The following is a 60,948-nucleotide window of genomic DNA, read 5'->3' on the forward strand; positions in this document are numbered from 1 at the left end:
GTAGACAACCTATTCTAGTGCAAGTATTAGTGGCTGCTTTCACGGTTCGAATCCATGAACTATAGGTCACAAGGAGACAACTTTATCGTTGTTCCAAGGCTCCCCTTCCTAAAAGCGTTATGTTGCTCCAAAGGCTTTGTCATACATACATAAAGTAAAAATGTACTATAAAATGAAAATTTAACTAGTTTTTGTAATAATTTTAAAATATTGTTAAATGTTAATTAGTGGGCTGAAGTCATTATATCACGTAATTTTTCCTGGGCCAATTCGCACAAATGCCCCTATTTCGGGGTGATCTTTAATCTTTGCCCCTAAAGTATGTGGTCTTTAATTTTTGTCCTTCAACACTTTTCGTGCAACATAAGTTTATATTTTCATATCATAATATCACACAAGTTATACGAATTATTTTTTAATTAGTATAAACCTCTCGTATTGGATGAATTATTATTAAATCAAATATTTAAATTTGTACATTCCAATATAATAAAACACTTAAATCAAAACCCTATAAATATTACAAGTTTCAAAACTTGCTTCGGGGCACTTTAGAACCCCTAAAACGACGATCCAAACGTTTAGGTGGACTTGATGTAATGAGCCGACATTATTGTACGCAAAAAAAGATATTAAGTTTTATATAAAATATTGATATTTTGGGATTTTAAAACATGATTAATCCTTGCCCAAAGTATGGAAAAAAACGTGATTGGAAAGGTAACGCAAAAAAAAAAAAAAAAAAAGTTGCACCATTAACGCACAAAATTCGTGCGTGAAAGGCCCAAAGTGCTTTGGTACTCTACTGTAAACACTATGCATGAGTTAAAAAGTCTAAGAAGGGACACTCTGTTATGTTATGTTTATTCACAACATGGAAAACATAGCCCTTATCTTGCTTTTTCTATTGCTTTTGTGCCTTTTGTTGTTGGAACTCAAGTTTCTTTCTTGGTCTAGTCAAATGGTGGATTGCTCTGTTCTCGTTCCAACTGTCCAATAATGCTAACTACTTAACCAATCACATGTGTAATATTTTTCTGCACATGAAGTGTAAAAATACAACGGGATTTATGGGGCCCCATTCACGCACGAAATTCGTGCGTGAAAGGCCCAAATCGCAATTTTGCAATTTGGTCCTTTCACGCACGAATTTCGTGCGTGAATACTATTTATGTGTTTTTTTTTTTTCTGTACTACTTTGGTTCAACTTTTTATTTTTTGTACTACTTAAGTCGCAGATTCCTACTTCGGCACTATCTGTTGGGAATAAAAATAGACCACAAGAATAATATGTCACGACCCGACTAGGGGCCGTGACGAGTACCCGATACTTGTACCGAGCACTCCTTATCTGTCATATTACTTTTACCTCTTAGCAAGTCGTGTAACCAGAGCCATTTTTTTTCTTCTTTCTGAACATTAACATTAGCAGCGTCGTTCTGAACATAGACTAGTAAATCTCGTTAACACTTTATACAACAATATCAACATGCCAAAACATCGTATATCTAATTGTACTCGACTGACTATACACATCTGTCTACGAGCCTCTAGACATAGTACACTTATACATAGAAAGGGCCGGGTACTGCCGTGCCCGAATATATATATACACAAAATAGTACCGAGAATCTGGGGCTCCGGGACGACTGGAGCACTGCCAACACTGCTGGTAGAACTTCTAGAAATCAGGTCCGTCTACCTGCTGACCTGCGCGGCATGAAACGCAGCGTCCACAAGAAGGGACGTCAGTACGAATAGTGTACCGAGTATGTAAGGCATAGAAAATAATACAAGCAGTAACATGGAGTACGATTAATAATATCATGGAGTCATAGGACATATGAAGAGGCGAGAAATAACCTGTACATAGGTAGGCCCCTTTTTGGGCGGCTACCGTGCATGACTTGTCTTTCCCTTTTTAAAAACGTTCCCTCTCCATGGACGTAGAAAATAGAACTTATATTATGCCGTATCGTGTCGTATCATGTCCTATCATGCCCTATCGTATCCTAACGTAGCATATCAGGCCGTATCTTGTCGTGTCTTATTATGGCATATCGTATCATAGGCTGTAGTATCATAGTATATCATATCGTAGCATAACTTGTCGTAGCATGTCTTATCATGGCATAGCGCATCATAGTATATCATATCATAGCATAGCGTATCATAGTATACGTTATCACAGCATAGCTTTCCTCTGAAAATCTTTTCTTGTTCATATATATATATAAAAATAGAATATGTCATATTGCCGAGGCGTCGGCAGCCGATCCATTTAGCCATAAATACACATCCCGCGTCCGGGACGATATCATGTCATGTAATGCCAACTGATCAGGTGGATGTGCGTGTATAACGCTCTGCCCTTATCCCCATCTTCCCCGTATACATGTGCATACATCATGTACATATATCAGCGTCTATAGCGCTCTGAATCTTTTATTATATGCATATGCTGGTATCGTGTGCGTATGTCAGCGACTATAGCGCTCTGGATCTTTTATCATGTACATCGATCGTATACATATACATGTCTTATACACATTTACTTGTCTTAAGTACATATACATATCTTTTATGCGTATACATGTTTTATATACATATATCATATAAGCGCACAAGGGAGCCAAGGAAAATCATGTATCCATCGGAGTGACGTAAGGTCGGTGACCTCCGATTACATTATAGAATGCTAGTGATAGCTTCGTCCCACCTCGAAGGAACAAGTATTTTAAGGCGAGACTATCAACGGAGAATAATATTAAAGTAACCATAAAATGAAATCGGGGCTTCATAGATGTCAGTTCATAGACTTTGAAATCCTTAGAAAGTAAGGTCATCGCTAGGAAATATAAATAAGATTTAAAAATTAACTTATCACTTTCATGTTTACATAAGATACTTAGCTTAGTCATCTTAGTCATAGAGTCGTTCCGGTAGTACGTATCATAGGCATATCCTCTTGTCTAACGTCATGGCTATCGTTATCATCATGGAAGTATCCTCGTTAGAGGAGTCATAATACTTATCATTTGGTGACGAAATCGGGATCAAAGGTTCCCTTTGGATTCACTTCAAGTACGTCAACCCAGACTATAGGAAAATCCGGGAGTAACGGGCCCACCTCGGGCCGGATGAGGTAGCGTATACTATTTACATATGTCACATGTCATGTCATTACTTGTGAGGGTTCTAGGGTAATCGGGTCCCATTTATGCAAGTTCTAGGGGTTTAAGAGGTCTTTCCATTATTTGCGCACTTTCTAGTTCAATTCTATTGAACAAAAAGTGGAAAACTTTAGGTGCGGATTCCGGGGAATAGGGTTGTCCCCGAGGCTCGTACCCGACTTATTACATCTAAGACATGCCATAGAAAGAAGGGTGAGGCCTTACATACCTTTTCCGCTTCATACACGTCTCCAAAATCAAGTTTCAAGTTCGCCAAAATCTACAATTTGGTCACAATTACCAAATGTTAATTGTAAGGCTTTAAGATTTCAATCTTAACCAATACTTGTCTACAAAAATTTGGGCAGCATCTCCCCTATAAATACACCATCCCCAAAATTCAACTTAGCCAATTTTTAATCAACAACAATCCGGGAATTCAACCCGGCCAAACTATCAACACAATGACAACAACCATGACTACAAAACACAATATAACACAACTAGTCTTCTTTCCAACATAATGCAATAGCTTTCATTCCAACTTCACATTTCCAAACCAATCTCAATGTTTTTACATTCATTACTAATCAAGATCATTACAATATAATTCGGAAGCATTTCATATCGTTTCTACCAAATATTCACAAGATATACAAAATATACAAACTTTCCACCAAAACCATAATCCATCCAAAACTTCTAATCTTCAATCTACATATTCATAACATATTTCCATCTTCCAATTTCATCAACCATAATCATAATTTGCACCTTAATAATTTCATTTTCATAATTACATAAATCTACCATAAAATCACAAAACTTCTCATAACCACTTAACAACCAATCTTTCATGCCAATATGGACTATTATCCTTCCAAATTCACCAACTAACATAATAATTCACATTTAAAACTCCACTTCTATAATTACATAAAAACTTCATTAAAATCACATAATTTCCTATAACTATTTCCAATAATTTTCCATGCCAACTTGAACCATTTTCTTCCATTTCCAATATAAATTTCACCATAACCACAACTAGAATACAACATAAAATTCAACTCATATTATTTATACAACAATATACATATATGTCCACTTACATATATGCACACCCACTTTGTAAACTTCCATATTTTCATAAATTCTACTCATTTCTACATACTACAACATAAACCAACCTTCATAACATAATAAAAAGGGATTAATTCTTACCTTTTTCTACAATCTTCTTCACTTGACCAAGTTGTCAACTTGAAGAAACAAGTGTTCTTTCTTCCAAAATAATTACACCAAGTTGTAAAGGACCCTTGAATTAGTAGAAATACCACAAGAAAATAATTTTTGGAGAAAAATTTCAAAGGGTCAATTTTTCAAGAGCTTGGCCGTATGGCCCTTTTAATTTGCTCTTCTTTGCTTTGTTTTTCATCTTCTAAATTTCTCTTGAAAGTTCCATGACTAAGACTCCCTTTATATTTAATTTGTCACATGGAAAATAATTAAAACCCATGGACTTGGGTCCTCTTTTATGGACCATGGCCGGATGGCCCCTATTGGGCCTGATTTTTCTCTTCATTTTTTTTTTGGGCCAACTCGGTTGGTCCCGAGTTGGGCCTAGCCCACTGACCTTTCAACCTTAAAACGTCCATATCTCCTTGCACCGACGTCACCTGAGAAACCACGACCTATGGTTGGAAAGCTAATTCAATTATCTACAACTTCTATTTCTTGGTATTTTTCCAAATTCCAAACTTATAATACCGTTTTTGCCCCTAGAAGTCAGATCACCCGAAAACGTTTTCTTAAAAATATTCGTTTGGAGGACTTCCACTTTGATTTGGCCCAAGGGTCCTTCTTGAGTTGTGTTTAACTTCACATATGTGATTCATATGACTTTTCAGATGTCCAAAAAAAAATCTCGATGTGTGGGCCCCACCTCAGCTTACAAATAATCCGACGTAAAAAAATACGGGATATAACATAATATTCCCGGTATTAGTGATAAACGCGGAACACTAACTTATGGTTAAATCTGTAATAATAAAATGCAGCAATAATGACACCAAGATTTTTTACGTGGAAACCCTTCTGAATAAGGGAAAAAACCATGGCCAAGAGGAGCAGCTGATATCACTATAGCAAGGAATTTTACACCGTGTAGTAACGAGTATAAATACTCCTAAGACCATTACACCCTCAAAAGAAAAATACTCTTTTGATTTTTCCCACCTCACTACAATATCACTCACACTCTATTTTTCTTCACAGACTAGTTTCTTACAGTCTATGGAATACCTCACTTTGCTCTCACTCAGATGTATTGTCTGAGATTTTGGTGTGTCTACAAATGATAGAAGGCTTCCTATTTATAGGGATGAAATGAACCTATTGATGTCATTTGTGACTCAAGCAAGCACTTGACAATTTGTCAAATACAAGGAAAATGCTTTCTTCCTTAAAACAAGGAATATGTTTTCTTCCTCAAAACAAGGGAAATGTTTTCTTCCTTGTTTTCTTCCTTAAAATGAGGGATATGTTTCGTTCCTCAAATTATGGGATGGACCCAACAAATCTCCCCCTCCAGTCCCATACACCTGAAGGAGGGTACACTGGCTTTTAGTTTGAGTGTATGCCGATAAGTTCTTTGCACAATTCGAACTTGTCTCTCGGTACCACCTTGGTCAGCATGTCTGATGGATTCTCCTTTGTGTTGATCTCCACTAGTCTCAATAGTTGTTGATCAATCGTCTCGCGTATCCAGTGGTACCGAACATCAATATGTTTTGTACGGGAATGGTACATGGAGTTCTTGCTCAAGTCTAGAGCACTCTCACTGTCACAATGTATCTTGTACTCTTTCTGCTGGATCCCAAGTTCTTGAAGATAGCGCTTTAGCCACAACATTTCTTTACCAGCTTCAGTGGCAGCAATGTATTCTGCTTCTGTTGTAGATAAAACAACACACTTCTGCAATCTTGATTGCCAAGAAACATCTCCCCCTGCAAAAAGTAGATATATCCTGAAGTAGATTTTCTACTATCAATATCTCCGGCCATATCAGCATCTGTATAGCCTTCCAAGACTGGATCAGCTCCACCGTAGCAAAGACATAACTTCGTGGTACCCTTCAAGTATCTGAGAATCCATTTGACTGCCTCCCAATGCTCCTTCCCGGGGTTAGAGAGAAAATGACTCACTGTACCCACTGCATGAGCGATATCTGGCCGTGTGCATACCATGGCATACATCAGACTTCCAATTGTTGAAGAATAGGGTACCGCTGACATCTCCCCGATCTCTTCCTTGGATGTGGGACATGTTCTTTTGCTTAACTTGAAGTGTTTCACAAGTGGAACACTAACTGGTTTGGTATTATTCATGTTGAATCTCTCAAGTACCTGATCAATGTACTTCTCTTGAGATAGCCATAACTTGCGATTCTTCCTGTCTCAAGTGATCTGCATCCCAAGAATCTGTTGAGCCAGTCCTAAGTCTTTCATATCAAAAGACTTAGAGAGTTCTTTCTTCAGTTGGTTTATCTTCATTTGATCTTTCCCAACGATCAACATGTCGTCTACATATAGTAGAAGAGCAATGAAGGTGCCGTCTGGAAGTCGCTTGATGTATACACACTCATCCGCAGTAGTCTTCTTGTAGCCTTGACTCTTCATGCATGAGTCAAACTTCTTATTCCACTACCTTGGTGCCTGCTTCAAACCATACAAGCTTTTAGATAGGTTGCACACGAGATTATCACTTGAAACCTCAAAACCTTCTGCCTGCTGCATATAGATTTCTTCTTTCAAATCTTCGTGAAGAAATGCTGTCTTCACATCCATCTGTTCAAGCTCCAATTTCATACTTGCTGCTAAGCCAAGTATAACTCGGATTGAGGTCATCTTGACAACTGGTGCAAAGATCTCATCAAAGTCAATTCCTTTCTTCTGCTGGAACCCTTTGACAACCAACCGAGCTTTGTGTTTCACCACTTGTCCTCTTGCATCCTTCTTTAACTTGAACACCCATTTGTTTCTCAGTGCCTTCTTCCCTTTAGGAAGTTCTACGATCTCATAAGTTTGATTTTTTTTGCAGAGATTCTAACTCATCCTGCATTGCTATCAACCATTTTTCTTTATCCTTATGAGACATAGCTTCTTGAAAACTCTCCGGTTCTCCATCTTCAGTAAGCAAAAGGTATTCAGATGATGAGTACCTTTTTGATGGTATATGGCCTCGTTCAGATCTACGAGCAGTTGGAACCATCTGAGAAGAACTACGATCATCTGTGTCGTTTGATGGTTCTGGTGAGGTGGGTTGTGGCTCCCCTTGCTCAGCACTATCTTCTGTCTCCTCATCTTCTTCTGCTTCTGAGTTTTCTTCTGGCACTTCGTCATTATTTCTCAAGGACAATTCTGGTGCTTCATTTGAAACTTGAGCACCCTCATTTGACTTCTGAGACATCGTGGATTTTTCAATGTCTTCTATTGTCAAATTTCGTGAAATACAACATCCCTGCTTCTGATCACTTTTTTCTCCTTAGGATCCCATAACCTGTATCCAAACTCTTCATTTCCGTAGCCAATGAAAATGCATAGGATAGTTCTCGCATCAAGCTTCTGTCTGAGCTCTTTGGATACATGTGCATATGATGAACACCCAAATACTATAAGATGTGAGTATGTAGGATCCTTACCTGTCCATAGCCTCTCTGGAACATTAAAGTTGAGTGGTACTGAAGGTGATCGGTTGATGAGATAACATGCGGTATTGACTGCTTCTCCCCAAAATGGCTTTGGAAGTTTAGCCATGTTCAGCATGCTCCGGACACGCTCCATGATAGCCCGGTTCATTCTTTCAGCAACGCCATTGTGCTGAGGGGTGTGTGGTACTGACTTCTCATGTCGAATGCCATATGCTCTGCAATATGCATCGAACGCCTTGGAAGTATACTCGCCTCCATTATCAGATCGGAGACATTTCAGCTTCTTTCCTGTTTCACGTTCCACCAAGACGTAAAATGACTTGAAGCACTCGAATACCTGGTCCTTTGTCTTCAGGAAATACACCCACACTTTCCGAGAAGCATCATCGATAAAAGTCAGAAAATATCTGCTTCCACCGAGTGATTCAACCACCATAGGACCGCAGACATCAGAGTGTACCAAACTTAACAACTCTGATCTTTTTGTTGAAGTGAAATTAAATGACACTCTGTGTTGCTTACCGAATAGACAATGATTGCAAGGACACAGTGCAGCGTTCTTGTCAATAATTATAAGATTCTTCTTCATCAAGGTAGTCAACCCTTTCTCGCTCATGTGGCCGAGTCTCTGGTTCCATAAATCCTGAGAAGCCTCCTCTGCAATGTTGAGGCTGTCTGTACAAATTCTCAAATGCGTTTTGTACAATGTGCCACAAACATGTCCTCGAGCGATTGTCAAAACGCCCTTTGACATTTTCCATGTGCTTCTGCTAAAATGGTTTTCATACCCTTGTTTGTCAAGAGATACCACTGACAGGAGATTGAGCCGAAGATCTGGCACATGTCTGACATCCTTCAAAGTGATTGTGCTCCCGGTACCTATCTTTATTTGTACATCACCAATTCCGGCTATTCCAGAGGAACTGGAATTACCCATCTTCACCGCTCCAAAGTCTCCAGCTTTATATGTTGTGAAGTAGTGCTTGTGGGGAGTTACGTGGTAGGATGCCGCAGTATCTACTACCCATTCCGTGTCTTCTCTTGAGACGTGAAGGCATGTCTCATCATGGGTAGTACAGTACGCTACATCACCTGAGATTGTGATGAGCGCTTCACCACCCTTGTTCTGCGGTTGAGAACTGCTCTTGCCTCGCTCCTCTAGCCATTTGTAGCAATTCTTCTTCATGTGACCCTCTATACCGCAAAGGTGGCAGGTATAAGAAGGTTTCCGGCCATCCGATGATCTCCCCCGACTTTTGCCTCTACTTTTCCATTTTCCTCTACTGTTTCTTTGTTGTTTTCCTTGTGATCTTCCTCGATTCTCCGTCACAAGGGCATGAGTCTGATCTGTGCTCATGTCTTTCCTTCTTGCCTCTTCATTGAACAATGCATCCTTGACCACAGACATGATAAGTTTGCCATCTGAGGCTGAGTTGCTGAGAGTAACAACTAGTGTTTCCCAACTATCAGGAAGGGAACTAAGAAGTAGTAGAGATTGCATTTCGTCTCCAAGTGGCATTTCTACAAAAGATAATTGATTTACCAGACTCTGGAACTCACTGGTATGTTCGGAAACAGAAGTTCCACTTTTGAGCTTCATATTGACAAGGCGTCTCAACAGAAGGGCCTTGTTCCGAGCGGTCTTGGCCTGGTACATGTCTTCCAACTTCTTCCAAAGGGCATAAGCGTCGATTTCTTGTGCAACGTGGTGGAAGACACTATGGTCAATCCATTGTCGGATTTGACCAATAGTTTTTCTATTAATTTTCTTCCACTCTATTGACTTGGGCGGGTCAGGATTAATACCCTTCAGCTCTATTGGATCAAAAAGGTTTTTACAACTGAGGAAATCTTCCATCCGAGGTTTCCACAGCGTGTAGTTGGTAGCCGTGAGCATAATCATAGCTCCAGAAGATGAAGTTGACTCGTCAATGGTCATTTTTCACCTTCTGAATAATTTTCAAAAAATTGAGGGACCAAACTGAAATTTTTCAAAATTACAAAACTGACCGGTGACGTGGCAGCTGATGCAGGAGCACTAAGGTAATTCTTTTCTGATGTGGAAGTTCAGACTATGCTGCAACCACAGAGCATACTCAGACAGAACCTTGGCTCTGATACCACTTGTTGGGAATAAAAATAAACCGCAAGAATAATATTCCCGGTATTAGTGATAAACGCGGAACACTAACTTATGGTTAAATCAGTAAGAATAAAATGCAGCAATAATGACACCAAGATTTTTTACGTGGAAACCCTTCTGAATAAGGGAAAAACCACGGCCAAGAGGAGCAGCTGATATCACTATAGCAAGGAATTTTACACCGTGTAGTAACGAGTACAAATACTCCTAAGACCATTACACCCTCAAAAGAAAAACACTCTTTTGATTTTTCCCACCTCACTACAATATCACTCACACTCTATTTTTCTTCACAGACTAGTTTCTTACAGTCTATGGAATACCTCACTTTGCTCTCACTCAGATGTATTGTCTGAGATTTTGGTGTGTCTACAAATGATAGAAGGCTTCCTATTTATAGGGATGAAATGAACCTATTGATGTCATTTGTGACTCAAGCAACCACTTGACAATTTGCCAAATACAAGGAAGATGTTTTCTTCCTTAAAACAAGGAATATGTTTTCTTCCTCAAAACAAGGGAAATGTTTTCTTCCTTAAAATGAGGGAGATGTTTCCTTCCTCAAATTATGGGATGGACCCAACACTATCAAAGCTGCACAGAGAGAAAAAAAGTTAGAAAATTATCGTTGTTCCAGGTATCTTTCAGTTTCTTAATTTTGTTAATGTGTGTTCAATTCTTAATTTTTTTTAGTCCAATTAAGTTTTGATGTGATCTCTGTTTGTGACGGGTGAATATCACACGGCCTTTTAAGCTTATATGTCTGGATTCTGGGCAAGAAAGCAGAACATTCCCTAACTTGATTAGCCGATTTTCCAATTGAGTTAATGTGTGCTATTCACGTGCCATACATGTGTTAGACTCGTGGTATTTTCTTTAGAATAAAATTGTATTAAAGTATGGAGTGTTTACAACTTACATACCTAAATTATTCAGTATTTTTGTTACCAGCAATCTTCAAACAAGAGATTGAAGAAAACGTCAGTGTACTTTGGAAGCAAACGTAAGCAGCCACTGCATGTAATGCAAATGTGGATGTAACACCTGTGCCACTGTTTCCTCAATATATACTCAGACAACATGACTACTTCGGCACTATCAAAGCTGCACAGAGAGAAAAAAAAGTTAGAAAATTATCATTGTTCCAGGTACTTTTCAGTTTCTTAATTTTGTTAACGTGTGTTCAATTCTTAATTTGTTTTTAGTCCAATTAATTTTTTATGTGATCTCTGTTTGTGACGAGTGAATATCACACGGCCTTTTAAGCTCATATGTCTGGATTCTGGGCAAGAAAGCAGAACATTCCCTGACTTGATTGGCTGATTTTCCAATTAAGTTAATGTGTGCTATTCACGTGCCATACATGTGTTCGACTCGTGGTATTTTCTTTAGAATAAAATTGTATTAAAGTATGGAGTGTTTGCAACTTACATACCTAAACTATTCAGTATTTTTGTTACCCGCAGTCTTCAAATTTTTCTATTTATTGCCTCTGGATGAAATTGAGTTGCGTGCTTTTCACGTGCCATACATGTGTTAAACACGGAAAAGCCCCATAGATTTTTGCAGTTTATTCGACTAAAAATGAGCTTAGGAGGGTAATGAAGTTAGACCTGAATTATGTGCAAGCCCACGTGAGGGTAACGAGAGCCTTGAGATATGTGAGAATGCCTAACAAACCAAGGAAGAGTCTCAGGTTGGGGGATAACCAAGCACGGACCAAGGAACAATTGAAGATAGAATAAAAGTAGGAAAAAGTGTGAAGGTATGTACACAAAGGCAGAGCCAGGATTTGAAACTTATGAGTCGAGATTCTGGTTCTCTAAGTTACTGAGTTTTAAATTAATAATTCAAACATATTTAATGAATTTCTTAAAAAAACACATTTTAACCCAAAGTTACTGGGTTCGACTGAATTCGTGAAAAAGACACTAGCTCCGCCTCTGTCTACCATCAATAGATTTAGCTAGGACATGCTACTCACCCATCTGCCACCGAAAACACCGTTGTCCGTGTTTTCTGTCTAACTTGCATAATTGTTGTATTTATCCCTGATATATGAAGAGTGTGTGTGTGTATGAAATTGATGTTTATTAAGAGAGTGAGTGAATACCCCAATTGTTCAAGAACGTTTGGTTTCCAAACCTCAACGATTCTTTGAGACTCTTTCCCCCTTGACATATGCATTTTTGTTTGTGTGAAATTCTTGATTTTGTTGATGGGTTGTCTTGGAAATACGGAGAGAACTTTGTGCATTATGGTAGTTTGAATGCTGGCTTACAGGGTCAGTGGCTTGAGGCATGGTGGCTTAGTGAGGATGACGAGTTTGCTTTTATAGTTGAGGATGATTTAGAGATTGATGGTGTTGACACTTAATTTTTGACCTCTAACAATTTTATCTATTTGCTCAAAGTTCTCGGATCTCAAAAGGAGTGAAATGTGTATTTTATAAACCAAAATGATTTTTTTGCAAAATTATTTCGATAATATTTTTCCATTTCATTTGACAAAATAAGTTCAAATATATATGTAAGTCATTTAAAAATACTTCGCATATTTTATCATTAATATTAAAGTATTTGTCAAAATTAAATAAAAAATAGTTCAAAACAATTATTCAATTAATTGTTTCTATTATCAAGTGTCAAGTTGGCATTAATTTCAAGAAATTGGATTAATTAAATGAACAATCATTTTATATCTCTCAATTTCAAAATTGCATAATCATAATTCACATTTACAATTTAAAATTAATCAAATTGGTTATGTGCTTAATTATGATTGTATTCGAAATTGTTTGCTATGTGATGATTGTGGTTATAATTGAAATAGCCTATTACATGATTTAAATCAATTAGGTTATATTTTGCAAAAATTAGTCATTTTTATGTACATGGCCATTTAAAGATTAATTGATTAATTAGTTCTAATGTGGCCATAATTTAAATGTCTAACCAAGTGTCACGTTTTTAAATTTTTCTATTTAAAAAATTTGCACATTTTCCCTTCCTATATACACGTGTATACACGAATATACATGTATACCCGTGTATACCATGTATATAGGTCAACTTGGTCCAGATTTCCCCTCCCCCCTGTTTATTTCGACCATGCCCAATCTGTCGATACACCACTAGCAAGTTAAAAATCTTTTAGGCAAAGGTCATAGATAGCCCCCCCAAACTTTATCACATTTTCCTCATGGCTACCTAACCGAAGGTTGTACCTATTGGGTACCTAAACTAATCTGAATTTGTACCACATAAGCACCTTTTGCCTTTTTTTTTTAATTACACCTTGCCGCGTGTATATACGCCCCACTTACGTGTACTTTCGCTCCATTTAACGCCTCCCACGTGGAAAATAAAATCCACGTTTTTTTAAACGGTTTCCTAGAGTAAATGGACCAACCACTAACCTAATTCCCAAATTGCTCATTTTCTCTCTCCCCGACCCCCTCTCTCTCACGGCGATATCATCGACGGTGAGCATCACCGTCGATTAAAGGTGTTTGAGGAATAATATCTTATGTGTAAGTATCTTAAACCTTTGTATCTCTCTAGATTAGCTGTTAATCGTGTTCATAATGGTTGTTTAAGCTTGCTAGGGTTTTTGAGATTAATTTAGTTTTTTTGGTGTTTGTTTTTTAGAATATTCCGTCCCTTTCCGTTACTATATTTGTAGTGTAGTAGTTATCGGTGGTGAGTGGGATTAGAAAGTTAGGTTTTTAATTTCCAGATTTGGGGTTATGTGTTTGAGAATATTCCCTGCTCCATTTCTCTAAAATATGACTTAAACATGTGCCCTTTTGGTAATTTTGCTGAAATTAATTCATTTTGTGATTTTCTTTTTCAGGTTTACCTTACTAATTGACCATGGAGGAGGTCATATTTATACACATTCACTACGGTGGGACCTTTGTAGAAAATCCTGAACCTAATTACCATTCCTTTTTAGTGTCAATCATCAGGTATATCGAGAAAGACTACTATTCCCTAATGGAATTGCTTTATTACACTAGAGAATTAGGTTATTTAACGGTTGATGGTTTTTTTTTTACCAAGATGCAAGTACTAGAGAATTCAATGTTATTGAGTCTGATAAACATCTACTGGACCTAATAAAAGACTTAAAAAATGAGGACCCCTTTCATGTATATGTCCTTCATTCATTGGATACTGCCTTGGCTGAAACTGATGGGCCTGTTGGTCTCTTAAAAGGCCCAGAAGTTTCTTCTAGTCAAACTAGGTCATCAAAAGGGGTTTGGGGCTGCTGATAACTTAGATGAAGAGGGTGTTGGGGCTGCTGCTGATAACCTAGATCATGAGGGTGTTTGGTCTGCTTATGATAACCTAGATCAGGAGGGTGTTGGGGTTACTCTTGAGTTTGTATATAGGGCTGCTAGTGACAAGTTAGGTGAAGAAGCATCTAATATATCTGATTATGTGAGTAGTGATTTAGATCTAGGAGAAATACCACCAGAAGATGGGTCAGATATAGATGAGGAGTTGAGAGCTATTAGACAAGAAACAAAAAGTAAACAAATAAAGAAAAAAAGGCTGCTGCAACTCAAGAAATTCCAGTTGGAGAGGCTGGTGGTATAGATAGAGGGTTTGAGGATATTGGGAAAAATAAGTCTAACAAATATGCTGGGAAATTGGGCGTAGATGAGGAATATATTGATAGCTCTGACTGTTAGAGTGAAGAACAACTTGATGCAGATGCTGTAGAGGGAGGGGGGGGGGGGGGGGGGTAGATTTACCTTCTAGAAGGAAAAGCAAAAAATTTAGGTATGATGAAGATTGTGAGGTGGCTGTTTTTGAGCTTGGAATGGTCTTTGATGGTGTAACACAATTTAGAAAGGCTCTAGCAGACTATGCTGTAGAATATAGGAGGCAATTGAAGGTAAGACCAAATGATAGCCATAGGGTGAGGGCTAAGTGTAAAAATACCAAGTGTAAGTGGTTGTTGGAAGCTAAGCTTGATAGGGACACAGGTGATTTTAAGATGATTACCTATCATCCCATTCACAAGTGTATTCCTTTGAACAAAAACAAGATGTGCACTTCTAAGCTAATAGCAAGGAAGTTTAAGGACAAAATTATTTCTCAACCTTACATAAGGATATGGGAAATTCAGGATTTGGTAAGGGACAAGCTTGGTCTTTATGTTGGTAGCACTGTTTGCCACAGGGCAAAATAGAGGGTTATGATAGAAAATATGGGTGAATGGAATCTGGAATTTTCCAGATTATGTGACTATGTTAACATGATCAAGCAAACCAATCCAGGAAGTAGTCGTTGGGTTAAAATTGATAAGGAGACTGAACCTAGGAAAAACTTTTTTGTGTGCTTATAGGCATTTAAACAAGGCTGGTTGGATGGGTGCAGAAAAATAATAGGATTCGATGGTTGTTTTCTGAAAGGAGCTTATAAGGGTGAGCTATTGGTAGCTGTGAGAAAGAATGGGAACAACCAAATGTATCCTATTGCCTGGGCAGTGGTGGATACAGAGACTAAACATAGCTGGAATTGGTTTATAAAGTACTTGATCGCTGATCTGAATTTGGGAAATGGTGAAGGGTTGACTGTAATGTCAGACATGCAAAAGGTACCATTTCTGTTCCATTTACTTAAAATTTCAGTTTAGTAGAGGACATTTCAGTATGTTTAACTGTTTTGTTATTTTTGTACTTTACACACTTTTGAAAGGGACTTATTCCTGTCTTGTTGGAGCTACTGCCAAATGCTGAGATAAGGAGATGTGCTAGACATGTTTGGAGTAATTGGCACAAAGAGTGGAGAGGAGAAGAAAGAAGGAAGCAGTTTTGGAGATGCTCTAAAGCTAGCTTTGAAGTCAAGTTTAAAGAGGAGATGGATAAAATAGCCAAATTGGGTAAGCCCAAGATAATGGAGGATTTTTTGCATTATGAGCCTTTAGTTTTTGTAGGGCATATTTCAAGTTTCATTCCAAGTGTGATGTTGTGGAAAATAACATGTGTGAGACTTATAGTTCTTGGATCTTAGCTGCTAGACATAAATTTATTATCACGATGTTAGAGGAAATTAGGCATAAAATGATGAATAGGCATATAGACATGATCAAATTTGCTGAAACTTGGATTGATGATATTGCCCCTATGGCAAGAAGAATATTATAAGAGAACAAGGAGTTGTCTAATAGGTGTCATGTTCAATGGAATGAAGTGTATGGTTTGGAAATTAGAGATGGTGGGTTCATATTTGTTGTCCACTTGGATAAGAAATATTGTGACTGTAGGCTGTGGATGTTAAGGGGTATTCCTTGACCTCATGCTGTTTATGCTTATTATTACTTGAATTCAGATCCTGATGCACGTGTAGAGCATTGGTATAGGAAGGAAACATTTCTTAAGGCTTATAGTCACTTTATCCAACCTATTACCAATATGAGGATGTGGCCTAAGACTACAAAACCATCAATAGAGCCTTCAGTGCCAAGAAAATTGTCTGGGATGTTATATCCCGCATTTTGTACATTAGGATATTTCGAGATAGTCGTGGTAAGTTAAGGGCAAGACTATTTTCCAAAGTTATTTTAATATACAAGTTGTTTATTAGTATGGAAATGTTGAGAAAGGCTAAGGGTAAAAAGGGAAATTCACAAGGTGGTTCATGGTAATATTGTGGAAGGCTAGGGGCACGTTATATATATGTATATATGGGTAAGTGATGACAAAATAAGACAATTATTCATTCTTGTTTTATTTTAAGAAACTTCAAGAAAGAGGGAGAAGGGACATGTGTCCACTTTATATTTGTAGGAGCCATGTATATATATGTGTGTGGGCAAGTGATGACAAATTAAGATATATTCATCTTTTAAATCAAGAAGCTTGGAGAAGGAAAAAAAAAAGGAGGAGAGTATTCGGCCATGGCTCCCAAAATTGGTGCCATAGAAATTGATCAAGAAAAATAATTTTCTTCTAGCACTCCAACCAATTGGAAGGTCCTTGTTAACATGGAGGAGTTATTTGAGCAATCAAATCATTCATTTGTGCAATATACAACCCTATCCAAGTGAGAAGATAAGTGGAGAAAGGTAAGGTTTAATCTTCTCTCTCATATGTTATGGATGATGTGTGAGTGTTGTAGTATGTAGAAATTGATGAAATTCATGAAATATCGATGTGGAGGTTGTGGCCGAATAAAGGTGTGTTGGTAAGATAAGATGAATTGATTTTATTTAGTAGTTTGATTGTTGTTGTTGTGGATTCCATAATAAAAAGGAAGGTTTAATGGCTTGAAAAGAGGTTGTAATCGTTGTGGGATTGTTGAAGAAGTTAATGTGACATTAGTATGGTTTCTTATATTTCTATGAATGATATTGCTAGTGTGTAGGTTGTAAAATATAATTCATGAATTTGGAAGTGAGACACGTGTTTGGAAGATTGTAAGTTGGGTTGTTGTGATTGAATTGAATATAAGTGAAATGTCGTCGAATTATGCAAAAGGAGTTACTAACGTTAGAATGCATTTTGGGTTGATTGTTGAAGTTGTTAATATGGTTGTTGGCATTGTTGTTGATAATTTGGCCGAGTTGAATTCTCGGATTTGTTGTTGATGATTTGGCCGAGTTGGATTCTCGGGGATGGTTGTATTTACAGGGGAAATGCTGCCGAAATTTCTGTAGATGGAGTGTTAGTAGGGATTGGACTCTTGAGCATTTATAGCTAATGTTTGGTATCTACTAACATTGTTGTAGATCTTGGAAAAGCTGAGACTTAAGTTCGGATTAGCTTAGGAAGCGGACAAGGTATGTAAGGCTTACCCTTTCTTTCTTTCTTTCTTTTGGCATGTCCTAGAGCCAAATAAGGTATGATATGCACATTGGGGTTACTCTTTGATTCCGAGCTTGTTAATGATTCTTATGCACTTTTGATATGTTTTTAAAAGAGTTCTATAAGAATTAATGTTCCTAACTTTTGTAGACGGTCTCAGATTGCTTTAAAACGTTCGTAGAGGTTTCTGTAGTAAAAATGTCCATAACTTTCTTATACTAACTCGGATTGCCTCGAAACGTGCTTACGATCCTTCAAGTGTCGTTTGTGTACTTATTCATCGAGTCTTAAAAATTGATTTTTATGTACATACAGTTTCTCACTACTCTGCTCGTGCCTGCCTCAATGTATCTTTCACTGAGTCCCGGGCCAGGGTCTGTTATCGTGCGCTTTCCACTGCATTGTTCACCGCGTCCCTCACTAGAGGGCCGGAATCTGTTATATGTATATGTATATGATGATATGGGGGTGGCAGCCAGGATGGCATATGATGATTCTGTTCACCGCATCCTTCACTAGAGGGCCGGGATCTGTTATATGCATATATGGTATATGATTTGACATGCATGATTTGTGTTTTAAAAGTAAACATTTTGGTATTCTGAATAGTGCACTTACTTTCTGTACTTTTATTCCGTTTGTGGTTCTGTTGCTGTATTTTATGCCTTACATGTTCAGTACATTTTCCGTACTAACCCCCTTTCTTCGGGGGCTGCGTTTCATGCCGCGCAGGTACACCCAGATGAGTAGAAGACATTGCTAGAAGATGTTCCAGCGGGATTGGCGAGCTCCAGTTCCTTCCGGAGTGTTGCCGAGTCTGAGTATATGTATATGTTATGATTCCTGATTGATGTTAGAGACTTTGCAGACAGAGTCACGTATGTGGGTCGTCAGTCTTGTAAGCGGCTCTGAAAGCCGATGTACCATTTTGCGTTATGTTACAAACTCCATATGATTACAGATTTTACTTGACTTGAGAATGACGGAAAGAATATTTCTGAAAGCCTTTACTATGTATTTCATTTTTGTTTGATTTAAGGAGTCCAAAGAGATTATGTGTGTGGTGAGAGTCAGCGGGTTCGCTCGGCCCTAAATAAGGGTCGGGTGCCCATTACACCCTAGTAAGGTTAGGGTGTGACATGGGAGACCAAAGAAGAAAAGAACGAAGGATAAAGATGAGCCAAAGAAATATGGAAAGTTGTCAAAGAAGGCTGTGAAGATGACTTGTTCACTATGAAAACAAGTTGGCCATAACAAGACTGCCTGTGGAAGAAGAGTAAGTACAATTGAATTTATCATATTCTTAACTTTAGTTTCTTATATATAAGTCTCTAATTTTCATCCCATTGTTTCTGTTTGCTAGCATGGAATGGGTGGTCCTTCTCAACCAATACCCTCAACTGAAAGGCAAAGTAGTCAATCTCAACCAACTCCACTAACTCAATTCAGCTCTGTTTGTAGTGACACAATTTTTGTGCCAAGAGATGCCCAAACTGTTGCTCCAACACCAACAGTAATTATATCTTGTAAAAGTTATTTACATCTTCATTTAAATTGTACAATTTATACACTTTGGATCATTTACATTTTTAGTTGTGTAATATAATCTAGAATGAAGGGTCCTGCATATCCAACTGCTAATTCAGCTTATGCAACTACACAATCAAGCTCAATTTGTGGTGACACAAGGGCTGTGCCAGTAGCTCCACAAAAGAGGGCTCAAGTTGGAGCTGGCAGGGGAGGGGCAGAAAAAAATTCACAAATGCAAGAGGGGTACCATTTGTGAGTGCAAGAGAAGACTCTTATTCAAGTCAATTGCCACCATTATCAGGCCACAAAAGGGCATATACTACTGCTGGTTTTGCTGCAGCTACTGGAAATAAAAGTAGGCCTACAACTGGTTTTGGTGTATACTCTAATCCTGTTACTGGAGCACAAGTCTTTAATGTAAGTTCACTTTATGATTTGCCTTTATCTTTGTTCAACACAATTTACTAATGTTTCACATTTTAATTGAAGCCTGGTACAACAAGTGAGAGGGTTCTACATGGTGCAACAAACTTGAAGAGTGCTTCACCAACAAATATTGATATTGGTTATAAAGCTCGTGGACTGAAATGTCAAGGAAAGGATGCAATGACCACATCACAACTATCCCGAATGAGATCCAACAAGAGAAACCAAAAGGATGCATTAGTAACAAGCAGATCTTCAGCAGAAGGAAGCTCCAACAAGTAGTTAATGTAGGAATTGTCAAATTTAGGGTATTTGAAACAATGTTTTTAGTATATGTAAACTGCAACAGTGCTGTCTAGCTAGACTTATTATTATGCATTACCATTGTGCCAATGACATTAGCAATGGTACTCTTCGATTTGTGCTAATGAAATTTGTGCCAATATTACTCTTCAATTTCTACCACTGAGTCAAAACATGCATGGGGCAGATTAACATTTGTGCTGGAATATAGGCAACCGTGGCAGTTGTGCCAATTCAAGACCAAAAACACAATAAATGGGTCAAAATACTCAACAACCAAATAAATGACACAGTTAGAGTCAAATACAACTAACTAGGCCATAAATTAAAGACCACATCGACTTAATTCAATTCACATCATCGAATTCACCCCATCCAACTTCATCCAATTCACTTAGTCTTCCATTTCAACCATCTATAAAACCCACTAACTTCGTCCCCATTCTCTTCATCCCATTCAAATTATCCCATTCACTTCTTAAAACAAGTTCATTCAACCTCAAAAATGTTGTCATATTTTGAGAAGAAATTAACACGGTCATACGTAGAAAGTGATGATTTCGTACGTTTAATTTAGCTTCCATGTTTCATTTGCTATTTTTATTGCAATAGTTTAGTAAATTTTCATGTTTTTTTTTGTAGGTGCTTCCTAGTAATATTCCCGACGTTCTACCAACCAAGAAAACTCATGCTGTTGTTGCTTATGGAGAAAAACGTTACACTATGACCTACAAAATTAGAAAACACGCGCGCCTCTGTCTCGGGTGGAAGACTTTAAGGAATCCGAGCTATTGATGGAGGGAGATACACTCTGTATTTGGGTCTGCGAGTGTAAGTGCCTGCAGGGCATAGGATTCAATGTTCAAAAGAAGGAAGAGGAAGAGGAAGATGTCATAGTTGTTGACTAGGTCTCTATTTTCTTTTCTATGTATGATGCTCAATTTACTTTTAATGAACAATTGCTATGTTTCTTTGCTGATTTATATTTGCAGATTCTATTCATGTCATATTTGCGACTAATTCACAACGCCAAACACAAGCCAAGTAATTCACAAAATCTAATAACCAAAACATTACTACAAACATAGAAGAAAATCTTTGTAGGAACATTACAAACAATTAGACTACCCAAAGAGAATTTTTGCAAGTAAAAAACATAGAACAACAATGACAAGCCTGTTGAATTTGGCTTTTGCACAGTCTCTCTCTTGCTTAATTTCCTTCTATTTTTGTTTCAATGAATCAAACTTGCCTCCAAGTTCCTTCATTTTTTTATTTCAATGTATACCTCTCTTTATCAACCTCTTTAAGCTTCTCCTTCAAAAGCTCAACCTCTGGAGAAGGATCAATCCATTTAAAATAGCCACATCCACCCTTATCCTACATAAAACGAAAAGAAAATTATGAACACAAACAGATTAAAAAAAATGGCCGAAAATCAAAATTTTAAAATAGCTACTCACTTTTGGCATCTTGCAACCAAAAAATCTACGACCTGGGTTGTTAATTGTTCTCGAAGTTCTTACATTACAAGAATTACCACAATTACAAATAATATTTTCATCTATAATTCCTGAATTTTGTGACATTGCTATAAAGAAGAGAGAACTAAAAGAGAAATAAGAGAGAATACACACAGCAACAACTATAAATCGAGAGAGAAGAGAGAAGGAAGAAAGAAATAGAACAGAAAGAAGAGAGAGAAACGGGGAGAAAGGAGAGAGAGAAACGAGGGAGAAAGGAGGAGAAAGGAGAAAATTTGGAATTGGGGATCTTAACCAAAAAATATACATTGGAAGTTGCCATGTAGGCAACAAAACACCCCTTTACGCGCCCATTTTGCGTGCAGCACATACGAGCTGCCATGTAGGCAAAAGGTGCTTATTTGGTACAAATTCAGAGTATTTTAGGTAACCAATAGGTACAACCCTTGATTTAGGTAGCCATGAGGAAAATATGGTAAAGTTGAGGGGCCATCTATGACTTTTGCCAATCTTTTATTTTCTTGTTTTTTCTTCGTATGCACATCAAGGACAACATCTTAATAAGCTTTGTTTTCTTGTTTGGTAAAAGTTACGATTCTCGTTGGTTTGTATTGATCCACAAGGATTCAAGAGAATCCTTTTGCAAAAACTGAAAATCCCATATCGGTTGGGAGCCAAAGTTTTGGGATTTATATAAAGGACCTCGTAATTTACAACAGACACACCTCACGAGTTTCATTTTTCAATACACATACTCAAAATATAGAGTAAAATACCTGACTTAATAAGGGATTTAGCAATTTGCTGAAACCTTTACTTAGTTGGGTTCTAAGTCTAAATTTTATTTCTTTGTTTGTGGCTGAGTCTCGGGTGAGGAGCAAAAAGGCATCGATTCTAATCTCAAGGTAAATTTTCTTCCTTTTAGTTATTTTTTGCCTGAATTTAGCATGTTTGTGTGTTTAGCTTAATTATGTGTTATTAGGTTTAACATGTTCGTATGCTTGTTTAGTTTAACTATTTCTTAATTAAGTATGTGTTAGGACATTAGTAATAGATGCCTGTCTAGTTTAAGTCAGCTTAGAATAGTCTATATTTCATGTGTAATTAGCATATAAAGTCTGTTAGTTCTGTTAGCATTGTTAGTAGTTTTCAGTGTTAAAACCTGCTTTGTTTCAGTTTAATCTGATGGTAGTTAATTTAAGGATCATTATATGGTTGTCTTATTTTAGCTTAAATTCAGTCCAGTATTGATTAATGCAGCCTTTAAGTATGTTGTTGTTCATATATGTTTAAGTGTTAGTCTAGATAAATCTTAGTTTCATTAGTTTGCATAAACATGCCATTTTTTCACTGTCAAATAGCATTAGGATAACATGACTGCCTATTTAGATTAGTTTAGTCATTAGTTACTCATTGTTTGCTTTGTCTGTCCAGTCCTCTTATGTGGTCATTAGTAGTTCATCATGCTTGACATGAATATACAATTGGGGTTTAGTTGAGCATATAGGAGTATGACCTTTTTAAATTGCCTAAGTCTAAATTGTTTTTTCTTTCTTTCTAACTATTGTTGTTAGCCTAATCCAGCATGCCTAGAGACCCAGTCTGTACTCAATTTGTTTAAATCATGAAATATTCTTCATCTATTTGTCACACCCCAATCCTGATAGGGCATGATGGGCACCCGACCCTTACTTAGAGCCGAGCGAACCCACTGGTTCTCGTTATACTCATAAATCTCACAGGATTCTTAAGTCATGAAATGAAATGCATAATGGAAGCTTTTCGAAAACATTATTTTCGTCTTTCTCGAGTCAAATAAAATCTGTAATCATATGAATTTGTAAAGTAATGCATAATGATACATCGGCTTTCAGAGTCGCTTACAAGACTGACATACTATATACGTGACTCTGTCTGCAAAGTCTCTAACATAAATCAATATACCATATCATAGATACTCTGACTCGGCAACACTCCGGAAAGAAAAGGAGCTCGCCAATCCAGCTGGAACATCTTCTAGCAATATCCTCTACTCATCTGTATACACCTGCGTGGCATGAAACGCAGCGTCCACAAGAAGGGACGTCAGTACGAATAATGTACTGAGTATGTAAGGCATGAGTAACAACATAACATAGATATGAAAGTAACAAGGAATAAGAGAGATAACTTGTACATTTGAATGCCTCATAAAGCGGATGTCATGCATGCTTATCCTTTTAAAAAAAACCATTTCTATACATTTACATAGTACCATGCCCGGCCATTAAGGCTCGGTGTCATATATATAGTATCATGCCCGGCCATTAAGGCTCGATGTTATCATCATTAGCCCGCGTCCGGGCCTCCTGTGTCCGAGGCAATATCATAACATGCCCACTGCAGTGGTGTGCACATCTACGTGCCTGTCCGGCCGACTATAGCGCGACGCAGTGTGACAAAAAATGCATACATATATATATAAAGCATGCATGAGAGCCAAGTAAAAGCCATAAGTACATCGGAGTGACTTAAGGTCGGTAACCTCCGATTATATTATGGAATAATCGTCGTCGCTTTGTCTCACCTTGAAGGAACAATTATTATAGGGTGAGATTATCAATGAAGAATAGCATTAAGAGAAAACATAGAATAAGATCATAAATCTCATAAGGCATCAATTCATATACTTTTGGAATCTTAAAAATAATAGTCATCATCCATGAATAAAATTGAGACATCAAGGAAATGGTTCAACATTCTTATATCGTCATTGAAACCATAAACTTGGAACTTTTTAACATGAAATCATTCTCATCATAGTCATCATCGTTGTCCTTGTAAAACATATCCATCGTTGTTGTCATAAAAGCTTACGGAGTCATAAACCTCTGGTTTAGGAAATACGAACATTTTGGAAAACATTCATGAATTATTAGGAAAGGGTTTATGCCTTGGAATCATGAAAAGCTAACTTTTGGAAATAAGGAGCATGAAAACATTTATGGAATTATAATCATAGGGATCATGCCTTTGAAAGAAAGGGACGAGCCTTAACATACCTGGAAGATAATTTCTCGACTCCCACCTTACTTCCTGTCTCGCAATTCACTTAAGATTATTCGTAGCCTCGTAATCTACATATACAACCATTCATATCATTGTTAGGCTCGTCATCATGCTTGTCTCAAGACTTTAATTAAAATCCTTTTAGATTCTGTCGAAATTCGGGCAGCGTCTCCCCTGTTTATATGCCTAGCCCGAAATCATAATATCAACAACCAATCAACAACAACAATACCAACATCATCAATACCATTATCTATGCCAATATATCTCCTAAAACATCCCACACGATGTTTTTCTAAATTTCTCCACTAATCAACTTGTGATACGACTATTTAATGACTTTATTTTCGTAAAGAAGCCAAAATTAATACCAATAATAACAACAAAAATGCCCTCAACATTCTACAAGATAATTATATATATTTTCATCCAAAATTCTCCTCAAACCTCAATCCATAAGCCAACAACAACAACACAACAACTACAACTTTTATTTCTTGCAAATATTCCTTAATCAAGGTTGATAAAGAAAAAGATTCAAGAATCCATACCTTATATTTACTAACGTGGCAAGATATTCAATATCCACTTGTTCCCAAGGTCATTCCAACACCAAACGAAATTATAATCGCTTCTATGCGGTGTCCGGAGCTCGATTGATATTCCGTAGCTTGAAATTTGCTCAAAATCCTCAATTCTATGTGAGATTTAAGAGCCCTTTGATGGCTGAATTTTCTGGAAATTTTCAGAGGTTTTTGATGAAGAAAAATGGGGTTTTATCCCCTTTTATAGTAGCCAAGGTCGGCAGTACTGTAGTAGTACTGTAGTGACACTGTAGCAGCCCTGTTTCTGCATTGATAGTTCAGTTTGTAACGTTCATAATTATCTACTCCAATGTCCTATCGATGAACGGTTTGTTGCATTATAAACTAGACTTGACGAACTTCATTTTAGGATTTTGAAACACCTCAAAACTCCTAATATACACGGAGATATACCCCTCCAAAGTTGACTAAAAATTCTTTTTGCCCGACATTTCTCAATTTTTCGTCGAACTTATTTTCTTCAATTTGCTTGATCTCAAAATCTTCCGAAACTCTCCATACATGATACTTATCATTTATTTTACATGATAATGGCCATGTTCTTGCATTTCAAAATAGACTTTCCCGATTACGACTTACGAGATCATAATCATCCTTTACTTCATTGTTACATATATTCCATGGCTTGTACCTTCCAAAACATCATGGAACGTCTCCGATACTCCATTACTATGGTGATGTACGTGACATGCTCATGCTCTGAAAGTGCGGGGTGTAACACTATGTGCCTCATTGATGTTCAAGCCCCATCCGGTGTCCAAATGAGAGTTTGGTTTAGTTATTTGGGAACTCAATCTGTAGAAATAGATCTGAGATAGCATGAAAATTGTTAGTGTGATCAGTTGGATAACTTCATTTTAGTTTTAGTGAAATCTGCCTAGATAAATTTTTTATTGGGTCAACATGCCCCTGTCCTAGTCTCTAAATGAATGTTCTCTCATATGTTTTGTATGATAGTTTGGTCTCAATATAGTATAGTTGTTTGCACCTAACTTTAAGTTGTTGTATACCTATTAATAGGGGATTGTGCACTTATCTAAATGTCTCTGTGTGATTCATGATACATCACTGAGGTTTGAAGTTGTTTAGATTCATTGAAAGGTCAAAGGAGTCTGTTTTCACATGTTTAGGACTCTACAGTAATCGTTTGAACTAAGGATTAAGTTTGGTATGCTGCTGTAACCTAATGTGTTTCTATGCCTATGTTTTTCCCCCACAAATATGCAAGTCTGGAAATGTTGTCTTTGGTTCTCTCTGTATGATCCTGTATGCCTTATTTTGTACAATATAACTATGTTGTTTGAAGATCCATGTCTAAATTCAAAGGAAGAATATAATTGGATTAAGAGCTTTTTTATTTTTTATTTTTACCAAGCATGCTATGTGTTGTTTGTGTCTATAAAGACCGTTGCTCTAATATGATTTGAATGTGGTCTCTATTGTATCTTTGATGTTTTAGTTCAACTAAGAGTTGGCTGTTTACGTGAGATCATCATGCAAACTCAGGGTATTAGCTTGTTTCATGACTAGTTGGTTTCCATTATTGATTCTGAATTGTTGGCATATAAATTGAAAATGTTTGTTTTTACTAAACTCATGACTAAATCATATAATAACTAGCCTAATTGGGTTAATGCCTAAATGAGTAATGTTATATGGAATCAAGTTTACTGCCCTTACATGTTCATAAATCCTGTTTAAAAATGAGTCTTAACTACATGTGTTTTTGTGAAAGAATGACTTAGTCCATTTCTTAATTGAAAAGGCCAACTCTTGTATAACCTGATTTGCCCCCATACCCTTAACCCCTTCCTAGCTTCTTTAAGTTAAACATCTGTGAGTTTCTTCATATGTTGTTGTTTTGGATGAGATCTTGTAGTCTGTGTTGTTGTGTGAGTATGAGTACTAAGCTTAACTAAGGATTTAGGTATGGTTTGTTAGGGTATGATTTATTATTATTATTATTTGTCTAAGCATGAGTGCTGTACTTAAAAGTATGTGTTTAAGGGGGCTGTTCATGATTAGTTTTCACTTCTGTATTGCCACAGAGTGTATCAGAAATGCCTTGTTTGTTTTAAGTAAAGCTCAGTCCCATGTTTCGTTAAGGATTTAGTGTGAAATGGACATATTGAGTTGTTAAGAGATTGAATAAGTGATATTTGGCACAAATATCATGTTTTATGTCATTTTACATCTTATTCTTATGACTTTTATCGCTTAATTCATGAGGCAATCGTCGTATTTGAACTTATGTCATTATATTTCATGTGTATAGGTATGATGATGACAAACAATGGAAAATTGTGCTTAAAGTGAGTGATTTTGGAGCATATGACAATTAGACGAGGTGACGAGTCGAAGACCACAAGTGATGAACTAAAAGGAAAAATAACTGAACTGAAGGTCTCGCTTTTCATCCGCATCGCGTGAAGAAAGCAGACAAGACAAGCCCAGGCATTACCATCAGGAGACCCTTCCGCATCGCAGAAAGAAAGAGGGAGGCCTCAGGACATTGCGCTTTTCATCCGCATCGTGGAAGGAAAGCGGGATTCTGCGCAGCTTTCCCGGTTCGACTAGGATTAGGTTTATTTATTTTTTGTTTTTACCCTAGACTATATATAGACGTTTTATTAGCTGAAAACGGTGTGCTGGGATTACTCAAAAGCTTGTAAGCCACCATTCTTTTTTCTCTCTCTAGGTTTATTTTATTTTTCATCTTTTTCAACCCTAGATTATTCATGAATTCTTTTGTCTATGATCAAATCATGAGTAGCTAAACTTTTTAATTCTAGGGTTGTGGCGAAAGACTTGAAAGTTGGTTTGATGACAATTATTATCTATTGATTTTCCATATTTTGGGTTGCTTATTTATTCTTGATCTTAATTTTTTGATTATCTGGCCAGTATTTTGACATTATCTGTGGTGCGCGAATTGGACTTGAGAAAGAGAATTCACGTACGTAATAAGAATAAATAGAGTTTGTTTGATTTAATCGTTTCGTTACTGAAGATAGAGATATACCCTTTATCCCTACTTAGTTGAATACGGAGAAATAAATGCGTTCTTGTTACCTCTGATGACCATAGAGATATAGGCGTTATAGTAACATCTACAGGCTTGTGCGTAGTTCGAGAGAATATCATAAAGTATAATTAACCCGTCAACTAGTAACCTAGAAAATAAAATAGGTGGAATTGTCCGCAGATCAACTGGATTGTCGAAAGCCATGACCCTAGATCTTTCTCTCATCTGATAATTCTTACAATCTTTGTCAAGATATTCCCAGTCACAAAAACACCCATCACAAATTGTTTACTTTTTAGTTTTAGTTTAGCACAACAAACATCTTGATTTTCACTTTCTTGAATAGTTTCATTCGGATTTGAATTAACTTAACAGTAGAATCTAAGTCTCTATGGGATCGATATCTGGACTTAATAGTCTATATTACTTGTACGACCACGTATACTTGCGTGTGCGTTTCGGAGCAACAATAAGATGCTGAATTGTCTCTTCCTCATTTTGCTCCAAAGTTCAATTGCTGCCCTTGTTGTTTTGTCTTATGGAACTGCTATAAAAATGGAATATATACAGTGGTGTATCGGTATATACAGTCTGTATATACCTTAGTGTAAATTGCCCTGTATACCTAGCATACTCTGTGTATATCACACTTAGAATTTCAAATATAAACATTGTTATTTGACTGGGCTTTAAATCCTGAAAAGTTGCTCTTAAATGTCGAGATTGGGCTTTCCCTTTTAGGTTCACATAATTATCAGTTTTTGGCTTGTTTCCAATATTGTTTTGATTGGGCTTGTTTTGTTGATGTCCTTTATTAATGTACTTGGGCATGTCTTTCCTTTATCACATTAACTGTTCGCGCAAATATAATTTGAAATGCATGATTGACATGTATATATATACGTATATGTGGATATTGTATGTATGTCTATTAGTCTATATTAGACTTGCGATTAAGTCTAGATGCTCTCTAACCGGATTTATCCTTTTCCCCTCTTTGTTTTACATGGGAACCACTTGGACCATTCGGGCAATTGTCGCATAAAATCATTGTTGGGCCAAAGTCCCAACAACATTTCTTCCATCGAGTCCGCATCAAAGGCAAATAATTGAAGGTCCAATCATGGGTGAAAATGACAACAAGTGGGCTTCAGTAGGCCCACTAGCCTAAACTCTCTTCTCTTCCTTTTAAGTTATGTATTTGTGTATATATGTATATTCGTATATGTAAACGAATGCGATGTGATTATTGAAACCTCATGGTTAGAACTTAGGAAATTCATGTGGAAAATTAGTATTTTCTCAAACGTTTTTTTTTTCCTAAAAAATTGAACAGAGTTACGATAAACATTGCATAAAATTGATAAACTTTGGTTTTTTACCAAGTCTTCTATCAAACTAAGAAATTAGTAGTATATGCATGAAAAATGACTTTCGGGTAATCAAATTGGACTTGTTTTAAGGTCTTTAAAAGCCTCCAGATTCTGGAAATAAAACGAACCATTTTTCGGCTAAACGGACTCAAAATTATTTTGAACCCTATTCGCAAAAAACTCGAAACTAGGTTGGATTTGACATATGGGAAATGTGGTTGATTTTTAAAACAATAAATGGTGAAAAATGGACTTCTTTAACTTATGGACTTAAGGTATCATAAACCCTTTTGACTTGGAGCCCCTGCAGTTAACTATCTTTAGATACTTCACAAATCATAACTAAAGCAGTGTATTTTAACACGAGGTTCCCATCTTTATTTTATCAGGTTACTTAAAAAATATTATGGATGGTTACCACATCTTTTAACTGACTTGTTAGATTACAAAAATCCAGTCCTAGGTACCTAGGGTGTTCCGCTAAGGCTTCTCATATATTTGGATACTTCATAACTATGAAGCCACAAAGAGAAGATTCAGAATATCAGAGTGCAATCCTGATCTCGATGGATCAATACTTTTTCTGATATATGAAATTGGGGATTTCACTAATTTGATTCTTAGGAAATGTCGAATCAAACCATTTGTCCTTATTTCAACAAAAGAAGCATGGGCTTCCTCGCAAGCAAAACTTTTTTTGTCTTGATTCCAATTCAAAATCAAACAAATAAACAAATTGAAATGGTTGGAGAAAAGAAAGAGTTCCTAATAATAAATGAAGAGTATGCATGTCTGGTCTGATGGACTTTCATGTTTTTTTTTAAAAAACTATTTTTTCATGAAGCAATGGTCGCGTGTCTTTTCATGAAGCAAGGATGAACTTCAGGCAACAGAACTTTAGAAAAACCATCAGAAACAAAAAAGAGTCAAAAAATCCACCAAGCAAGTAGGCGAAAGTTCTGTTGCCTTGCCGCGTGTTGTACGCATTTACATGGCGAACAGTGACGCCACGAACTCGTCTAGTGACGAGGATGAGAAGCTTTATGGAGAGGAGTCCAAGCAACTTAAAAAGACGTGTATAAAGGAAATAATCATTGACAATGGAAAGACCAGGGTCATTTCAAAGAAGAAGAAAGATATAAAGCTGCTGCAAGAAAATGTGAAGTACAGGGGAGTTAGACAGATAAAATGGGGCAGATGGGCAGCAGGGATTCATGATCCAAGAAAAAAAGCTCGGGTTTGGTTGGGAACTTTTGACACTGCTATTGAAGCTGCTTTGGCTTATGACAATGCAGCCATTGAAATAAGAGGGGCTAATGCAGTGACAAACATCCTCAAGCCACCACTAAAGGAAACCAACAACATCAAAATCAACTTGATGGATTCAACCTTCCGTAGGTGGATCCATTGTAACTTTGAAATTATGAGTACAAAAGTTAATATTTGTTGAACTTTTAGACGTTTTCACACATACATTTATGTCCCATGTGAAGAATACTAGGTTCCTTTGAACCAATTAAACAAAGGCTGCATCCACCTCTGAAGGGAGATCCAACTTCTTCAAGCCACCATCTTACCCACAAATGATGTTAGTGCTTGAAATTGCTTACTTTTTAGTTGTACAATAGCTAAAGTGTTAAACTTGGATATTTCCCTACTAATTGGGATGTTCTCTAAGCATGTACAGTCGTTTGGTAATGCTTTTTAAGTTTGCTGCATGATTTTGATGTAGAGGAAGCTGCAACTTGCTTTTGTTAACTTGCTTATACTTCATTTTGGAAGTTTCTCTTTTTACAGTTCATTTCATACAGATATTTGAATATTATTAGTGTATCTAGGGAAATAGTAACTAATTACTATTGTTGTTATATATATATCGATAACAGTTAAAAGCCGTCCACGAAATGGGTAACGAGTAGCATATGTGTTTTACTTTATACGCAAAAGGCTCAAATATGTCACTGAATTATCGGAAATGACTCATTTATGCCACTCGTCAATAGTTTGGCTCATTTATGTCATCGACTATCGGAAATGGCTCATTTATGCCACTCATCAATAGTTTGGCTCATTTATGCCATCGCTGTTACCAAATAACTCATCCATGCTATTTTCATTAGCGTCGGTTTTACAATACCAGATATGACACGTGGCCTCCAACTAGATGGTTGTGGGTGGGTCGGGTATATTGGTCGAATTTTTTATTAATTTGGGATTTAAAATGAGGCTGATTAATTAAACGACATATATCTCTAATTGGAGGCCACATGTCATATCTGGTATTATAAAACCGACGTTAATGAAAAGGGCATGGATGAGCCATTTTGGTAATGACGATGGCATAAATGAGCTAAACTATTGATGAGTGGCATAAATGAGTCATTTCCGATTGTTCGATGACATATTTGAGCCTTTTCCGTACTATATATATCTGACATGTTAGCATATGTGTATTACTGTATTTGAAATTTGACATGTTACTGTATATGACATATGACATGTATCTGCACTTGTATGAATCAAGCAAGGCTGTTGTAAGATCCTTCAGGATACTGTCAAGTTCATGCAATGTAAGTACTGTATGAACTGAGGAAAAAAACTACTAGGCCTTACTTGCTTTTACTCTTCTAAATAATATGCTCTCTTTAAACAGTCATGATTTATGGTTCATTACACAAGTTTGGTTGATCATCCACTTTTATAGCCCTGTCTTACTGGAGAGGACAAGTGACAATTGCTTTTTGCAAGAAGTTGGTATTTGTCCCTCTGAGAGTAGATTTTTGATCGACTCAAAGAGAACAACTAAACAAACATAGTTGTGTGCTTGAGAAAACCACTTGAAAGACTAGGTTTTTGGTGGAGAAATGGTGTTCCTTTGTGTGTGTACTGATTTTATGCGATATCCAATTCATTATATAATACTTAACTGAGATGAACTAATTGGAGTAACATGGATAGTATGATTCATATAGCTGATTCCAACTTGCTTGGATTGACGTGTGGTTGTTGTTTTGTTTGTATTCCTGGTTAAGATTGATAGCAACAACATCTCAAGAGTGTTCCTTTAGATAAATAAACCTTGGTTTAAAATAAAAAAATTTGGACAGTTTATTTCTAGATTTATAGAATTTTACAACAAAACTGATGCAAATTATTTATATGGAGCTAGGAACATAACTGTAAAATCTGGTCAAAGCTACCTATTACATTGTTTTTACTAAACATGGAGTGTTGCCCAATTTCTTCATCAACATGAATTAGTTACATGTTCAGGTCAATTTTGTACAGTTCTCACAGAGTGTAAAAGAATAAAATCCTTGTAAATCTTACATTAAACGGATTAAGCCTATACATTGGGAGTCCAATTTCTAAGACTGACCGGTACTTCGATTATATCTGAATATATACATTTCAAAATTAGCTTGATTTAAGTGACGGTAAGAAATAAAATCTGATGGGACTATCGTTAGAGATCTTGAACATTGTATACTAACTATGCCTCAGTCCCAAATAGGGTTGCGTGACAACTGACGCCCCTGATGAGGGCCAATCAAGGTAAAGGATTAATAAGCTTCTACACTATATAAAACAAGCACAAGTTCACATGGAACACGTGACTCGATTGAGTAGCCCAAGAAACAAATTCGCGAGGTCTGATAGTCAAAGCAGACAATACATGCTATGAACTTGAACTGTGATTCGCCCGGTTTCTTTAAATTTCTCAAACCTTTGTCACCCACTTGCCCCATTTTCGCTGTCTAACCACTTTATACTTCTTCACATTTCCTTGCGGCAACTTAAATACAAAAGTGCTGATTCTAATAATCACATATCGTATCTATTGGTAAATATAATAACATGTATTTATCTGTATGTATCTGTCATTATTCGACTCTGATCTATATATACTTAATCTTTAAAAACATACATTTATGTTAAGTTATGCATCAACCTCACAAAACCTGAGGTCCGCCGAGCTAGGGCGGACAGGTTCCTGAATCTAAAGCAAGGAAGTATGAGTGCCCGAGAGTATAGTATGCAGTTTAATTCTCTGGCCAGGTATGCTCCGACTAAGGTGGCCGACATGGGAGACCGAGTCCACAGATTTGTGAGTGGTTTAGGGCCACACTTATTAATAGATTGCTTGACGTCCTCTCTGCAAGACGGGATGGATATCTCCCGAATACAGGCACATGCTCAAAATCTTGAGGAACGACAACAGCAACAAAGAAGCGAACGTGATAATGATAGAAGGCAAGGCAAGAGAACTAGATCCATGGGAGCCACCAGTGAATATAGAGGGGGATCGAGACCGATGCATTCTAGGCACTCAAGTCAGTCAGCGACTAGTGCGCCTCCCAGATTCTCAGATAGGAGGTTTGATCGTTCTTCCTAGCCGGGACAGAGCCAGAGTTTGAGGGCCTCAGATTCTCAGTCTAGGGGAGATTTGGGTCAGCGGAGATTTCCAGTACCGCAGTGCAGCCAGTGCGGTAAATTGCATTCCGGGCAGTGCCGTCAGGGTTTCGATGTGTGTTGTGCCTGCGGGCAGGTTGGCCATATTATGAGAGACTGCCCTTCAGCGAGAGCTAGAGTTGGGACTCAGCCTACAGGATCCGCAGCTGGGTCTTCCTCAGTACGCCCGACAGCACAGACTTCTCAGGCTACAGCAGGTAGGGGTAGAGGCAGAGGGGGAGTATCTACATCAGGTGTTGTTCAGCCCCGCGTGTATGCTTTGGCAGGGCGACAGGATCTTGAGTCCTCCCCGGATGTTGTCACAGGTACCTTGACTATATTTTCACGCGACGTATATGCTTTGATTGATCCAGGCTCTACTTTCTCTTATGTTACCCCATATGTTGCTGATTGTATTAGGGTGAAACCTGAGCCAATTAAACCTTTCGAGGTGTTCACTCTGGTTGGCGATCCCGTGATAGCGAGGAAAGTATATAAAAATTGTGTCGTGGTAATATGTGATCACCAGACCAAAGCCGATCTAATCGAACTGGAAATGATAGACTTTGACGTGATTATGGGAATGGATTGGTTGGCCTCGTGCTATGCTAATGTCGATTGCAGGACAAAAATGGTTCGATTTCAGTTTCCAGGAGAGCCCGTACTTGAATGGAAAGGTAATATGGCAACTCCAAAGGGCAGGTTTATTTCCTACCTCAAGGCAAGGAAGATGATAGCAAAAGGGTATATTTATCATCTAGTTCGGGTTCATGATATCGAGGCAAAGCCACCAACTTTCCAATCTGTTCCGGTGGTAAACGAATTTCCGGATGTATTTCCAGACGAACTACCAGGTCTTCCTCCAGAAAGGGAAATCGATTTTGCTATCGATGTATTACCTGACACCGAGCCTATTTATATTCCTCCGTACCGAATGGCTCCAGCAGAATTGAAAGAGCTAAAGGTACAGTTAAAAGACTTAATTGAGAAGGGTTTCATTAGGCCCAGTTCATCACCGTGGGGAGCACCGGTCTTGTTCGTGAAAAAGAAAGACGGGTCTCTACGAATGTGCATCGATTACAGGCAGTTGAACAAGGTGACAATAAAGAATAAATACCCTCTTCCCAGAATCGACAATTTGCTTGATCAATTATAGGGCGCCAAGTGGTTCTCCAAGATAGATCTGAGATCGGGTTATCATCAGCTGAGAATTAGGGAAGCAGATATTCCCAAGATTGCCTTCAGGACAAGATATGGTCACTACGAGTTCCGAGTGATATCGTTTGGGTTGACAAATGCCCCGGAGGTGTTCATGAATTTAATGAATAATGTGTTCAGGCCATTCTTGGACCTCTACGTGATAGTATTTATCGACGATATTCTGGTATATTCTCGCACAGAATCAGAACATGCAGATCACCTAAGAATTGTTCTTGGCGTTCTTCGAGCCCGGGAATTATATGCGAAGTTCTCGAAGTGCGAGTTTTGGCTAAATTCTGTGGCATTCTTAGGACATGTTATTTCAGATGATGGCATTCGAGTCGACACTCAGAAAATAAAAGCTGTGAAGACTTGGCCAAGACCTACGACGCCTACAGAAGTTCGTAGTTTTCTGGGCTTGGCAGGTTATTATCGGAGATTCGTAGAGGGATTTTCTTCTATTTCAGCCCCATTAACGAAGCTAACCCAGAAGTCGGCGAAATTTCAGTGGAACGATGCCTGTGAGCGCAGTTTCCAGGAACTGAAAGACAGATTGACCTCAGCTCCAGTGTTAACACTTCCAGAAGGGCCGGATGGTTATGTTGTGTATTGTGATGCTTCCGGTGTGGGACTGGGATATGTATTAATGCAACATGGCAAGGTTATTGCATACGCTTCGAGACAGTTGCGGAAACATGAACAGAATTATCCGACTCATGATCTCAATTGGCCACGGTTATCCAGGCCTTAAAGATATGGAGGCATTATTTGTACGGTGTGCACGTCGATATCTATATAGATCACAAGATTCTTCAACATATTTTTAAGCAGAAGGAGTTGAACCTACGGTAGAGGCGGTGGTTAGAATTGTTGAAGGATTACGACGTGAACATTTTGTACCACCCCGGAAAAGCGAATGTGGTAGCCGACGCGCTTAGCCGTCGCTCAATGGGTAGTTTATGTGGAGTTCCTCCAGAATAGAAAGAAATGGTTCATGAGCTTCATCAATTAGCAAACCTTGGGGTACGTGTAATTGATTCGGGTAATGCAGGAATCAGTGTCAATGATCCTACGATCTCGCCCTTGAATGCGGAGGTAAAAGAACACCAGTATGAAGATCCACAAATGTGTCATTACAGGGATGTATCCTGTGGAAAAGAGAAGTCTCCATTTGAAGTTTCCGTAGATGGGGTTCTTAGATACCGAGACAGACTGTGTGTACCGGATGTGGCAGAATTACGCTAGCGGATTTTGGAAGAAGCACACCATTCTCGGTATTCCATTCATCCAGGTGTAACCAAAATGTATCATGATCTCAAGTTGCTATATTGGTGGGATGGCATTAAAAGAGACATAGCCAAGTTTGTAGCACAGTGTCCAAATTGTTAACAAGTGAAAGCTGAACATCAGAAGTCAGGAGGCTTATTGCAAGCAATGGAAATTCCTACCTGGAAATGGGAGGAGATTAATATGGATTTTATTGTGGGATTACCCCGTTCCCGAGGCAAATATGACTCTATATGGGTGATCGTGGACAGGCTCACGAAAGCAGCTCATTTCCTCCCAGTCAGAACCACGTATTTGGCGGAAGATTATGCGAAGTTGTATTTGAAGGAAATTGTGCGACTTCATGGAATTCCTTTGGCTATTATTACAGACAGAGGGGCCCAGTTTACAACTAAATTTTGGAAATCTTTTCAAGAAGGGTTAGGTACTCAAGTCAAATTCACCACGACATTTCACCCACAGACTGACGGGCAAGCCGAGTGTACCATTCAAACTTTAGAAGATATGTTACGAGCGTGTATACTAGACTTCGGTGGTAGTTGGGATGATCATTTTCCATTAGTTGAGTTTGCTTACAACAACAGCTATCATTCCGGTATTCAAATGGCCCCGTATGAAGCATTATATGGAAGAAAATGTAGATCTCCAATTGGATGGTTTGAAACCGGAGAAGTACAATTGATAGGCCCCGACTTGATCCAACAAGCAGTTGAAAAAGTCAAAGTGATTCGAGACCGACTGTTAACAGCTCAAAGTCGCCAAAAGTCTTATGCCGACAACCGCCGATGGGATTTAGAATTCCAGGTAAATGACTGGGTATTCATGAAAGTATCGCCAATGAAAGGGGTGATGAGGTTTGGAAAGAAAGGGAAGTTAAGTCCAAGATACATCAGACCTTATAGAATTGTCCGTAAGGTGGGACAGGTAGCATATGAATTGGACCTACCTTCGGAGCTTGAATCAGTCCATCCGGTATTTCATGTGTCGATGCTCCGCAAATGTATTGGAGACCCAACAAGGATAGTTCCGGTAGAGGATGTGCAAGTGACAGAAGAGCTGACATATGAAGAAGTACCTGTTGCTATTTTAGACAGACAGTGCCAAGACTTCGGAACAAAGAAGTAGCTTTAGTGAAAGTCCTATGGAGAAATAGCAATCGAGAAGAAATGACTTGGGAAGCGGAAGAGAAGATGAAAGCCAAGTACCCGCATTTATTCCAATCTCCAGAAGAAGTTCATGATGAGACGCCGAGGTTATGAGGTATGTATACTTTATCTTTATGTTTTAGCCGTGTGTGGCCGTAGAGAAATTGCTATTATGATGTAGCCTTGTGAGGCGATGATATTGTGGGTTGTTGTGGCAGGTAGGTAGTGTCCAATGTATAAAGGAAACTCTGGCGAAATTTTTCTAGGATTCCCGAGTATTTTAACATTTGAGGACGAATGTTCCAAAAAGGGGGGAAGAATGTTACACCTCGGAAAAGTCCCCGTACATGTACAAGGGATAGAACAATAAAGGGCATGAGTGTATGATGTTGTACTAAGTAGGGAATAGCTAATTATGAATTTTTGGAAATAAGAAGGTGACGTAAAATTTCTCAGCTCAGTGGTCGTAAAGGCACTATACGGCCCCGTAAAGTGATTTACGGATCGTAAAGTGCAGTCGTCCTCCATCGTTTTAAGAATTTCAAATTTCTGTCCAGTGTTGACATGGTTAAATACGACCCAGTATACGGACCGTAAACTAGTTTACGGACCGTAAACCTCGGTCGTAAACTGCCATGACCCTCAGCCAAACTTTCTGTTTCTGAGATGCTTAAACACGACCATGGAGGATGGACCGTAAACCAGTATACGGTCCGTAAACAGTGGTTTACGACCACTGTTCAGCCCGACAAAGATTCATTAAAGATCAGATTTTTTAGTTATTAAACGAGACTTAAGCCTCATATTCTCTCATTTCTCACCTACACAATTCAATAGTACTCTAGAACATTCTTCACAACACTTCATCCAAGAGAATTAAAGGAACATCAAGATCAACAACACTAAATTCATGAAATCAAGTGTAAGAACACATCAAAGGATCATCTAAGTCAAGAAATTCCCAAGAAGGTGAAACTAGGGTTTTGTCTAAGTGAAGTATTTCAACTCAAGGCTTGTTCAACCATCATCCAAGGTAAGTTTCATGATCAATTCATGTTGTTTGAGGTATTGGAAGGCTTAGATACTTGAAGTGTACAAGGACATAGAAAATGAGTCTTGTATGGGTGAATAGTGTCATAATTGAATAGTAATTGAATGAGATCATGAAAGTTAATATGTTATGATAATAAATACGTTATAAATGACGTATAGACCCTGGAATAGGGGTGAAGTAATCAAAATTATGATGATAAGCAAAAACCACAAAATGTGGGGAAATTGGAGGAAAATGGTGAATTTTGTGTAAGGTATATAAATGATGATTGTTGCTTGTAATATTACGAGTATTGTTGTAAATGTTTGGGAGTTGTAATATAACGGGAGAAAAGAGTAGTAGAAACAAAGGAAATGCCGCCTAGTTTTCCTTAGGAATTATGATGCGTTTTCGTAATCCGTTAACTAACATGAGCCAAATTCTCTCGTGAAGGTGACGACGTGATATCGAAGGAAGACAAGTGAACGACAACTTAGCTAAGCGATCAAGGTATGTGGGGCTAGACCCTTTCTTTCTATGGCATGAATCCCTTGACATGATTTCCTCTCTTTCCATGATTCTCCTATACCCGGAAAGCCAAAAGCTTAAGATCATAAATAGCTATATGAGTCAAGAGATATGATATGATGTTCCTAACGTAAATAATATTGTTCCTTGTATACACTCACCTTATACATTGATCCCTTCAAGGTGATGCAGAACGTTCATGTATGCCCATAATAGAATCGAGGGTACACGACCTTACGTCACCTCGATGGAATGCAACTGATTTAGAGTCCTTATGCATGTATAATAACAAGTATATTTTGATAAACATATTGTTATAAGTATTTTTACCATGAGCATGTCATGATTGCATTTACACCGGGCCTAGTTGGCCGGGCAGACACCGCTTTGGCGGGCGGCGATACGGACACACCTTGACCCTTTTGGGCATGGGCAGACACCACTAATGGGCGGCATGAGATGGTACCCCGGACGCGGGAGGCCTGGACGCGGGCTCAGATTATTGAGTATCACACCGTTCCGATATGGACGGGCAGCTTGCATGTCATGCATTTATGATATTATGATAAGTATGAGTAAGATAGCATGCATTACTTCTCTTATGATTATTATTTAGATTCAGATGTTCTTATTGATGCTCTCACTATAGTATTGTTGTCCCTCTTCATTGTTTATGCCTCTCATACTCAGTACAATATTCGTACTGACGTCCTTTTCTTTGGACATTGTGTTCATGCCCACAGGTAGACAGGGAGGCGAGCTTGAACCAGGTACTTAAGAGTTGTCAGCTGTTGAGAGCACTCCATTGTTCGGAGGTGCTTATGATTTCTCTCTTGATGTATATATATATATATATATATATATATATATATATATATATATATATATTTTTGGGCATGACGGAGTCTTGTTCCGTCCATAGTATGATATGTCAGTAGAGGCTCGTAGATGCGCAGTGTGGGTAGTATGGTCTCACAGTTTTCATGTACATGTGCACTCATTATTTTGAATGTATGTAAGTATTTATGTTTTCATATAAACTATGATTTTTCCATGCTTTGAGTAAGAACATGATAAGAGGGCATTAACCGAGTAAGATGAGTAATAGAGCGAGCGGTGCTCGGCGGTTAGCCCCGGGTACCCGTCGCGGCCCCTAGCTGGGTCGTGACAAATGTGATCAGTCAAGATCGGGTTATCTTTAAATCTCTTGTTTGGTTAACTAAAATTATTCTTTTAAGCACAAAATGAGTTTGAAGCAGGGCGGAGTTAGTGTATCTGCTATTTGTTTGATCGAATTCGGTAGCGCTTTGGTTCAAATTATGTATTTGTCTTAAAAGTTCATTAAATATGTATAGATTATTAATTCAGTACTAAATAACTTTAAAATTAGGATTCAGAACTCATAAACTTCAAATTCTGACTCCGCATCTGATTTAAGTATAATTATATCAAAATGAAAATTAAGCTATTAAAGGAGTGAAATGAAAGTTTTTCTTTTATAAATTGAAAATGCACTATTTGAAATTTAATTATTACTATTATAAATTTTATGGGATACATATTACAAATTACTCGAACTTATAATATGACATGCTCCCCGTTATATCTCAATTCTGGATCCATATTACTCGAATGAATATTCTCCTTTACAATATATAAGGGAAAACCAAAAGGTATTTGTAGTCCTCACAAAAGTTTCTAATAAAATGTCAAACTTTTCAATTAATTACTTCTATGTCATGACTTTGTTTTTTAAAGTCAAATTTAGTTTTTGTTCTTAGGGTCTAATTTTCAAAAGTTGTCAAACCTCCTACCTTCTTTACCCTATTTTTTTTTCTATCCGATGTTCGGTACCCTTGACATTTAAATAATATTTTGCTGTTATACACCAAAAAGATGCATAAAATCTACTTTTTTATTTTTAATTGCCAAACAAATCCTAAGCTTCATCACACTTGTATAACGAAGGAAAATCTTTTACTGATGGAAATATATATTTATATATATTCTTCAAGGGGCCTTTTTCTAGGACAACCAAAAAGATGACTACTTTGCACTTTGAAGACAATCCAAAAAAGAGACTATGTTTGTAAACTAGCCATTTTTAAAAGTGACACAAAAAATGCCTATTTTTGGAAATTAGTTATTTTTGAAAAGTGACATAAATCGGCTATTCTTGCAAAAATATATTTCTTGAAAAACGATGCAAATTTGCAAAAATAGCAACTTCTTTTGTCATTTTTCAAAAAATGACCACTTTAAAAAAGTAACCATTTTTGTGTCACTTTAAAAAAATGGCTACTTTACTGAAGTGGCCACTATGTTAGAAAGGACACATTGCAGAAATGATTATTTTAATACTTTCACGAAGAGTTATTTTAAAAAATAGCTACTTTTGCAAAGTAGTTAGTTTTAAAAGTAACTACTTTCACAAAATGACTATTTATGAAAATTGATTACTTTCAAAAAGTGGCTATTTTTGAAAAGTAGCTACTTTTCGCAAGTAATATTTTTAAAAAGCAGCTACTTTTGTAAAGTTGCTACATTTGAAAGTTACTACTTTCACAAAGTGCTTAGTTTTACAAAGTTGAGAGATAGGGGGTGGTGGTAGGGAGGTGAGAGATAGGGGTTGGGGGTAGGTGGTGATAGAGGTAGGGGGTGGGTAGGTGGTTATAGGGGTGGGGAGGGAGGTAGTGGGGGGTGAGAGTAGGAGGTAGTGGGTGGGTGGGTGGTGGGGGTGGGGGGTAGGAGGGGGTGGTTAAGTGGTGGGGTGGGGGTAGTTTGGTTGGTGTAGGGGGTGGTGTGTGGGGTGGGGACTGGGGGCTCGGGGGTGGCGAGGTGTGGAAGGTCGAGGGGTTGGGGGTGTTGGGTCGGTGAGGAGGAGACAATAAATTTGCAATATTACTTGTGGAACTTGTTTTTCCTACTTCCATTAAGGAAGTCATTTTGCTCATTTTCAAGGAACTTGTTTTCTAGATAAAATGTTTTCCAAAACATTTTGACCAACCAAACATGGGAAAATTGAAAAATATTTTCTAAAAAATACCAAACGCACTCAAAGTAGTTTATTCTGGTATCGAATGTTAAATTTTCTGGTTTCCTTCTTTAAGTTAGTGGTCTACGTTTAAGTCATAATGTCTCAAAATGAAGTGGCCATAGAGAAACTCTTTTCATTGTTTTGTTTCGAAGAAAAACTCGTATCCTAGATCTCTCCCTTGTTACAAACAAAAAAGTGGTGTCAGTACCCTCTTTACACTCCGTTTGTTCAACAGACCCTTGTTAATTTTGAACTTCATTCATGAAGGAACCAAGATTGTGATTGACCAGCCCTTTTTTATGTGCCGATTTACCCTAAAAGGAAAATTAGTGTTCCCCCTATGCATTCTCGACTTGACATATTGAGTAGTCATTCTTTTTGGTATGTCAATCTTTACTGCACTTCTAGTCTAGTTTTATGATGCACCATGTTTAGTGTGTCTCATCGAATTGCTGGTGTTAACTACGGAAAATCTGCTGGTCCAGATTCTTACGTAGTGGGTGGGAAGAATCCTGATTTTAACTTTTTGAAGCTGCAAAATTTTATAGTCTAAAATGGTACGTTTCAGAGAAGTTTTTCCTGGTAGAATTGTACAAAGTTCTGATCAACTGGGCACTGTTCTTCGGTCAGTGCGGAAACTACAAATTGTTATAATTGTAAACCTACTTGAGACCAGGGGAGGATTTATTTGGGGGCCAGGGTGTTCACCCGAACACCCTCGGCAAAAAAATACAGTGTATATATGGGGTAAATTTTATGTGTTTATGTGCATATATTAAATTTTGAACACCCTCGGCAAAAGATTACAGTGTATATTTAGCTTTTTTTCTTTTCTGAACACTCTGAATGAAAATCCTGGATCCGCCACTGCTTGAGACATCAGATTCAATAAAACTATGTATTGTTAGGAATCTTCTCTGCAACTTTGAGAGACTGAATATTCAAAAATATGTATTGTTGGTTCCAAAGTCTGATTTCCTCCGTGATCTTGCAAGAAGAGGTCTTTCTCTGATCGACACAGACCTATTGTTCGACAATATAAGGCTGCAAACTCGACTAAATTTCAGGAATCACATATGACTCTGACTAAAGATATTCTTGTGAAGGCCCATGTAATAAATAAGACCTTGGATCTTAAATACAGCACATGGGTTGTGGACAGCAACATCATTCCTTTCAACAGTGATGCGTTTCTTGGTTACTCTAATGGACCAAATGACTTTTTCTTTGGGAAGAAAGTAAAACTTTTCTTTGTCAGAAATTCATCTTCTGCTTTAAAAATTTGGGCTGACAATATTTTGGACAAGGTTACCGCTGTAGTTGCCACTTTTAGAACGATAGGTCCAAGCGCCAAGGAAGGAAATTTTATATATCTAGTTGAGAAGTTATTGGAACAGGAGAATATTACATCTATCAAGTTTGATGAAAAAGATTCAGTATTGTGGATGCTGATCAAACCTCTGCAAGGAATGGAAAAAGTTTACCTTTTGGTCAACTGAGATTGGCCGGAGACGGTACGGAAACAACTAAAAGTGTTTGCTATGCGGGTTGTGGATAGTGATTTGTCTTGTAATGCCGTTGTTTGTCATTTTTCATAGCATTTAGTGGCCTCTTCATAGTATCCATTTTTATTTGATGGTGTCATTATTGAAGTTTCATCAGACCAGAAGTTCGGAGAAAAAACTGCGTACTATAAGGAAGTGTTATTAAAAGTCATCGCTTAAGGAGATGAAGTGATATATACATAGCGAGGGGTTATCACTTAAATGGATGAAGCCATCTGCTTTAGGAAAGTGTGTGTTTCAAACTCTGCACAAAGTAATGCCAATGAGAAGCAGTTTATTCTCTGAATCTCAAATTTGAGTTGGATTACTATTGGCGTTATCGTATATTAGATGCTGAAAGAAGCATATGCTTCACTTCACGCTTTTCGCTTCAATCCCCACAGGACAAAGATAACAAGGATGGCTATTTAATGAAACCATCAGCTTATTGAAGAAAGTCATTTTTAACATGTGTTTCTAAGTCTAGAAATGTTGACATTAATGTGACTGGCTCAGGTTTGGCTACTTATTCATGACTGAATATTTTATTTTCTTAATTTGGAGACGAGCTAAAGCATTTTTCTATAGGGTGCTTTCCTGAAATATCTAGTCTCCTATTTGATGCAATTTTCCATAGGGTACCTTCTGTAGCAACTTACCATTCAACACGTTGTTCATGCAAAACTCTGTACTTTCCTTTTTACTTTCTCATGATCTATAGTTACGAGTTCGAGCTATGGAATCAACCACTGATTACATATGGTAGGCTAGCTCTCACAAGTGTGGCTCTTAGCCTGACCAACGCAGGATTGTTGGTGCATTGGTCTGTCCTTTTTTTCCCTCTCATGTGAGAATCAGGTAAACGATTATATGTAGTCATGCAATTGCTGGGGAGTTTATGAGCAGTATATAGTTTCTGGTGTATATTTTTTTTTTCCACTATTGGAGAAATATGACTTGCAATGATGATAAACGTTTTCTCCCCTACGAATATTACACGATGGTGGATATATGTCATTAGGGATTTGTGAAGTTGTCTCTAAATATATTTGCATGAAATAACGTGTTTAGTTCTATTCAAGACGAGACTACGATTGATGGACAACAAACGAATATAGTGTTATGACAAAAGCATCTTGCCTAAACTATAAAGTGAAAATAAATATGATGCGTAAGCTGGTTTAGAAATCATCGTCTAAAAAGAATAAAAGTAAGTGTTAAAAAGAAAGGCCAACAACGTTAGATTACTCAATTTGCTTTTTTTATTCAAGTTAACTTAGAGACTCCTTTTAAGTAGATAAAATTGTTATGTTAACTTTTTTTTTTTTTGGTAAATTTAAGGCTGATGGTGTTTTTTTTTTTTTGTGTACTAATGTTCTACTATATCCAATTCATCAATAATTCATTGTATGGCACCTTCAATGCTTGTTTTTGGGAGTTTTAATCCTAATAAGTCGGTAGAAAATAAAGATAACTTCTACTATTTTTTTTATTTTTTTTAAATCTAATTTTATTTTATATAATATTTAACTGAGATGAACTTAGTTGGAGTCACATGGATAGTAAAGATTCATATAGCCGATTCCAACTTGAATTGACGTTAATTGTCGTTTTTGTGTTTTCCTAAGTAATATTTATAGCAACAGTATTTCAAAATTGCTGCTTTTGCTAAATAAACCTTGGTTTAAAAGAAAAAGTTTAGACAGTATATTTCTAATTTAACAGAATTTTATAACAGCATTGAAGCAAATTATTTACATGGAGCTAGCTCCTTGCTCCCTTAACATATTGCGAAGAACATTACTGTATAATCTGATCAAAGCTACTTATTACATTGTTTATACTAAACAAGGAAGCTTACCGATTTCTTCATCAGCAATGAATTAGTTGCATGTCCAGGTCATTTTTGCACAGTTCTCACAAAATGTAAAAATCTTACTTAAAATGGATTAAGGCGATACAATTTGGGAATTAGGTCAATTGCCCTTTGAGAATTGAACATATATATACATTCAAAAATTGAGAGACTCAAATTTCTCCGACTGACCAGTACCTTTGATTATGCGGAAAAGGCTCAAATATGTCATTGAACTATCGGAAATGACTCATTTATGCCACTTGGGAATAGTTTGACTCATTTATGCCGTTGCCGTTACCAAAATGGCTTATCCATGCCATTGCCGTTACCAAAATGGCTTATCCATGCCATTGCCGTTACCAAAATGGCTCATTCATGCCATTTCTCATTAATGCCGATTTTACAATACAAGATATGACATGTGGCCTGCAACTAGATTATGGTTGTGGGTGGGTCGGGTGAATGGGTCGGATTTTTTTTATTAAATTGGGATTTAAAATTGAGCTGGTTTATAAACAACGTGGACCTCTAATTGAAGGCCACGTGTCATCCTGGTATTGTAAAACCAACGTTAATGAAAAATGGCATGGATGAACCATTTTGGTAACAGCGATGACATAACTGAGCCAAACTATTCACGAGTGGCATAAATGAGTCATTTCCGATAATTCGATGGCATATTTGAGCCTTTTCCGTTGATTATATCCAAATATATACATCGTAAATAAACTAGAATTAAGTGATAGTAAGAACTAAAATATGATGGGACTATGGCTGATCCATATATATGATAAGAATGATCACGGGAGAAATTGGAAAGTTGTTGTGAAACAAATTCAAGTATTAAGCTTTAATAATTTGTATTTAATTCCATACCATTTCTAGTTCGTGATGATTACTGTGTTGCTAAAGTTTGAATTCAATAAATGACTATCAAAATGCAAAAGATTTAAGGGCAAGACAAAATAGCAAGTCATTTGCACGATTGCAGTACAATTTGTGTATTATATTTAGGTCCTTTTCTGTCACTGTTTGTCGCCACAAGAATTTAAATTACACACATTAATAGTCTCTTAATTTTTTTAATTTTCGTTTTGACATATTACAAGTTAATTTTTTTTCCAGGTTACTAAACATATTATTGACTTGATATTTGGCTTATTTTTGTTATTTTGGCTTAAAAATAAGTGATTAAAAGCACTTTTTTTAATCTTTACCCAAACATTACATGCAAAAGTTCTTAAAAGTTATTATAGCTTAAAAGCACCTAAAATAAGCAAATCCAAACAGGCTCTAAGTTTGGTGGGTTTTCCCTGGCAAAATCTCGATAAGGTCTAGGATGCAAGCGTTTTTCGGATTAATAAAGATTTTGGAGGAGGAAAGCCTTAAGATATTTTTTGAAAACAATTTTTTTTTTTAATTTTATATTACGGTAGACTAAAATGTAATTTTTTTTTAAAAAAATTGGGGGTTGATTTTGAAGGCCAGATAAGTTTTGAGGAAGTAATTAGCGTTAATACTAATCGGGGCCTTTCACCTAATTAAAAATAGTTTGGAGCCTTCACTCCTAGTTACAAATTTTTCAGGCTCCCTGCAGTTAACTATCCTCAAATACTTCACAAATCATAACTAAAGCAGTGTATTTTAACATGAGGCTCCCACCTTTCTTTTATCAGATTACTTAAAAAATATTATGGATGGTTACCTACATCTTTTAATTGACTTGGTAGATTACAAACATCCAGTCGTAGGTACCTATTGTGGTCCGCCAAGGCTTCTTATATATTTGGATACTTCATAACTATGAAGCCACAAAGAGAAGATTTAGAATATGAGAGTGCAATCCTGATCCCGACGGATTATTCCTTTTTTCGATATATGAAATACGGGATTTCACTAAGTTGATTCTTAGGAAATGTCGAATCAAACCATTTGTCCTTATTTCAACAAAAAAAACACGGGCTTCCTCGCAAGAAGAATTTTTTTTGTCTTGATTCCAATTCAATACTAAACAAGTCCGAACTAATTGAATACTTGTGTTAGAAATTCCTCAAATCGGTTTGCCATTTCCATAAAGAATAAAATTGTAACTCTGATTTGTCTGAGAGCTTCTGAGTTTCTTTTCAAGGTATGTCAATTCTTAGTTTCTTTTTCTTTTTTGGGCCACTAGTTGTTTTTGAACTAATCTATGTGTGACGTGAGTTTCTATGTGCTCCTATACGCACAAGCAACCACATTTTGAAACTTATATGTGTAGATTCTATTGTTTGCTCCTATATGCACACGCAACCACATTTTGAAATTTATATGCGTAGATTCAACTACTTTAGATCTGCTTGTTTTTGAGTTTTTTGAGCATTTTTATCTTCTGAATATGAATTCATGGATGAATTTATGACATCTTCAATGTATGGAAACTGAAAATCAAGAGAAATGATGTAACAAAAGCGAATCTAGAATTTTAAGGGAGTGAGTGTAAATTCTGCTGCACCAAGTCTTCATTTGTTACAAGAGATACAAAATTTAGTACCATTATCAAAAGGTACGATCAGCCCCTAATAGCAAAACATGTTTTTCAGCTTTATTTAATAAACAAGGTACTAATCATGGTTAAATATAAATATTAAGTACTCTCATTTAAAAAAACAAACAAAGAAAATAGAAAAAATACTCCCATTTAATTCTCTTCACCTTTCATTAGTCATCTCCCAAAATTTGGAATAAATTTGTTGAATTAAAGTTACAACACACGTTAATGAAAAATGTGAATGATTAACTTAATAAAAGATTGTGAATTGCTACTGATTAATAGGTCATCTAAATACAGGTATTTTATGAAAAAGTGATTTACAAAAATTGTATATTTTCGATATTATAAAAAAAAATTATATTCAAATCCCCAATAGTTTTAGAATTGTTTTGTCCAATTTAATTTTTTTTATTAAGTTTCTCCAGCTTATATTGATCTTTTGATATTTTTAACAAAGTGACAACAATATTGTTTTATTTAATTTATAATATATTTATGATTTACGACACTTCTTAATCGTAGTTACTTAATTGCTTTGACACAACTAGTTAATGTCATATAAAAACAAGTTTTTATGTAGATAATTCAAATGATACGTAAAGATATTATATTTTGGTGTCGACTTTTTAGGAGATAATTATTTTGTTGCCAAATATGGATAAACTTAAATGGTTAGTGTTGACACCCAATTTTATCCCGCCTTTCTTCCAAAATATTTATTTACACTTCTAATAGTTTTGAAAACTTAAAGAATAGTTATTTATTAGAATTATTAGCTTTCTATTAATATCGTCGTTCTTCATTATCCAAATGGAGTCATTTCCTGTTATTATTATTATTATTATTATTATTATTATTATTATTATTATTATATTGCGATCACTTAATATTATAATCGTCATGATCACTTTTAAAATTTCTATTTGTCGTTTTATGCAAAATGCATCGCATTTATTTTATACAATTAAACGATAGCATTTACTTATTTTTTAAAATTTTAAATATTATCGCACAACTATTATGATATCATATGATTTTTTCATTTGAATGTAAATAAATATATTTTTATATTAAGTAATATTTTAGCACGCGTTAATATATAATTAACTAAAGAGAGTCTTTTCATTTTTAAACTTAGAGGCCTAGAAGTTAAAAGGAAGAATGGAGCAAAGGCCAATAGGCAATACAATTTCAAAACTCAACTCTTAAAAGAACGGCCCAGCTGCCTCCATTTAAAGTCGGCCAGCCCAACGCAAATGACCAGCCCATCAACCAAATTAGCCCATTTAATTCTTTCTCTTGAATTGAGACTATACCTAAACGTATTTGTCTCCTAAAAACACCGCTCAGCAACCTTCCTCCATTTTTTATAAAGAGCTTCCATTAATATTTTCAAAGTCAGAATTGCTACTCCATTTCGGTGCAATGTCTTCATCGCTCTCCCACCATTATGAGTAAGGGTCCTAAAGCCCCAATTCACTTTTTGAATTCCATTCCATTCTTATTTAACCCACTGTCAAGAGTTTTGGACTATCCCAATAGCCTTGACTTTTTCAAACTTCTCTTGCTATGTTAGATAAAATTAGAATTGCCAAAGTTTGCTCCACTTTTTTGATGAATATTTCTGTAATCGTCGCTGGCCTTAGCAGAAGAGGTCAAAAATTTTGTTTGAATTTCCCAACCTTTAACGTTTCAAAATCCCGGCCAAAATCCAGCTCTAGGAGCCCCAATTCTTCTCTATAAATACCATCACTTGGGAATAAATAAGAGGCAAGGTTCTGGCCGCCATTCTTGCTCTCAAAAAACTCTTGTTTTCTTCTCTTTTCTTCCCTCCTGGAAGTTCAACTGCCTGCTGCCATTTTTTTTACATATAAAAAGAAATACTCAAGTTCAAGGTCGGATTGCGTCAGATCTAAGACCCCTGCACCCCGTTCACTGCACTATAAAAAGGTAATCTTCCCTTCCCTTCTTTTCGTTTTATTTCAGTTCGATATAGAATTATGTAATTAGTTTAGCTTAATTTTAATGTTGTATGTGTTAGGATTTAAATCCCAAATCCGACCTTTGTAAGCAGGTTCCCAGGAAAGATTGGAGGGTCACAGCTGGACCACTTAAATACCAACCTCCTTAGACAGAACCTACTTACGCCGTGATGTAAGCGAAGAATAAATAGCACACACAGATTTATAGTGGTTCACCCTCAATGTGAGAGCTACGTCCACGTTGCTGCTGCAGATCTTATTAAAGAAGAAATATTACAAGTGTTTACAACACTCAACCTCACAACCCCAATCCCAATTACACTCAAGAATTTTACCACAGAAAATTCTCTCAAAGACCTTCTCTTACTTAGGCCTTTCACTAAGAGTATTTCTCTTAGATTTTTTCTCTCTTGGGATGTGTATAGCAAATGATCTTAATGATGTCTTACAAATGAACCATAAGCTACCTATTTATAGGAATGAATTTCCTATGATGAGGTAAGCGCTTACATCACGACTATGTGAACAAAAGAATTGACTTGTTTGGCCAATTCCACACCCAACAAATCTCCCACTTGAAGACTAATTTTAATTTGTCTTCACACTTTGATCGATGCAGCAGCTCTTTCCTAGTTTCATACTTCGTGCAGGCCAATTGAAGCTGAGCATAGCTTCAGTTTGTCTATCGTCACTGCCTTTGTCAGCATGTCTGCTGGATTCTGACTCCCTGCGATCTTCTCAAGCACTAGCGCTCCATCTTCCAAAGCTGATCTAATGAAATGGTACCGGAGTTATATGTGCTTCGTTCGAGCATGGTAGACCGGGTTCTTTGCCAAATGAATGTCACTTTGGCTATCACAATATAGCACACTTCCCTCGTGGTCCTGATCCAATTCCTGCAGAAAAGATTGTAGCCACATCATTTCCTTTGTGGCCTCCGTCACAGCAACGTACTCAGCCTCACAACTAGAGAGAGCTACTATCTTTTGCAACTTGGAAACCCAAGATATTGCAGTACCTCCGAAGGTGTAAACATACCCGGATGTGCTCTTTCTGCTATCAATATCACCACAGTTGTCAGCATCAACATACCCTTGCAATCTTGTTTTTGATTTTCGGAAATACAGAGCTGAACTCGAGCTGCCTTTCAGATATCTGAATATCCACTTCACAGCCTCCCAGTGTTGCTTTCCCGGATTGCTCATAAATCGGCCGACAACTCCCACTGCATGTGCAATGTCTGGCCTTGTACATATCATTGCATACATAAGACTACCGATTGCAGATGCATAAGGTATCTTGTCCATCTGCTTCTTCTCATCCTCGGTTGTCGGCGACTGATCCTTTGACAACCGAAAGTGTCCAGCCAAAGGAGTGCTGACTGGCTTGGCATCATGCATGTTAAACCTTTTGATAACTTTCCTCACATATTCTTCTTGTGAGAGTTTGATGCCCTCCTTGCTTCGGTCGATTCTCATCCCAAGGATTTGCTTTGCAGCTCCCAAATCCTTCATTGCAAACTCTTCCGATAACCCTTTTTTCAACCGATCAATCTCCTGTAGGTTTGCTCCTACGATTAGCATGTCGTCGACATAGAGTAGAAGTATCATGTACGAGTCTTCAAATTTTTTGAAGTAACAACAGTGATCTGCCTCGCACCTTGAAAAATCAGCTTTCTTCATAAAGCTGTCAAACTTTAAATACCACTGTCTTGGAGCCTGTTTTAGTCCGTACAGACTCTTTTGAAGTTTGCACACCAGATTCTCCTTTCCTTTGATTTTGAATCCCTCCGGCTGTCGCATGTAGATTTCCTCGTCTAGATCACCGTGAAGAAATGCAGTTTTCACGTCCATCTGTTGCAGATGTAGATTTTCCTTTGCTACCAGCCCAAGAACAGTTCTGATAGTCACCATCTTGACTACGGGAGAGAAGATCTCCGTATAGTCAATGCCTTCTTTCTGTTGAAATCCCTTTGCAACCAACCTTGCTTTATAACGCTTGCTTCCATTGGGTTCTTCCTTTATCCGATAAACCCATTTGTTTTGCAATGCCTTCTTATCCTTTGGCAACTCGGCTAACTCCCATGTATGATTTGCCGATAGTGAATCCATCTCATCTTTCATTGCCAGCTCCCACTTAGTCGATTCATCGACTTGCATTGCTTCTTCATAACATTCCGGCTCCCCTCTATCAGTGAGTAGAATGTAGTTGAGGGATGGAGAGTACCTGTGAAGCGGCTTCCTGATTCTGGATGATCTACGCAGTTCGGTGATTGGCGTCTGTTGATTTGTTTCAGAATCAGCACTTTCATCAGCACCTTCTCGGATTGTTTGTTCCTCTGCCTCGGTTGTACCTGGCTGCGGCTCAGGTGTCGGAAAGTCCCTCAAATCGACTATTTCCGATTCCTTGTCCTGACATTCTGAATTCTTTTGCAGCTTGTCTTTGTACAGTACCTCTTCGTTGAAGACAACATTCCTGCTTCGGATGATCTTCCGATTTTGTTCATCCCAAAATCGGTAACCAAGCTCGGTGTCACCATAGCCAATAAAGTAACACTTCTTTGATTTTGGATCAAGCTTGCTTCTAGCTGTATCATCATTATGAACATATGATAAGCAGCCGAACACTTTCAAAAATGAAAGATTTACCTTCTTGCCACTCCAGACTTCTTCTGGAATTCTGAAATCCAAGGGAACTGACGGTCCTCGGTTAATTAAGAAGGCCGCGGTATTGACTGCATCTGCCCAGAATGTCTTGGGCAGTCCAGAGTGTATTCTCATACTCCGAGCACGCTCGTTCAACGTTCGGTTCATTCTTTCGGCTATTCCATTTTGTTGCGGCGTTCCAGGAATAGTCTTCATCATCTTGATCCCATTATCGGCACAGTACCGTTTGAAATCACCATCAGTGTATTCTCCGCCGTTGTCGGACCTCAAACACTTCAACTTGAGGTTTGTTTCATTCTCGACCATGACTTTCCATCTTTTGAATACACTAAACACATCGGATTTATTTTTCATAAAGTAAACCCATACCTTCCTGGTTGAATCATCAATGAAGGTCACATAGTAGTGTGATCCTCCAAGAGAGGGGACAGTGGTAGGTCCCCACACGTCTGTGTGCACCAATTCCAGATTTTCGACCTTCAACTCTCTGCCTGCACTTGAGAAGCTTACTCGCTTTTGTTTTCCGAGAATGCAGCTCTCACACGTATGAAGGTCCACCGTCTTCAGCTCCGGAATTAAGCCATTTGTCACCAACAGCTTCATCCCTTTCTGGCTGATATGCCCAAGCCGACAATGCCATAAATCTGTCTTCTTTGTGTTGTCAACCACAGCAACAATATCACGACAGCTATCCGTCATGTAGAGAGTGTCAATCTTCTTTCCTCGGCCAACTACCATAGCACCTTTCGCCACCTTCCAAGACCCATTACCAAAGTTGAGATCATATCCCTCATCATCAAGCTGACCTACTGAGATCAGGTTTCGCATCAGCTTTGGAACATGTCTAACTTTTGTAATCTTCCACGAGGATCCATTTGACATCTTCAAATTAATGTCTCCCGTGCCAACAACGTCTAGCGACTCTCCATCGGCTAAATAAACTTTGCCGAGATTTCCAGCCACGTAGTTTGTCATTATATCATGATGTGGGGTGGTATGAAAGGACGCTCCTGAGTCAAGCACCCAAGAGTCTATCGGGCTGTCAACCGATAGCAACAACGCATCGCCAATGTCTTCCGTAGCAGCGTTGATTCTATCCCCCTTGTTGTCCTCCTTCTTTGGCGCCCTGCAGTTCTTCTTGAAGTGACCTGGTTTTCCACAGTTCCAACAATCAAATGTTCGTCCTGGTCTGGATTGACCCCTGCCATTCCTTGACTTCGATCTGCCCCTATTTCGGTTGTAGTTTCTGTCATAATTTCTGCTTCTGTTTTCAACATTAAAAGCAGAACTCGTCGATGCCTCTCCCGAATCTGTCCTGCGCACCTCCTCAGCAAGGATACGATCCCTAACATCGTTGAACTTTAGTTTGTCACTGCCGACAGAATTACTAACCGCTGCTCTCATTGGCTCCCAACTATTTGGTAGGGATGCCAACAAAATTAGAGCTTGTACTTCATCATCGAAATCAATTTTTACCGATGACAATTGATTTACAATGGTATTGAATTCATTTATGTGTGCAGCAACATGAGCATTTTCCATCATCTTTAGATGAAATAGTTTCTTCATGAGAAATACCTTATTATTTGCCGAAGGTTTCTCATACATGTCAGACAATACCTTCATCATATCTGCGGTGGTCTTCTCCTTTGCCACGTTGTGAGCAACGTTCTTCGACAGCGTCAGTCGAATGACTCCCAGAACTTGTCTGTCGAGGAGATCCCAATTTGCTTGCTTCATCTCCTCTGGTTTCGGACTCAGAGGTTCATGAAGCTTTCTGCCATATAAATAATCTTCAATTTGCATTCTCCAGAACGCAAAATCTGTACCATCGAATTTACCGATGCCGTGCGTCGTACCATCTTCGCCTCCCATCGTTTCTAAATCACAACACAACCTGTTGCTTTGATACCAGTTGTTAGGATTTAAATCCCAAATCCGACCTTTGTAAGCAGGTTCCCAGGAAAGATTGGAGGGTCACAGCTGGACCACTTAAATACCAACCTCCTTAGACAGAACCTACTTACGCCGTGATGTAAGCGAAGAATAAATAGCACACACAGATTTATAGTGGTTCACCCTCAATGTGAGAGCTACGTCCACGTTGCTGCTGCAGATCTTATTAAAGAAGAAATATTACAAGTGTTTACAACACTCAACCTCACAACCCCAATCCCAATTACACTCAAGAATTTTACCACAGAAAATTCTCTCAAAGACCTTCTCTTACTTAGGCCTTTCACTAAGAGTATTTCTCTTAGATTTTTTCTCTCTTGGGATGTGTATAGCAAATGATCTTAATGATGTCTTACAAATGAACCATAAGCTACCTATTTATAGGAATGAATTTCCTATAATGAGGTAAGCGCTTACATCACGACTATGTGAACAAAAGAATTGACTTGTTTGGCCAATTCCACACCCAACAGTATGTTAGGTTTCTGGTTTTTGTAGTTCATGCTTAGTGTAATTTTTTTTATTTTTCTTTGTCTCTGAATATTTTCGTTGTTTCTGTTTTAATTGGGTTAAAGGTAATTAATTAGTCCAATTTCAGTTCTATTTGCTTTGTCGTGTTTATTATTTTCTAGCTCCGGTTTTTTTCTTGCTTGTTTAGAAATCTGGAATTAATTAATCATGACCGAGTGTTGCGAGTTCAGATGTTTAGTTTGCTTTCTATTTTCGACATGTATGCAAGCATGAGTTTTTACATGTATGCAAGCATGAGTTTTTCTTTTGTTTTCCCTGTGTGCTTTACTTAATCCAGACATTTAGTTTAGTATAGTAATGTTTTTGTGCTTTCTTTAAGTAAACATGATATTTATGGCAAAGTAGTAGCATTTCACATACTATTAAATGAAGAACACTGTTTTATCTTTCTTTTCTAAGAGTAAATATGTAATAGTTCTAAAACTCCCTGTCCCTTTTGTATTGTCTTCTCCCTATTCTCCTTTTGATTTTCAAATGAGTTTAAGGTGTGGTATTTGATCAAAGTAATTTTAGTGTAAACTCTTGTTGGTTATTATTTAGTTACGAGGTTTGGGCTATTCAAGTGATGTCTTCCTACCTTTGTTTTAGCCTGGTCTCTTGCTGTCGGTACTCATAGTTGTGGGAATGCCAATTTGGTTTCTTTGAGCCTTAATAAGTGTCATCCCTAATATTAATTTGAAGTGCAAATATTTTCCAGAATCATCCAACTGAAATGTTTTTCTTCCAGTCTTTGCTCCTTCATCTTATTTGAAGAAATATGATAGATTAGTTGATCTTAAAGTCATGTAATTTTAAAATCTTGAAGGGCTGCTGGTTTTCCTTTAAGAAAAAAGTGTTTGTCTTTTCTAAATGCACAGCTTTAAGAATAAATCGTCTTCCTTGAGTCGCATGTTTAGCTTAGCTTAAGTTTTGGAATGATTTTTAACTGATCTTAACCTCTTAAATTTGTTTAACAAGTTCGACTAAAGATTGTTGGAGTATGACTAAGTGACAGTTTTTCTCTTAATTGAGTTTGGACTAAATTATTCTTTTCAAAAGAAATACCTGTGCAAATTCCGACCTCCTCCCCAAATACTTTAGTCCTTACTTTTAGCTAAAGGTATCGTGTTTGGCAAATTAAGTTTCCAGTTAGCAAAAAATGCTTCCCAACTACCTAAATGATTTTCTCAAATACGTGCTTGATTAAGTAGTTTCTAAAAGGAAGATAAAACTCTGAAATCTCTTATCCTTGTCTCTGTTATTATGTTCAGTTGGGGCTCAAGAAAAGTTTCACTCATAACTTTAGCTAAAACCAGTATGAAATCAGTTTCACTTAATGAGTTGTTGGTTTTGTTGGGTGTTAAACATTGAAAAAATCTCTATTTGTATGAGTTATACCATAAGCAAATTGTTGAGATACTTTAATCTGCTAAGTTTAAGGTTAAGTAGGGGTCACATCTAGATGGCTTGAAGATAAAAGCATGTCATCTCATTTGAGTTAATTATCTTTCTTGATTTAAGTATGTTAGGTAACTAAATGCTGAATAGTGAACTGGTTAGCAGCTTATGTTGTTTCTAGAATCTTAACAGTGAGAAAAAATCATATCCTCTGGAACCTTGAACTTCTTTTGATACATCTAGGTGGGTCTGTTTGGACATGTTTCTTTTTAAAACTGTCGAAATGAAGATAAGGGAATCTGCTTTTTGTTATAATCTGAATGTGTCGAAATCTCATATGCTAAATGAAACATTATGGAACATTGTCAAAATATATGTTCAGTTTGATTGTTTTCATACTTTAAATTATACGGCTGATTTGTATGAAGAATTTGTTTAATTTTCCATGTTTTTTTTTATCCTGCATTCTAATCCTTTTTTCTCTTCGTCTTTGTTTACATGTGCACCCTGGGAGCAAATGGAGTCTTAATTCGGGACTCTTGCAAACTTGGAGTCTTAACCCAAGGCTCTCCTATTACCAAGCATGGAGTCTATTCCGTAGATTTTCTTTTAAATGCATCAAATCTGTCAAGAGGAACGAGCAAAATTGCTCGGGACTTCTCTTGGCTATCTTTCTATTAACAGCCATTCCATTTTCATTTTTATTTTATTTTATTGCATTTTTTAATTTATTTGCCAAATACAATCGCTGGTTTGTTTATGCTTGGTGTATTCCTGTTTTGGGATTTTAGGATAAACTTAGTTAGAGTAGGTTTTTATTCTATCATTTAGACTATCCCAATCATTTATTATTAATAAAGTAATATTTTCATCACTTAAAGAGTGGTAATATTTATATAAGAACTGAAGATGAATCTGAAAACAACTCTTCGAAGGTAGTATTATATCGGCTGAAATATATTAGTGCACTGTTTGGGCTGGTATTTTTATTATTATTATTATTATTTTACAAATCTTATTTTTTTTTTCTTGCTAAAATCGTGGCTTTCCAAACAACTGGACTAAAAATTTCGTTTTCAGTTTTGGCATATTTTGAGGTAAAAGAATACCGTTTTATAAAACTTATTTCGAATCATTCAAATTCAATAATATTTCAATATGTGAAAGTGCCAAGGATTTGTAAAGATTTCTTTTATATTCTATTCTAGTTTCTAAACTATAAAGTTGACTGCTTTTATTTATGTTTTAATGCTATAAGCTTGCTAGTTACAAGTTATTTTTCTCAAATGGTTATAAAGTATCTAAAATGGTATGCTTATATTTTAAGGCATTTTTTTTTAAAAAAATCTAAGTTTGGCCGGTTAACCGTAGTTAACGGATCTTAAAGGATGCTTAATTCTTTTCCTTTAGGATAATTAAGATCCTTACCGAGAATCACGTTAGTTAAGTAGACCATTAATTGGAGTTAATTTTTAGCATTTACTTACTTAATAATTAGGTGTCCTAATTCACCATTAAAATAATTAGGTGACGCTTCCTTAAATAAATAATATAGAAATCACCAATATGTTGTACTCCGCTTTGATCCGGTTAAAATAGAGTATAACAGCTAGTAATATCTATCTTTAATCATGGTTGGGGTACTTATTTAATTAAACAAATCTGGACCTTTGATTCTTAAATAGACAAATGTCACACATCTATATATGAACTTGGTGAAATGGAGAGGAGCTCGATCATTTAAGTTTTTTGATATAAAATTTATATATTTGCAAACTCACAAAAAGTATTTATAAGTCACAATAATTTCCTTTTCTGTCCGTATGATGTTTGATTTTTTGAGTCGGCAATTTGGTTTTCGTTTGTTCATTTCTTTTTTATTTGAATTTCCTTCTAGAAACATCGGAAGCGATCGGTTACGTGAAACCTCATATTGATAAAGGTTCATTAAATAATTTTATATACTTTTCCATTTCAATTTGTTTTTCTTACTTTCCTTTTTACTCCGTTTAAAAAGAATGCATCTTTCCTTTTTATATTCCAACTTTCCACATGTTTAAGACCATAAGATTAAATGACATTTTGATATATTCTACATATCTTTAGTTTTAGACCACAAGATTCAAAAGCCTTCTTTACTATCATAAACTCTGTGTCAATTCAAAACCAAACAAACAAATTGAAATGGAGGGAGAAAAGAAAGAGTTCCTAATCATAAATGAAGTGTATGCATGTCTGGTCTGAGGGACTTTCATGTTTTTAAAAAAAAAAAAAAAAAAAAAATCTCTTTTCATGAAGCAATGGCCTCCAAGGTTGAACTTCAGGCAAATGATGCAGTAGAAAAACCATCAGAAACAAAAAGAGTTGAAAAATCCACCAACTAAGTAGGCGAAAGTTCTGTTGTCTTGCCGCGTGTGGTACGCATTTACATGGCGGACAGTGACGCCACGGACTAGCCTAGTGACGAGGATGAGAAGCTTCATGGAGAGGAGTCCAAGCGACTTAAAAGCCGTGTATAAAGGAAATCATCATTAAAAATGAAAGGACTGGGGTCATTTCAAAGAAGAAGAAAGATATAAAGCTGCTGCAAGAAAATGTGAAGAAGTACAGGGGATTTAGACAAAGAAAATGGGGCAGATGGGCAGCAGAGATTCGTGATCCAAGAAAAAAAGCTCGGGTTTGGTTGGGAACTTTTGACACTGCTATTGAAGCTGCTTTGGCTTATGACAATGCAGCCATTGAAATAAGAGGGGCTAATGCAGTGACAAACATCCTCAAGCCACCACCGAAGGAAACCAACAACATCAAAATCAACTTCAACATGCCACCGCTAAGGGAGACAGAAGGCGGATCTGTAGTTTAATTAAACTTGATGGGTTCAACCTTCCATAGGTGGATCCATTGTAACTTTGAAATCGTGAGTTCAAAAGTTAATATTTGTTGAGCTTTTAGACGTTTTCACATATACATTTATGTCCCATGTGAAGAATACTAGGTTCCTTTGAACCAATTAAATAAAGGCTGCAACCACCTCTGAAGGGAGATCCAACTTCTTCAAGCCACCATCTTACCCACAAATGATGTTAGTGCTTGAAATTGCTTTACTTTTTAGTTGTACATTAGCTAAAGTGTTAAACTTGGATATTTCCCTACTAATTGGGATGTTCTCTAAGCATGTACAGTGGTTTGGTAATGCTTTTTAAGTTTGCTGCATGATTTTGATGTAGAGGAAACTGCAGCTTGCTTTTGTTAACTTGATTATACTTCATTTTGGAAGTTTCTCTTTTTACAGTTCATTCAGAAATTTGAATATTATTAGTGTATCTAGGGAAATAGTAACTAATTACTATTGTTGTTATATGTATCGATAACAGTTAAAAGCCGTCCATGAAACGGGTAACGAGTAGCATCTGTGTTTTACTTTATACGGAAAAGGCTCAAATATGCCATCGAAATGCCATCGAACTATCGAAAATGACTTATTTATGCCACTCGTCAATAGTTTGGCTCATTTATGCCACCGCGGTTACCAAAATGATTCATCCATGCTATTTTCATTAACGCCTGTTTTACAATACCAGATATGACGCGTGGCCTCCAACTAGATGGTTGTGGGTGGGTCGGGTGTATGGGTCGGATTTTTTATTAATTTGGAATTTAAAATTAGGCTGATTTAATTAAACGACATAGACCTCTAATTGGAGGCTACATGTCATATCTGGTATTATAAAACCAGCATTAATGAAAAGGTCATGGATGATCCATTTTGGTAATGGCGATGGCATAAATGAGCTAAACTATTTATGAGTGGCATAAATGAGTCATTTACGATAGTTCGATGACATATTTGAGTCTTTTCCGTACTTTATATGACATGTTAGCATATGTGTATTACTGTATATGAATATTGACATGTTACTGTATATGACATTTGACATGTATCTGTATTTGTATGAATCAAGCAAGGCTGTTGTAAGATCCTTCAGGATACTGTCAAGGTCATGCAATGTAAGTACTATATGAACTAAGGGAAAAAAAAAACTACTAGGCACAGTTAATAGCTTTTAGTCTTCTAAATAAATATGCTCTCTTTAAACAGTCATGATTTATGGTTCATTACACAAGTTTGGTTGATCATCCACTTTTATAGCCCTGTCTTACTGGAGAGGACAAGTGACAATT

The 60,948-nt window shown here is 37.0% G+C and overlaps 1 protein-coding gene, 1 long non-coding RNA gene and 1 pseudogene across 2 annotated transcripts; 2 read left to right on the plus strand and 1 right to left on the minus strand.

Moving 5' to 3' along the window:
- Positions 1 to 1,436: 1,436 nt before the first annotated feature.
- On the minus strand, positions 1,437 to 4,535 carry LOC132629443 (uncharacterized). The gene is made up of 3 exons (XR_009578234.1): positions 4,398 to 4,535; positions 3,403 to 3,453; positions 1,437 to 1,710 (listed from the first exon to the last, which is right to left on the minus strand). It is a non-coding gene; the product is annotated as an uncharacterized LOC132629443 (long non-coding RNA).
- Positions 4,536 to 30,381: 25,846 nt separating this feature from the next.
- LOC132628487 (ethylene-responsive transcription factor CRF1-like) lies at positions 30,382 to 31,310 on the plus strand. Its single transcript, XM_060344263.1, has 2 exons — positions 30,382 to 30,435; positions 30,554 to 31,310. Exons 1-2 carry the CDS (start codon positions 30,382 to 30,384, stop codon positions 31,088 to 31,090), a joined length of 591 nt encoding a protein of 196 aa, XP_060200246.1. The 3' UTR covers positions 31,091 to 31,310.
- Positions 31,311 to 58,617: 27,307 nt separating this feature from the next.
- Positions 58,618 to 59,835, plus strand: LOC132626398 (ethylene-responsive transcription factor ERF069-like; annotated as a pseudogene).
- Positions 59,836 to 60,948: the final 1,113 nt, after the last annotated feature.

The sequence above is a fragment of the Lycium barbarum genome, chromosome 2, assembly GCF_019175385.1.
Source record: "Lycium barbarum isolate Lr01 chromosome 2, ASM1917538v2, whole genome shotgun sequence".
Classification (NCBI taxonomy): domain Eukaryota; kingdom Viridiplantae; phylum Streptophyta; class Magnoliopsida; order Solanales; family Solanaceae; genus Lycium; species Lycium barbarum.

What these genes read in the sequence shown, in the direction of transcription:
- LOC132628487 (XM_060344263.1), top strand. Translation starts at nt 30,382, where the DNA reads ATGGTTGGAGAAAAGAAAGAGTTCCTAATAATAAATGAAGAGTATGCA. An exon ending in ATGAAGAGTATGCATGTCTG is followed by an intron (nt 30,436 to 30,553) that starts GTCTGATGGACT and finishes AAAAACCATCAG; the next exon opens with AAACAAAAAAGAGTCAAAAA.